This window comes from Zeugodacus cucurbitae, chromosome 4 (genome assembly GCF_028554725.1).
Source record: "Zeugodacus cucurbitae isolate PBARC_wt_2022May chromosome 4, idZeuCucr1.2, whole genome shotgun sequence".
Classification (NCBI taxonomy): Eukaryota; Metazoa; Arthropoda; class Insecta; order Diptera; family Tephritidae; genus Zeugodacus; species Zeugodacus cucurbitae.
The window spans coordinates 62311326-62381716 of NC_071669.1; the positions used below are offsets into that span (position 1 = coordinate 62311326).

Consider the following 70391-nt stretch of genomic DNA (forward strand, 5'->3'; position numbering starts at 1 on the left):
TTGATGCTGGTTCCCAGGTTTACGAAATTATCTACGACTTCGAAGTTATAACTGTCAACAGTGACGTGGGAGCCAAACCGCGAAAGCGCTGACTGTTAGTTTGCTTGGCAGGCGATATTTCACCTCATTCACCTCCAGACGACCCATTCGCCTCACTTCCTCATCCAGGCTGGAAAAAACAGAATTAACGGCGAGATAATTGCTTCCGATCTGTATACTCTTATAGAAGATTTAACTTCTCTATCAGCATCAAGTTAAAGAAGTCACGACTCACGATACGAGGTCCTTCCCAATTATAATTGGTGTTACTCAACATCAACTTACACAGTCGCATTAGTTTTGCGGGGATATCAAATTCAGACATCGTGGCATAAAGGCAGCTCATTTTTGTGCTGTTGAAAGCAGCTTTAAAATCGACAAAAAGGTGGTGTGTGTCGATCCTCTTTTCACGGGTCTTCTTCAAGATTTGGCGAATGGTGAATATCTGGTCAGTTGTGGAATTTCCAAAGTCAAACTGCTGAGGTCCAATTAGTTTGTTAACGGTGGGCTTTAGTCTTTCACACAGTACGCTCCATAGAACCTTATAGGCGATATTTAGGAGGCTTATCCCACGGTAATTGGCACAGATTGTGGAATCTCCCTTTTTAAGGATTGGGCAGAGGACACTGAAATTCCAATCGCTAGGCATGCTTTCTTCCAAACATATTCTGCAAAGGAGCTCATGCATGCACCTTATCAGTTCTTCGCCACCGTGTTTGCATAGCTCGGAATAGTTATTACAGGATAAAAATATTTTGCTCATAAATGTATTGAAAGGGGCGAGTCTAGGGTAAATTGAACTTAAAACCTTGCCGATTAAAGAATATTATATTTAATTAGAAGCTTAAATTTAATAATATTTTATTAATTGTTAAAAATATTGATTGATTGGAATAATTATTATTTATTTATTATTTAATTATAATGTTTTTTATGCGAATTTTTAAGTATTAATAATCCTAGAATAAATCAAAACTAATCAACTCTTTGATAAAGGCTTATAAGAATAACGATTCTAAGAGAATATATTTTTAAAGTTCTTCATTATTACAATGTGGCATTGTGTAGCTTAATAATTAAGCTAATTGAGATATTGAAAAAACAAAATAAAAATTCTAAAATTTGTAAAAAACGTAACTAGACATTAAATTACTATACACATATATATATAGGTATATATATATACATATACATATCATCGGCTTGTATATAATTTGAAATATTGCGGAAATAATTTGAACTTAATTTCATTCAAATCGATGGGCAGCAAATAAATTTTATCGAAAATATTATAATTTCAATTAAAAGAATTGCTAATAAATGTGGCTGCAAACAAACAAAAAACCAAAAACAAAAAAAATCGTAAAGAATAATCAAAGGAAAGAAAATCGAAAATAACAACAACAATAACAACACAATGATTATTTGCACGAACTGGCCGGGTTCAAATGTGGTTGTGCTTCAAATGCAAACATTTTAATTACTTATTAAATCACACGCAAAATGATTTTTATGTGGCGGCAGCAGGAAAAACTGGAAACGGATCGGCAGAAATATTTCTTGCTTGCTGAATTGTTTGCTGCGCTTGTATGTATGTACATATGTATGTATGTATGTAAATGAGCGAGCGTAAAAATGAAGAACAAGGAATAAGGCAAACGGATGGCTGGCTAAACGTGATTGTGCGCACACACACACATATCTAAGTTAAGTTCTTAAGTTTAACTTTACGTAATTTTATTTGAGATTTATGTTTCATCAGCATACACACACTTGTACAGGTGTGATAATTTCCAGTTTCAGCGAAAACACATACAAATGCAACAACACTAAAAGCTACCCTTAGAATGCTTGTATAAACACACACAGACAGATCTGAGCCACTACACATGCGTGTGTGTATGCGTAATATTTTCCACAGGGGCGCAACACCTGTTCGTAAAACGCGTCTCAAAAAGAGCGCTAGCGAGAGCGCTTTTGCAATGCTCCACAACAACAAACATCAAACCTTTTGACTCTCACTCACGTAGTGGCGCTGCTGCGATCGTGTCTGTTGTTGGCTAAAAAACCCGTTTCTCGCCTTCGCTGCCGGGCCGGCAGGTTTTTGGGCTTGAAACGCACCTACACAGCGGCAATAGCCAATATGCGAGTGTTTATTGCTAGCTAGTTGACTGCTTGTTGTTGTTGTTGTTAAAGATGCTCACTTTATTCTTCTTCACCGATGATGCGTCTGATTTTGTCGTTGAAATGGTTAATGAATTGCTGCGTAGACGTTGGCGCTGACAACAGCGTCTGCGCTTGCGCACAACAACTTTTGTGTGTGTATGTATTATTGGCGTGGCAGATCGCATTGTTATTTTTGTGTTGAAGATGTTGTTTCGCAGTTTGGCGCTTTTGCTGGATTTCGCAGTCTTCATTTATATTGGCAAGTAGCACAACGAGCATCTTCAGTTCTCACAGATCGGTCCAAACGGTACGGTCTAGCAAAGTAAAGCTTTTTTTCAAATTGTAATTTCAAGCATAAAAATTTTGTTGAAATTTAACACTTAATTTTTGTTGATTAAAAGTAAAGCATTTAACGGCAGTTTTCAGTTTAAGTTTTAAAGCAGCAATAAAGTTTAAAAGTCAAACAAATTGTATTGACTAAAGTTGAAAAACAAAAAATACTTAAAAAGAATTTTAAAATAAATCACGAAAGACACTTGTGCACGCAACCACTTAAAGGATATTACAACAAACACTTGAAAAATCATTGTGGCTTGCTGAATTATAAAATAATAATATAAATACAACAAATACACTGTGTAACAAATGCAAAGTACTTAAAGGACTAATTGCAAATTCTAAAAATACATTTCAAACGCTTTCAAAAGGATTAAGTGTTAAAATACAATAAAAAAATGCTAAATGTGTTAATTGCCGTTGCTGTCTTCATTAATTAATTATTTTATTTTTTTGTTTTCTTTTTTTCTCTAAAGATTTTTTAATAGATCGCCTAGAACTTTTAGAAAAATAATTTTCCTTGCTTTAAGCAAATCAAATTTTATATTTGCAAAAATGGCGCGTGCTGTACTATGCATGGTGAGTACAAAAATTATAATTTTTAAATTATAAAAAATTATTAATTTTAGATATACTAAATCATTTTTTAGTATTGTAAGTGGTAGGAGTTTAATTATATTACAAAATGATAGTTTAAAAATATAAAGAAAAAAAATGTTTTTTATTTTTTTATTATAAATGTTTTTTTGTTAATTTTTTTATTATATATAAATACTTAAAAGTAATTTTATTGAATTAATATTAATGTTTTTGTTTAATAAAAAAAAAATAAAATGTAAAAAAATATTTTTTTTAAATTTTTTTATTATATATAAATACTTAAAAGTAATTTTATTGAATTAATATAAATATTTTTGTTTATTAAAAAAAATAAAATATAAAAAAATAATTTTTTTATTAAAAAATAAATAAATAATAACATAAAAGAATATTTTTTTATTACATATAAATATTTAAAAGTAATTTTATTGAAAATTTTTGTTTAATAAAAAAATAAGATATAAAAAAAAATAAATAATAATATAAAATAATATTTTTTATTATATATAAATATTTAAAAGTTATTTTATTGAATTAATAAAAATATTTTTGTTTAATAAAAAAATAAATAAAATGTTTTTTAATAAAAAAAAAATAAATAATAATATTTAAAATTAAGATATAATAACATTAATTATTTTAAAGTAAATATACGATTTTTTTAAATTTATTAATTATTTTTTATTACAAAATGCATTAATTTTAATTTGATTCAAATAGAGCAATAAATAATATATTTATTTAATAAGTTAGAATAAATTTTAATAGGTTAAAATTTTGATATAAGGAGTTAATAAGAAACTTTATTAATTTCACATTTTTATTTTCCTAAAAAAAATATTTACATTAGGATTTTAAAAGTTTTTCAAAAACGAGTGTTTGACAGCTGTCATAAACAAAAAACTTTAAACTCAAGTTAAAATTTGTGGCCTAACGTAATGCTTTTGACAAAAAATTTGGAGTATAATTTAAAAATTTTTTAATTTTTAAAAATTATTTTAAAAGCTTTGCAAAAAATTTAAAAAATTAAACTAATTTTTTTTAATTCGAAAAATAATTTTTTTTTTTGATAATTTCAATAGGTTCAAAATGGGTGGCTCACAGCTTCATTCAAGTACAAGTAATATTAATCCGTGTATTTTAAAACATCTTTACAAAAGCAATATGTGCGTAACCGTAAACATACACACATTTTTTTTGTATGCTCATTTTATGACCGTTGTTTTATTTTAAATACCTGACATTTAATGACTGTTACAAGTCTCAACATTTTTCTTTTTGTTTTGAGCATCATATTTGTACTAATCTTTTGGTATTTCGCGCTGAGTTCGGAAAACCATAAAAATGCATTCTCCCAATAGCTGCCGCCAAGCTAGCTAGCTTACATTTTGCTTAAGTCACAAATTCACCTTTAACCGCTCGGCAAATAACTGCACTCAAGCAGCGTACATATGTACGAACATGTGAGTAACAGCACATAGGCAGTTAGGCTTTCAGCACGGATTTAACTGACGCTTCAGCTGTCTCCATGCGGAGCTTCGTAAGTGTTTAATGTAGTTTTCGCTAAAACAAATAATTTTATTTGCACTTCTAAAGTGCTAAATGCAAAAATACCAAAATAAAAAGAATCGTAGACAGGAAAATGTTTGCAATATTAGTTTATGAGTAATGGGAGACGTTATGTCAAAACAAAGTATAATGCAAGGTAATTCGCTAGAATTGGTTTAATATCACACTTTTATTCCGACTCTCCCGCTACTTGCTCTCCCAATCCAATCCAGTTAATTTGGTTATAAAATATCTACTTTCCTAAACCACTCTTCTGCGAATTCAGCACACTTCAAGAATTTTTGTTGTACCTTATTTTTGTAGACTAGCGCGTCTTGTACCTAGCACCGTTATAAATCTGTCAACTCAATTCTAACGGTATACGCATACGAAATTAACTTGTCTTCGCAAATATAAATGCGAATGCAAATTTTTACTTGTCGTTAAAAGCTTGCGAGCATTTTCGTCTAGCTCTCATGCACATATTATTTCTTTGTAAGCAAAAAATAATAATAAATAACAACAGTAAAAAGTATACAGTACAACAAAAACGTGCCAGTAAAAGTCATTAAAAAGTGGCTAAATATTGTATATAAAATATTTAAAAAATATGAAGTAAAAAGGTTTGGCAGCAAGAATATAAAATAATTAAATGAAGGTCATATTCCGTGGCTTTCTTTTAATGTATCTGTGTTGTTCTGCAAGCGGGGAGAACTATAAAAAATGTAATATAAACAATACCGGTTATTTTGTTTAATGTTACTTTCTCACTTTTCCTTTTGGTTTCGTTGGTATGCTGGAATTATTATTGTGATAACTGCTTGAATCATCGAGAGCTTTTGCAAGAAATCACATATTTGTGGTTTGATCTAAGCCAAAACACTTTTACTAACGGTATGTTTTGTGGCAAGAGTCATACTAGCTTTTTGGGAACTATGCTATAGCAATTTAATAAAAGTATATATACTAATAATCATATAAAATCTTTAATGAGATCGGAGAAGATAAATTAAAATTTTAATTGGTTTTTATTAACACTAAAAAGAGTTGGAAAAACTGTAATTATATCTGCACCAACATTTCAAACTATGATTTTTAGCGGGAATGAAACTAAACGCATGAAAACCTCATTAGCTTTTATATAACTGTTCGTACTGCTAAGTCTTCAGAAGAGCTTTTACGATGATTTCCAAACAAACCTCGCAAATAACGGTTTACATCTTTTAGTTAATGCCTCTCTCGCGTGTTGAGTTAAAAACCACGCCCACCTCACACAAAAAAAAGTTTTTAAACTAGTCAGCCATACTTTTAAACGTTTTTCGCTTTCACGTTTGCCTTGACTTGCCAAATCAATTAGTCAGGAAGTGTCTGAAATCGTCGAGCTTTGATGATCTCACTGTTGTTACAGTTTCTAAAACAGATTTTCAGCAAATATTTCAACAGCCCACGTCAAACAGCTATAACAGTTAGCTTTATTTTGAAATTTTGTCATTAAGTCCAAATTAAATGTTTTCAAATTCAAATTTCATATCTATGAAATTTGCAAATGAGTAGCAATAAAACGATTTGTAAAGAGGAAATGTTGTTTAAACGCATTTGCATTTTTCATTCATAGCATTCGAGACAGAAAAAACAAAAAAATAAAAGATGACGCCCAAATATTTTTTGTTTCTTGTGGGCATAACTAAAGTATGCCAAAATGATAAATGAAATGCGTTGGCCTTTTATCGCACGATTTGCCTTTGCTTGTCTTTTTATTATTTTATATAATAGACGCCGTAAACACCGTTAGTTTGAGATTTGTTTGGTGTGATTTTGACGTGATTGCGCGTCACTTTGCAATGGAACCAGCAAAAACTGACAGGTTGTTCGTGCTTTGTCTACATTTTTTGCATTACAAAATACAAAAAAAATGTGTTTTGATGCTTTTAAAAAATATTTCTTTTTTAATTTCATTTGTGTTATTTTTTTTAATTTTTTGGATTTTTTTGAATTTTTTTTTAAATTTTGTTTATATTTCTTTCAAATATTTTTTTATTTTTTTCTATATTTTTCTCATTTCTTACCACCTTTATACCGTAAATATAGCATATTTTGCTTTTTAATGCTTCATCTTCAGCTGTTTGCTGCTTGTTTACCTTCGATCTACGATACATAATTAATGAATTGAGCAGCTGACGCATTTTTGCTTACAACTTGCACACGGCATACTCCGTAGCAAATTAGTAAATATGGGATGCTAAGTATGGCTGAAGTTCCTCTGGGAAAGCGGTAAAAAATCTCCAGAGCGTTCTTCGTTTATTTTCGTTTTTTATATACATATTAGTATTTCGGTCAACATTTGGCTTGCGGGTCTTCAACCCGAAAATTCCTATGTGGCATATAATAATTATGCGCTGCATTTTTTTCTTCTTCAAATATTATTTGCATGTTTTTGTGCAGAAAAAATATTTATTTTCAATTTTACAGTTGTTATTGATGACCTTCCGTGCTAAGTTGTAGATTTTTGCCAATCAATTTGCACTATGTTTATGTATATTGTGAAGTGTTGTTTTTTGGCACCTTGGTCGTGTTAATGTTTATCAAGTAAAGGTTAGTGCCGCCTAGCACAACAACAACTGCTCAATTCAATCAATTTGACAGCATTTCGTTTGGTCAGCGAGGCAGTAGCATAATATAATATTCAGTGAATAGGGAATTCAATGCAGAAAAAAATATATATATTTACTATATAATCTATATTGCCAATTTCTAATCTCCCAAAAATCTAGTTAGTTAGCTCCATGACTCAATAGTAATGCACGTAAGCTTTTAAAAGATTGCATACAAGCTTAATTGCTATTTTCAAATCCATTTGAAGTAATAAAATCGCAAATAAAATTTATTTGCTTAAAATATAAAGTCAGCATTTCAAGGTTATGATGCTTTTGCGCTAAATATTTTTTTAAGTGACTACATATATGAGCACATGCATACAGTTAATATTGGCATTATAATGAGTATTGAGCACGCTCCTACAGCACCCACACATACACATGTGACAGAGATGTTAATTAAATTTTTTTTGATTTTCGAGCCGAATGATTACTCTTATTTTCGTCTGCATTCCATTAGGCCGGGGATTTACGTATCAATTGCGCTTCTTTTTCACTGTTTTCCACTCTCTTTCAGGTGTCAATCGTTTTGATTGCCGATTTAATTGAGTGTGAGTGCCAGGGATGTCTATACAAATTTGATTATTTCAAATCAGTTCATTTCACCAATAGAGAGTTAGTTAGCCATTTGTTGCTATTCTACCAGCCATTTTGTAGGCCATTGGCCAAAAACTAAATCCTTTTTATTGATTAGATACGAAAATTGATGCTGCAATTTATCAATCAATCAGTTCAATTCATTTCACTTTTGCTGTTAGTAAATTGGTATAAATCGATGTTAAAATGGATATTTGCAAGTGATAGCGTACATGATTTGTAAACGTTTTGCTGCATTTCAATTTTTGAGTTCAAACTATTTTTTGAGTTTTGAATTTGTTTTTAGTTGTAGTCGCTTGCATGGATTTTAAAATATTTGAAAATACAATTCTTGGGTGTTGAAAGAACTGAAAGAATCTCCAAAAACGTTTAATAATAATTCTAAAAAAGGAATATTTTCAAATCTTTGAGCCTGTTCAGATTCAGGTATCATAAATCACATCTAAATTCGTGATTTATATTTTTAAAAATATATGAAATGAGTTCTTAAGTAAAAAGTTATTTTTATTTTCAGAAATATTTACATAGAACACTGAAAGCATTTCTATAAAAATTCTAAAAATCAGAGTATTTTTTGAACCCTTATCACCCGTTCAGATTAGCCTACGAGAAATCACCTTAAGAAACATCATTTATTTCTTATACATATATTTATGTAAAAAAGGTTGTAAGAATAAGTTTTTTAAATCCAGAAATATTTAAAAAGAATCCAGAAATCTTTTCATTATAAATTCTATAAGCAACACTCTTTTTGAACCCTTAATGCGCGTTCAGACTAACCTGTCGTAAATCACTTTAAAAAACATGATTTACATCTGTTATATTTAAACCTTTTACAGTGCATAGTTATTAATAAATTTTCGCTGAACTCAGTAAGTACTCTTTATCTACGAATTGCAGAATACACAGCTAAAGTAATCTTACATCTATAATTACATACATACTTATATGAATAAATTGTATGCAAATTATGAAGAAAAAGTAAATCAACCTTGCCTATCTTGAGTGACCATCTGAAGGCCCGACATGGTGAAAAGTATCACGTGCGTAAAAACATTGCTATGCCAAGTACATATATATATTCAAACAAATATAATTTTTTGCCTGACATTATTTCTACCTAAAACAAAAACAACACGCAAAAATTGCGTAGACCAAAGTCGGCGGCACTTTAAGCCATAAGCCGGTCCAGTGTTGCTCACAAGCCACCGACTGTCTTTAATTCAGCGCAAGCCAACACATCACTTAAAGCTTAAAAGGTTATTCGCAGTTATTATTGTTGTAGTTGTTGCTTTTGTTACGCTTTGTGCACGCAGCTGATAATGCAAATTTGATAATATAGCGTCAAATAGCTAGACTGACGACAATGACATTCCTGGCAAAATCACTGCTGCTGTTGCTGTTGTCGTTGCTCTTGGTTGCTGTGCGTTATAGCGCTAGCTTTCTTTGTCTGCTGCAGTTGCTAAAGAGACTGTTGCTGACTAATAGCCGTGAAATTTTTTATTTTTTTTTGTTTTTTTCTTGTAATGTTCTTAAGCTGCTGCCTGCTGGTTCTAGAGCGCAATTCACGCATAACAATTAGTGGCACAGAGCTTACAGCTTAAACTTAAGTGCAGATATGAAATTACAAGAAATCATGACAAATAGCAGCAGCTGAAGAGACAGTAAGACAAAAAAAAAATATTAAAAAAATGGAGAAAATAAAAAATGCGAAAAAACGCGACACTTCCAGCCAGCGATTACTATCTCAGCCGCAGCGCCTGACTGCATAATTAATTGTTTGTTTGTGTTTTTGTGCGTGAAAACGTGAGTTGGCAAATAAACAGCACTTTAAATGCCCAACACTCTTCAGCTACTTTGTTGTTGCTTTTGTGGGTGCCTCAATTTCACATTTCCGATTCCACACGCACTCGCGCCAACTGTTCGCGTGTAATATTTAAATTTAATTCGATTTTTTTTTGCTTGAAATTCAAACTATTTTTGCGCCACTTTTTACACTTCCGCTTGGCACCACATTCAACACTTATTTTACTGCAATTGCCGACGGACGCAATTCTTTTGGAATTTCCCTTGAATCCAGCAAACGGTTCTTTCATAGAACACATTTTATTGTAACACAGTGCTCGTCAGTCTGTGCACAAATTCCACTGAAAGGTCAAACGCCTGAGTGCGTGCCACGTCTGCTGTTGTTTTTGCCTTGTTGTTAATGGTCTCTTGTAAAATTTTAGGTAGTTTCGCTTGTACAATTTATTTTTGGCAGATTTGCGGTAACACCTACCCGGCCTGAACGCTACTAGGCGCGGTAGCAGTGATGCTTATCTGTGCTGCTTTAAACGCGGTTTAATAAATTCACTTAAAGCGTTGAGATAAACTTCTGTAAAATATGAAAGAAAGATAAAATATATGCCTTAAGCGCTTTAAATTTATCCGCAGATATTTACAATAATAGATATTTACAATTTTACCACTATTTATTTATTGATCTGCGCATTAATACATGCAAGTTAGCGTTAATAACTGTAATCAACGAGTCAAACACAAATAATTACAATTATATGGTAATTGTAAGCTGTTGGCCACTTAATTAAGTCAGCGGTTTTTATGCAAGTCACATAGCACACTCGGTGGTAAGTGTAAGCGCTCGTTAAATCATTACAATTTAATGCATGAATTTGTCACAATTTAAGTATTCAACTCACTAGTGTGAATTTCACTCTATTTAATAAAGGGTGATTTTTTAAGAGCTTGATAACTTTTAAAAAAAAAAAAACGCATAAAATTTGCAAAATCTCATCGGTTCTTTATTTGAAACGTTAGATTGGTTCATGACATTTACTTTTTGAAGATAATTTCATTTAAATGTTGACCGCGGCTGCGTCTTAGGTGGTCCATTCGGAAAGTCCAATTTTGGGCAACTTTTTCGAGCATTTCGGCCGGAATAGCCCGAATTTCTTCGGAAATGTTGTCTTCCAAAGCTGAAATAGTTGCTGGCTTATTTCTGTAGACTTTAGACTTGACGTAGCCCCACAAAAAATAGTCTAAAGGCGTTAAATCGCATGATCTTGGTGGCCAACTTACGGGTCCATTTCTTGAGATGAATTGTTCTCCGAAGTTTTCCCTCAAAATGGCCATAGAATCGCGAGCTGTGTGGCATGTAGCGCCATCTTGTTGAAACCACATGTCAACCAAGTTCAGTTCTTCCATTTTTGGCAACAAAAAGTTTGTTAGCATCGAACGATAGCGATCGCCATTCACCGTAACGTTGCGTCCAACAGCATCTTTGAAAAAATACGGTCCAATGATTCCACCAGCGTACAAACCACACCAAACAGTGCATTTTTCGGGATGCATGGGCAGTTCTTGAACGGCTTCTGGTTGCTCTTCACCCCAAATGCGGCAATTTTGCTTATTTACGTAGCCATTCAACCAGAAATGAGCCTCATCGCTGAACAAAATTTGTCGATAAAAACATTTCGAACCGAACACTGATTTTGGTAATAAAATTCAATGATTTGCAAGCGTTGCTCGTTAGTAAGTCTATTCATGATGAAATGTCAAAGCATACTGAGCATCTTTCTCTTTGACACCATGTCTGAAATCCCACGTGATCTGTCAAATACTAATGCATGAAAATCCTAACCTCAAAAAAATCACCCGTTAGTAATTATGCTGGATTTGTGATTTAATTGAGTGTAAACTGTAAATGACTTTATTTGCACAGGGTTGCATATGTAGTAATTGAGTGGCTTAATTAAGCTTTTGAAACAATAATTGAAATTAAAAATTTTTAAATTATTAAATATTTATCTTAACTGATATATATTTCTTTATATGTCTACATTCATTATAATTTAATCCAGTTAAATTTTCAATAAATTCACCTTTTCTCTATCCCAAAAATCTAACAGCTTACCTTATACCTTGCTAAACCAAATCTTCGGCGGCACCACTCTTTCTACAAATAGCTAATTAAAATATATAAAACACAAATTCGCAGAAAATAGTTTATTAAAAAAGGTATGACAGCTCCACCATTCACACAATTTTTTTTTGGCAAACTTTTTCCCACAGCCACCAAATCTATTAGCAATTCAAATGCCGTTAGAGTTTACTACTTTTTTTCTAACAAATTGCTACATATGTAAGCGTGTTTTATGTTTTATTTGTGAGCGATATCATCGGCGTTCAACTGCCAAACGAAAACGTAATTAATAATGAATGTCATACATAACCTAAAAAAATATGAATTAAATAATAATATATATGTAAATGGGCGATTTGAACTATATTTGAAAGCAAAAAATGGGTTAAACAGCTAGTGTGTTAAGCAGAAAAGCGGAATATAACAGCTATTAGAGAAGAACCGCAGTTAATTGTGTCGAAAGTTGTGCTTTGGCTAGCTGCTTTCGGTGAAAGCTTATTGATGCTGTGGAATAGTAATAATTTGTGTTTAAACACATGAAAAGAATGGCATATTTATGACTCGCGAATAACAATAAATTAGTTTAGTTCTAAGAATAGTTCTTACGTCATTTGGTGAAGTTGAGTTGGTGGTGAAATGTGTTATTTAAAGCTTACATGTATAGTATAGCAAAAGAGATTCACACTGCTAATGAAGTGATGAATTTTAACATTAACTTGTGATCAAAATTACAGTTATAATTATACAGCTTACTTAGTTCTCACAAAAGCAGCGTTGCATTTGCTCGTTTGACATGAAAGCTTTCAGTGTCAGTGAATTTGACAACTTAGAAATAAATTTCGTAACAAATTATACTCACAAAAGCAAATGCAGTATTTAACTCACAATAATTTCCTTGACATTTGTCTCTCTCCAATTTGCAAGCAGTCTTCTACCAACCGAAATATTCTTTGTCTGCGACATTGCTATTGGCCTTTAATGTTGCCGTAAACAATGTTAAATATTGAAAACCACTATTATACAAATACAAAAAAGTAAAAGTGTCAATGCTAAACGCTAATGCTTGAAACAAGCAAACTTAAATCAACTGAGTAATAATCAATAACTTCTTAGGCAACATTAGACACATTAAGCCGTAAACACGCAGAAACAATGGTGTGGCAGACTTATAAAATGAAAGAAGTATGTATAGAATAATTAAGAAACAAAAAACTATAATGTTTGATGTGCAGAAGTGGAAGAAGTCTTCGTGGCAACCCAAAGCAACAGTGTTGCTTAAAGAAACCAATAATAAAATTGCTGAAGAAGTAGATATTCAAATGTCAGCAGCTTATTAAGAAGTTGACCAACAGCTTTTCCAAAACATAAATAAATATTATTTAGTTGCGATTTAAGCAAAACAAGAAAAATATTTAACTTAAATAAAAAAAGCAGAAAAACAAACTGGATATTTGCCAAACGCCTAAAGCGTGATGAGCAAATGCCAATAAACGCCGCTACGGCGTGCTGCTGCTCATGTGTCATTTAGGCTTCTTTTTTCACTAATTTCCTGCAGCGTTACGCAGAAAGCGCGAGTTTACAAAAAATTACCAGTTTCACTTTCAAATCCATTTCAGGTATTGATACAAAAATCAGAAAACAAAACGCTTAGCTGCTGAAGATCACGCACACGCTCATACAATACAGAAACAAAAACAAATACTGTTTAATTTCTTGTTAGTTAAACGCTATTTGCTCAACACTCGATCATACACGCAGCGCTTGTGCACCAGTATTGCTGTTGTACCATGTGTCTGTGTCTTGGTGAAGGTCGCGCTTTATAGACTCTCAATATTGCTATTGATATTGATTTTTATTAGCTTTTGTTTCTAAGCAGTTACTTTGTTTTAATTTTGTTATTGTTTGCTCTTGCGCTCCCTCCACATCGTGCTTGCATGCACAGTAGATATTTGCATTCACACTTTCTCGCAGTCAGCCAAAAATTCACGATGACATCAGCTGCTGCTCGAAAAAGTTGGTGCGGTTAGTCAAATGGTTTGCGGTTAGCCAAATGGTTTGCGGTCTAAAGGTGACTAAAATTTCGCTACAATACATATCAAAGTATGTGTGAGCAGCTGTGTTGTTGTGTTTTTTACTTTTTGTGCTGTTTCAAATACAAATTCATTTTCACTCTGCCTTGGCGTATGCTGAAACGAATTTCAAATGCTCTCGTATTTTTTGCTGCTGCACTGCTGTGTTTTGCGCACAATGCATACCAATTTAATTAAATAAGTTAAAATATATAGAAATTTTGTTATTGTTTTTGCTTGCAAATGATTAATAAAATGTTGTGAAACCCGAATTAAATAATGATTTATTATGTATGCAAATTTTAGATATATATACCTATATATATGTAATTAAATTTTATCTATAGTTGGTTATATTGTTTGTTTGGGAATTTTTTGAAAATAAAAATTTTAATTTGCGCCAATGCAAATATTTTGCGACTTACTACGGTAGCAAATAAAATAATATATATATTTTTTTAATATTAATTATACATTTTATATATACATATAGTATATATATATATTTAAGAATAGCGCATTTTATTAAATTTGTAATGTTTGATATTTGTAAAATTTTCTCATAAAATAAATATTTGAGCAATGAAATTATTATTTAATTTCAATGATTCAAAATTAAATATTCTAAATTTTTTTCTAATTTTTTATGATTTTTAAATTATTCTAATATTAAAATTGGAAAATATATTACATATAAATTATCATTTAATTAAAAATAAAATAACTTGAACTTGTTATATTTTGTGCACAGATAGTATTTATTAGTACGAATTTATTAAATAAAATATAAAAATATAAATATTGTATATAACAAAATAATTTTTTTACATAACAGAAAAAAAAAATTAATTTTTTTTATTAAAAAATAAATTTTTTATTTATTTTTTTTTAATACATATATAAATTCATATAATATTTTTTTTTATTTTTAATATATATAAAAAAAATATTATTTTATTTAATATAAAAAAATATTATTTTTTAATTTTTTTTTATTTATTTTTATTATTTTTATCATTTATTCTTTATTATTTTTTATTAATTATTTTTTAAAATTATTTTTCATTCTCTGATTGCATTTTTTTCTTATTAGTTTGCAATTTTATATACTTTTTTTTCAAAATCCAACCAATTTTGGTTTATTTAACCATCTTAGTACTACATAATTTCAGCTTCCTTTAGCCGAAATATATATTACTTAGCTTCACATAACAAAAAAGCATACCAAAATCTTCCCACAAAAAATCACTTCCGGCAGCTACAACTGCGTACAGCATATGTCTCCTCATAGAAATAAGAATTACGTCTGCGTGTTAAATATATTAACCACTTTACTTCACCAGCGCATTAAGATTCTTGCGAAATTTCGCAATTCAGCAGTCAATTAGCGCTACGCGATAGTAATTTCTCAATACAACCGGCATCCGGCATTGCAAGTTGATGAGCTAATTTTTATTTCAAATCTCGCATTACAGTTGTATTCCCACCAGCAAAATTGAGAAATACCATTGAACTTTCCCAAATGTGTTTATGTAAATTACACAAAAGTCTAACGCCTTTTGCGAAATGCCACTAACAAAAACTCGTTAAGTGATCGTAAATTTTCGGTTGTTTTTTTTTGTGTTTTTGTTTTATGAACCACAAGCTATACTATAGTAAGTAGAATAAACAGTTACGAAGGCGGTTGGGATGTAATAACACCACAATTTACCGCTATAGTTTAAAGCAGTTTGTCATCCCCACATTTTGAAATTTAATTACACAAATTCCTTACGCTTGACATTTTTAATGGTTGTGGAGGGCAAAACACAAACTCACTGGGGTGGTATGAGTCACCAGCAGACATTGTTATACATACATATGTATATATTTATATATAACTGTACTTGTAGTAGAGTAGTAGTAGTTGTTTGTGTTTAACGTAATTTTTTATGTAATTAAATTCTTTTGTAATTATATTTCTATAGGGTTAGTTGACCTATAGATTACATAGCACACTGCACTCAAAAAGCTTTTAGTTACAGTCATGCATCTGCTCTAAACTATTTAAACCCACTCAAATGCCTGTGTATGTCTGCAATTTGAAGTATTTGCATGTGTAATGCCTCATTAAATTATGCATCCGTTTCAATATTTATTCTAGCGCTAGCAAATGCCATTACTTGTACATAAGTATGTATGTATATTGCATATTTTTCAAATGTCGCCACAATTGTTATTGTTGTATTGTTTGTTATTATTATTTGTCGATGCATAAAATTTATTATGCAATGCACGCAGTCTAAGCTTTGTATGAGAAATATAAACAAATAATTTTGAATTGGAATGAAGTGGCGCAAACACATACATATGTATAGTATTTATGTTCATATATGATACATATATGTATATTATATATGTATGCAACAAAGTGTCTTTGTTTTTATGTTTGTTTACTTTTTGTTAGTGCCATTTGGTGCTAGTGGCTTTTGATGATCTGGTTTTAGGTGTTATTTTTAGACAATTTTTTTTTTGTTGAATTTAGGAAAATCTGATGAGTCTGCTGCTTAATAAGTTGAGCTTATACACCTGCATGTATATATTTTATATTTATTTTAAATATTTATTGTATTACAAGCATTATTTTGTTGCTTAAAGAATTGAGTTGTGTATTGAAATTGTTAATTCTCACATTTAATTTGTTTGTTGTGAATATATATTTTGCATTTGTGACTGCAATAAAATTTATTTTCATTTAAATGCCGGATTGCAAAGAATATGTTAATCTAAAAGCATTTATTTGGAGAAAAATGGATTAGAGATTTTTTTGGTTAATTTTTAAATTGGCTAAATATTAACTTTTCTTATTTTTCAAAATGGTAACTGTACACATATATTTCTATACATTAAAAAATATATATTTTATTTAAGTTTTCAAATATTTCATTAAATTTGTATAAAATTCGAAAAATTTTCACAATTTAAATTCGTAATTATTTTATTTATACAGTTTTGTGCACCTAAATAGAAACATCTTGCGATTCTATTAGTACAATTGCTAGGAAATTAAGTTTTTAAGGTTAAAAAACTTATTGGCTGCTGATTATGTGGTTTATTCGTTAGCTAGATGTTATAAATTTATTTAAAAATGATGATTTAATTAATTTTTATTAAAAAGGAATTATGTATCGTTATATTAAAAAACTGTAAAAAAAAATATTTTTTTATTAAAATTAAAAAATTATGATAAATTATTTAATTTTATTTTACCAATATATAAGCTTATTAATATGTAAGCTTAAATGGTATAGTTACATTAAAAAAATTGTGAAAAAAATTATATTTTATTAAAATTAAAAAATATGATAAATTTTTTAGTATTAATATATAATATAAATTTTTACAATTTTTTAAATTATTAAAAAACATTATTTTACAGTTAAATTATTTTAATTACGAAATTTTATAAAAGTAAAATTATTTATTATTTTATTTATAATTATTACAATTTTATATTTTTCAGAATTCGTTGTATATTAAATATGTAATTTTTTAAGTAAAATAAATAGTTAATTAAATATAAAAAGATATTTTATTAATTACTTTTTGAATTTATCAAAATAAACTAATTTTTATTCTGTTTTCTTCTCTTTCTAGGTGAGTGATACTTTAACAAAAAAAAAAACAACCAAAATTATTAATATTTTATTGTGAAAAAAACCCACACAGGTATTTAGCTACAATCATTTTCGGTATTAAACTAAAAATTAAATACATAAATTCTGATAAATGCCTTAAAGCGCATTAAAATTAACCTTTAAATTGGCAGCTGATATTGGCGTTTCAGGGGCGAGCAAGCAGCGTCAACGCACAGCGATGAAGATAAACGCAAGACGTTTCAATATATATGGATATACACATATGTATTACATATATATATGCATATATGCATATATATATATATATATATATATATATATATATATATATATACATATATACAAAAGTATGTGTGCCCACATTTAGTGCGATATTTATGAACTTTGTATGACAACAAATTTCACTTGCACGCTTTCATGGTCAAAAGCGTTGCATAACCTGTTGCGCTAGCGCGGAAGAATTTTGCCACAGTTACGTTGAAACCGTAAGTAAGCTAGTAACGTGAGACCTGCACTTTGTTTTGTTGCTCTTTGCGGTGCACGCAGTTGACGACGACAGCGTCGCAGTGCACAGCATTTACCATTGCGCCGTTCGCACAGTGTGTCTCATTAAGGCCAAGTGTATGGCGTGCACGCAGTTAATCTTTTAAGCGGTGCAATGCAGTCGTCGCTGGGTGTGGTTGTCAATTTTTTTTTAATTTCCACACAGTTTTTTAAATAATTTTCTGTTCATTTTGGTGAATTCCGTAATTCACCTTTAGTTCAGCGCACAGCATGCCTGCAAGCCGTAATTTTGTAACTGTCAAGCAAAGAGCAATCCAAAACCAATTTAACAACTGACAAACATGTGTATATACAATGTATGTATGTATATATTAAATGTTTGATTGTCAGTGTTTTTTGCTGTAAATATATTAAGATTTCAGTACAAAAAAATGCAATGCACTGACCTTCATTCATTCAGACGCTCTTCACAACGCACACATTATTGACGCTTCAATTTAAACGAGCTGTGTAATTTCTTACCACTCGCCGCCGCTTACAACTTCACTCTCAGCGTGCAGCCTCGAGAAACCGGCTGCCAAAGTGCGGGCGCAACTCGTGCGCTCAGTAGCGCGTCAGTCACTCAGTACAAATTATGAATCATGCAAGTGCATACAAAATGCTGTAGTGGCTGCTACAAATTTATTGAATGATTTTGTGATTGACAAATTTCAAATTTTATAAGCAGGAGCAAGTCTGCTCTAATTAAATTAGAAAAAGCCTTTTGTGTGCGCATACACTTTGCGGTTTGGATAATTTGATTTTGGGGTTTCGCGTACACAAATTAATCAACTTACAAATGATAACAATTTAATTGAAAATTATTTAAAGCACAGAGCATTAAGGTATAAAAAACTTTAAAAATTTCAAATTTCGAAAAAAAAAAATTATTTTTTTTACAAAATTTTTTCCAAAAATACTTGCTTTACAATTTAATATGATCTACCATTTCATTTTAGTTGCAAGCATTTATTACACTTTCGAAGAAATTTCTGCAATTTCCATTATTAGCGTACTTAAGCGGCAATTTCAAATTGCTTTGAAGCAACAAAAACAAACACTAATTTCAGTGAAGAGTACAAAATCGACAAAGCTGAATTGGTAATTTTTCAAATTTCGAAATCAATCAAAGTTTAGTTGGAAAATTAGCCAACATTGTTTAGTTTGCCATTCATAAGTACCCAAATATAGTTAAATACAAACATTGTTGGCACACACCGCATTGCAATCAGCAGCAATTAATCACTGCTCATTAGAATTGCTTCGTAATTGAGTTTTCGCTGTACTGGTGCACCATTTGTGGCTATTTGTATTGGCAATACACTGTATAGTGGGCACACAAAAATAATAAAAGAGACTTTTGCAAATTTCGGAAATCTCATTTAAATAGCAATTGCATATTTTTCCAATGAAGCGATTGATTTTGAGGCACAAAATGTAACAGGACTTTTGTTTAAATTTTTAAAGGAAGAACTATACCAAGTTTAGCATTTACTCAATTAAAATGTATTTTATTCTAAAAATGATCATATTTTTGAAAGTCCAACACGCAAATTATTTATTATAAGTACGTATTTACATAAATATTTTAAAAAGTAAAAAAAAAATATTTTTTTATTTGAGACTTTTTAAAATAATTAATATTAAATTTAAAACTTTTAAATACTGAAATTTTTTTAAATTTTATTTTTGTTATATTATTTTCTTTGCTGCAATTACAATTAAAAAGAAAATTTGAGTAATTAAAAAAAATATGTAATGTAAAAATTGTGCTTACAAAAATAATTTAATCCCATATATAAGGTAATCCTAAGTGCATGCTTCTTTAATAAAGTTAATAAACTTACTAATTATTAACGAATAGAAAGCATAATTTTTATTATTTAATTTTTTTTTTTTAACATAAAGTTAAATGTAATCTGCAGCTAGAAAATTAATAATTGACAAATTTAAATTTGTAACAAATTTCAATAAAATGCATTTTTAGAATACAAAAATTAGAAATAATACAATAGAATATGCAAACATTTAAATATAAATGTTAAAACACAATTTTCGATTTTTTTTTTCAAATATGTATGTAGAATTATAGTCAAAATAAAATATAAAATTTAGTTTTTGAGAAACCTGGTTGACGTTCTTGATATAAAATCTCATTATACCACCATTTAATATTTTTATTTTGCTCGTGTTGATTTTTCTTTTTGTCATTATCTTGACAAAATATGTGATTCTCTTTTTAAATGTCGAAATTTTACATAATTTAATTTTTTACTGTGACAAATTACTTAGTAAACGAAAGTCCTTATGCTTTGTGCCAAAAATATTTCTCAAACCATAAAAATAAGTATCAATGCTGTCGTTCAATGTCAAATTATTGTTGCCATACAAATGGCGTAGTGTAAACGTAGCCTTATGCAGTCCATAATATATTTCAAAGTACCAAAAATGTACTTCTTTTTAGAAATAAGTAAATAAAATTACTACAAATAATACAAGATAACGATGTAATCTACTATAGCCAAAACCATTAAGTAGAATTGCCAGTTTGTCAAATAGAAAAATTGTCAAATGTTTCACTACAAAAATGAAACTACATAGAAAAGATCAGTTAACAATAATCGAGCTAGTAAAATATGTAAATTATTACACAATATATTTTAATAATTTTTTTAATAAATCCTCAAAAAGTTACCTTGTCAAACACTTGTCATCAATTTTTATAAACCATTTGCTTGATTTATTCAACGAATCACTCAAGTTCACGCTGTATCCTTCAGCGGCTCGCTGTGCGGTATGTCAACACTGACAGCTTACTGTGTTATTAAATTAATTTTTATTTATGATCAAATCAACTGCTGTCAATGGGATATGGTTTCAGATACGCACTCCTAATCACGTAGATATCGATTGCAAGCGCATAATATACATTTTGATTTATCAAAAGAAGAGCGTTGATTATATTGGGTGCTTGAAATCAAGTGACAACTCAAGGTGAACAATTTGTAGTTAACCGAAATATTACAAAATCCTGCATGTAAACCAAAATGAGCAATGAAACCAGTTTGGGCTCTTGCAATTAAGAAAGCAAACGATATGTGTGTACACACTGCAGTTATCTATTAATTGTGACGATATAAACATATAGATATGATTATGATTATGATTGTAGTAGAAACTATACCGCTGTGCTGCAAGTTGACTTGAAAAACACTTTCAATTTCATTTATACTAAGTAATTTACCGTTTGTCAATCCAGTTCAATTGATCAGATGAGCGTAACTCATGAATATTACCGTTACACTCACGGATGTACCGCTGCATGCCGAGTTATTGCTGACAGCTCACTTGATGACACATATCTAGCGACTAACAAACGTATTTGTATATGTGAAGGTGTGAATTTTTTCAAATAATAAACAGTGACGTTTATTATATTTATGGCTTATGCGCATATTAAAGTTATATGAAATTATACTAAGGTGACAAAAGTACGTAGACGAGTATGTAGAAGAATGTATAAGCGAATATTAAAAAATAATAGAATTCATGGCATCTTCATGCAAATAATTCTTGCTTAGAATTAACCGTTGTAAAAGTTGTTATTCAAAAATTTTTATGAGTCTCTCTGTATGGCAGTATATTACTTAGCAAGTCAACGGCTTGATTTGAGGCTAGCTAATTTAAAATTCTTTGCTATTTAAGAAAGGCTACACAAAAGCCAAAACAAATAATTGAAATCTTCACTGTGGGAGCAATACGAGATAAGATCTCTGTAGAGTTCGCCAAAAAATAATTCAAAATCAAATCATATCAACCCACTTTGTCTCAAGTACGCCCACATTGTTTCATGACACACTGACAGCTGTCAATTCTGGCGTTCTTCGCTGCAATTATGGAGAGGAATGCCGCTTGCAAACTAAAGAAAAAATATAATAATATAATAATTAAATGCCTTCTTAACGCATGCGCAAAGTAATTTTGTGGCAAATATCAGCAATATCGTCTTCAACGCAGTAGCGCCTGCGTGTATGCGCTGTCAGTGTGTAGCAGACTGACTGTCTATGTGTCTATCAAAAAGCATTTATGCTTACAACGCTGTCATGGCGGGCGCTCAGTAGTTGTTGTGTGTGTTTTTGTTGTTGTTGTCACTTTTATTCCCAAGCGCCTCGTGCGCCTGTAATTAAAATTTATTGAATTCTTTAAAGCTTTTTTATGCGTGTGAGACAGCAACAAAAGCATACACACACACACCAATGCATATTAAAAATTACTCAACAGCCTTTTAAAGCGTGTAAGACATGACTTTACACTTCTCGTGCGCAAATATTTAATATATGTAAGCGCAAAACATCATTTGGCGCGCGCTGTAATTAGTTGTTGTTGTTGTTGCATTAGCCGTAATGCGTTTGCCATGCAACACCCTACAATTATGTGCGTATGTGAGCAACATGTTTTCGTCGCTTTTTGTCGATTTTTGTTTGCATTAACTGTTCTCACTGTCAAGTTGTCGACTACCACCTTTTTGGCTTTGTTGTAATTACATGCTCATTGGCTAAACTTAAATGTTCATTGGCTTAGACGCCTCACTGCTGGCCATCCCCGTTTGCTGCGTTGATGTGTTAATATTTGCTTTCAATTTGTGCGCTCTTCAACACACACATACACACACCCACATACTCACACTCATCTAAAATAAACAAACAAATTTTATCTGCCGCAAATAATAATGCGTTATTATGTTGAAAAATGTATTTTTTGACAGTCGCGTAATGTCAGGCGGTACAACAAACATTTGTTCAACTATAAGTGGGACAACCAGTTCAATAACTGCCTATTGCTTGATTGCTCACCAACAAATGTAACTCAGCCGCTCTCAGCTGGTGGCTACTTTTATGCCTTCTTTTTTGCTCAAACCACATTACAACATTTGTATTAGCATAACATTTGTTAGTATGTATGGCAATTGCGTATGTGCTCATCGTAATCATAAAAATAAATATTAAATATTTCAATCAGCATGTTGGAAACCGGTCAAAAAAAGTGCAGTCATGTTTATGTTAATTTGATTTGGTTGACTATTAACTAGTCGAAGACGACCTTGTCTAACGTTTGATGCAGAAGCAACATGCTGTGTGCATTAGTGGAGGCAGGTTCACTTGAATTTGTGTGACTTTTAGTGCTTTTTGTTAATCAGAATGTTTAAAATTTGTATGATTCATACATATAAATATTATTGTTCAATAAATAAATAAACGTGTGAATTTTTGCTGAATAAATTTCTACTATTTATTAACGAATTCACTAATATAATCATATATATATTAATAAAATCTTCAACATTTCCCCCTAGTCAGTTTCCTACATTCATCTTTCATGATTCGAATCACCATTTCCAACGTTTTTTAAACCCAATTTCCTTTCCGTGCTTTACCATTCCTTCAGCTATCCAATCCTCATCTATATCCCAAAATCCATTCCCGTTACCAATTCCTTTGCCATAATCCATAATTTCCTTACCTTTATCCTGAGCAATCCAATCCCCATCCATATCTTATAATCCATTCCCGTTACCAATTCCTTTGCCATAATCCATAATTTTCTTACCTTTATCCTGAGCAATCCAATCCCCATCCATATCCCATAATCCATTCCCGATACCAATTGCTTTCCCACAATACATAATTTCCTTACCTATTATTCCTATATAAAATACCTACCATATCTTATCCTACATCTCTACATATTCCCATTTCCCTAATCACTCTTCCTACATCAATTCCGTTTCCATCCTTCATTTATCCCTTCTAACCATTCCTTCTATCCCTCACCATCCCATCCTATATCAGTCCTTATCCTATCCCTTCCCAATCCTTATCCAATTCATATTCCTTATCCTACACCTTCCTACATATTCCTTATCCTATACCTTCCCCAATCGTTCCAGTTCATTTTCCCTATCCTATACCTTCCCATTCGTTGTGTTCCATTTCCCAATTCCTTTTCATAATCCATAATCATCTTTCAATTTTTGATCCAATATCCAAACCCTTTCATTCATATTACCTTTTCCTACAATTCCTACCCTATAATGCTCGTCCTAACCTAATTCATTATCCTATTCCTATGTATTATTCCAAATATTTTTCATACATTCCGTTTCCCATTCCCGTTAGAATGATGTTCCTTCCCTACTCCTATTCCTCATTCCGTTCGATTTGTATTCAATTTCTTTCCAATATTCTTTCCTAATTCAATCCACATATTCCCTCAGCTATCCTCTATCAATATATCCGAAATTAAAGACTCATTTTCCTTTTTACTACCAGAAGAATCGCGGAATTAATTAAATGTTATTTGACTCCACTCCTGCAAGCATACGCTTGATCAGTAACGCGCCTTTGAAATCCGCACCCTCAGCAATCGTCTAAAACCGATTAATCGAATTGAGTATGCTCCTCAAAAGCAAAAAATTTGTAATTTGTCTGAAAGCGTACAAAAATCATTTGCGATTTCATTGCGCAAAATTGAAATATTACGCCGAAATTAATCAAATATGTGAACAAACATATGCACCCATTTCTAAAGCCGCCTTAGGTCTTTGCGCCGCTGTACGTTGACTGCAAGCGTGTAATTTGTTTATTGGCGGTGTTTTCTCACACACACAAGTTTATTGAACTTCTCCCCGTGAACAGAAAAAAGTGGCTGTAAAATTTCACGCAAAATTCTTAAATTACAAAAAACCACAAAAACAAAAAGCGAAAAAAAGAAAACGAAACGAAATGAAATTCTCTTAAAATGTTATTATGAATACTTGAGTTAATGTTACAGCGATTAATTGGCGCGCTAACGGTGGTAATGACACGGCTTGCCTTCACCCAAAGCGCGGCGGGCCATCAAGTGGCGCATCTCAATGATGATGACTGCGAATCGTAATTAACGCATTACACACGCGCAGCGTTGCTTCTGTTTATATACAAATATATAATTATTTACATATAAATATTTATTTGACTGCCAGCAGCGCTGCAAAGCAGGTGTTGTAATGGTTCAGCGTACGCCGGAAGTTTGTTTGTAACTTCGACGCTTACGGAAAACTTTTTAATGTAATTAATTAGGAGCTGTGATAAGCCGAGCTGAGTGCGGTCAATGTCAAAGTGTGAGCAGCTAATGCGTTAGCAGGTGTAACAAGCCTGCGGCTAGCTGCAAGCGTTCGACAGAATATGGCTCAAACTCACTGTTTCAATAAATACAATATATTAGTTGCTTGAAGCATACACCAAATATGTCTGCCGGTTTCTGAAAAAAAGCGGTTCATAAAAAATTCTGAAAATAAAATTTTCAACGCAATTTAACACCAACAAAAGCTGCTGGCAACATTAATCAAAAGATTTTTCTGGTTTTTTTATAACAAACATAAAGTGAAGGTCGTTTGCCTGCTACTTCCACTTTTGTCGAAGTATTGAAAATAAATTAAATGAAAAATTGTTGAAATGAAACTTTACTGAGAAAAATAAAAATTGTATAAATTTGTTTATTGCTGCAGCAAAAGTATTGAATCAGCGCTGCCAAGTGTGTGTCTAATTAAGGTATACACACATATATTATAGAAACTTGATATTCTTCATTTTTTCAACCCAAAATTGGCGGCGCAAAGAATCATTTCGCATACATCAACATACCTACATACATTAGACAAGAACTCAGCCGTTGCCACATAGCCTGGTACTTAGCTGTGCTGGCTGGTTTTTGAAATACACGAAAAACGAGTGTTTCGCTTTCAAAATTTATTTTGTTTTTGTTTTCATTTTTCTTTTATTATATAAGCGTGCGATTTTTATCGAATTGTATTGCTAATTTTCGCTTTTTATGTGGCGCTGGCTGGTTTGAACTGGTCTGGTTTCAAAAACCACTAACTTTGGTTTAGTTAAAATTATTGATGAGCTATGCTGGCTAAACGAATAGACACATTATATAACAATTGTAGTATATATGTATATAGTGTGTGATACAAGTTTTCATATACTTGTTGAACCATCGAAAAAAAAAAGTTTTCTATATTTAGCATTATTAACAATTTTTTTTCGAATTCAACGCAAAATTTATGGCTTGTTAACAATATAAATATGTATATTTATATGTGCATAGGTCAATAAATATGTGCGAAGGTTTATGTGCGCGCTATTGTTCTAGAACCGGTGCTATTATTTTATTAAGCTTAATTTAAGAATGTCGTTTTTTTCGATTTATGCATATACATACATATATATTTTTTTATATATATTTATGTTTTTTTAATGCTATGTATAAGCCTGTTTATGTAACAGCAAATATGCTAGTTTTATGCTCCATAGCGACATTTCGCTGACGCAAGTCCACACATCTCGCTGCTAATCAAATATCAAACTAGTTAGTCTAATTAACATGCGTGCGTATTATAATACCTTTTCCCAATTAGTGTAGTTATAATTTGTGCGAATATCAATTCGTTTCCGCCTAAATTTGTTATTTATTGGCAGCGTCAAATTTGATTATGAATGCAAGAAAAAAATTAAATTAATATGAACACGCAACACACTAATGATTGCGGAAGAAATATAGAATATTTTAGAAAATATTTTGTTTAAAAAAAAATTATATTAAATTAAGAATTTTATCTTTTTGATTTAATAATTTTTTTTTATTAAATAAAATAGAAATAAAATAAAATAAAATAAAATAAAATAAAATAAAATAAAATAAAATAAAATAAAATAAAATAAAATAAAATAAAATAAAATAAAATAAAATAAAATAAAATAAAATAAAATAAAATATAAAAAAATAAAATAAAATAAAATTAAATAAAATTAAATAAATAAAAAATTTGAAATAAATTTTGTTATCAAAAAAATAAATTTCGAATTAAAAAACACAATAATATGTGTAACCCTGATAACTAACTGCCTTTCGAGCTATTTTACATCGAAACTCTTGTTTTTACTGTGTGTAACCCTGATAATTAACTGCCTTTCGAGCTATTTTACAACGAAACACTTGTTTTAACTGGCATAAATGCATAAATACACGTGCTTTTGGGAACACACGGCGTATACGTAGCTGTCACAAAAAATAAAATTCTAATTAAAGAGCACAATAATATGTGTAACCCTGATAACTAACTGCCTTCCGAGAGTTTTACATCGAAACTCTTGTTTTTACTGGCATAAATGCATGAATACACGTACTTTCGGGAACACACGGCGTATACGTGGCTGTCACAAAAAATAAATTTCGAATTAAAGAGCACAATAATATGTGTAACCCTGATAACTAACTGATTGCCGAGAGTTTTACATCGAAACTCTTGTTTTTACTGTGTGTAACCCTGATAACTAACTGCCTTTCGAGCTATTTTACAACGAAACACTTGTTTTAACTGGCATAAATGCATAAATACACGTGCTTTTGGGAACACACGGCGTATACGTAATGTCACATATGTTATAGTATGTTGTAGCTTAATAAATCCGCTCAATTAAAACTTTCACTCGAAATCCTTTGTTTTGTTTGCAGCGCAAACATTTTTATTCGTTGAAAGTAAAAGAGCATGGTGGACAATTTTTTTACTGTTATAAATTATATGGATTCAAGCTGAATATTATATATGCACTTATATACAGATATGTTTGAACGCATATACTTGCGGTTAAATAAAAACAGCAATTTATATATACGAGTATTATACACTCATAATTAAGCACGAATACCATATTTTTAATGAACTGTTAAAATGCTTCAGCAACACTATAGACCGGGCTGCAAGGACAATGTACAAACTGCAAGCTATAAAGGCTGTCATATTAAATTGCAATTAAAAGGACATTTCATGTTGCTTGTGTCTTTGTATTATCATTTATGCGCACAAATAAACACAAGAATATTTAAAAATGTACGTAGGTGTGCAGCCTTCTTACTTACAACCAGTTGCGTTCACATATTTTCAATATTCATACAGATTACTGACATACGCTCATATGTACATAAGCCTCCACTTATGTGCAATTGCTCATCAATTTTTCCAATCAGGTCAATTTAGAATGTTGATGCGTATGCGATTTGATGAGTTTGACATTTTCAGTGAAGAACATGAATATGCAATATTAACAAGTGACTGCAAGCAATTCGAATTTACAAACACACGTTGCACATAAATGTTAAATTTTTCAATTTTTTTTATAAAAACATCACTTCAATGTTCGTAACTAAAAATTGACAAAATTGTTTAATATGCAGTTAGCTCAATTAAATTCTGAAGCGCAATTCACAAAAAAAAAAATTTATAAAAAATTTAAGAATATTAAAAGAGGTTAGTTGATTTATTGCGTAAATTGGTAGATTTGCAGAACAGTAATCCTCAATTACGCAAGCAAACTGAATAAATCCACAAAAATAAAAATAAAAAATTAAGTCTTTAACATGCGACATTTTTCATACAAAAAAAATCTTCCATGCATGCAATTTTCCAATTCTAAATTTGCATAAATGCTACACGAAATAACTCGATTTTAATTGCTGTCATTCAAAAAGCAACTAAACTATTTGCAGCCAGTCACACGCATATGCATTTGCATTTAAGTAAGTGTAAATGTGTATGGCACAGCTGTTTGCAGTAAAATGGATGCTCACGCGCATGCGCTTTGTCTGGTTGGTGCGTTGGATGAAAAAACTATAAAAAAAAACAAATTGTTAACTTAAATAAAGTGACGGTCATTTTTATTTAAAAAATATTATTTAAAATTGAGCAATCATGCTGCTTACTTGAGACTTTGACAAATGCCTTTACATTGGCTGAAAAGCATAACCAATCTTAGAAGCAGTGACATTTTAAATAAAATTGGAAAGAATTTTTTTTTTTTCGAATTTGAAATAAATTTTGAGTAGCTGAACTAAAGACTAAAGCAATTCAAAAACTTTCAGAATCTTCAGCATAAAATTTCAATGTCGAAAAGTGCTATTTTCCGAATTTGTTTTTAATAAAAACTATTTTTTTCCTTTCCTCTTTCCTTCTATTAAGAATACGAGTATTCGAAATCAGCTGATCAATATTTACAAAATGTATTCAAATTTCCATTAATACTGTGACGTCTCAAAATCATTAAACTCAAAATTGTTTATACTTTTATGGAGATACATATATAAAATATGTATACACTTAATTAAATTCCTTATATTTACAAAAAAATACAGAAAAGCTTACAAAACTGGATTTTGGTTCGAAACCCGTATTTTTACATATACACCAACAATTGGAGAGTACTCAATTAAGGAGCTTCAAGTACATACGAAGATTATAATTTAAATAAAAATAATTTGGGGCTGTATTAAATTTCTCTCAAGTCAAAGCAGGCCTGTGGGAAATATTCGATGAAAGTTCGAAAACTTTTTTTGATGCAAAAATTTTTTTAGACTGAAAATCTAAAAAAAAGAATCTGGTGCTTCGAAAGAATTTGAATTTTTATTTTTTTGAAAGCTAAAATAATATCAATAATGAAGAAACAATTCTTTTTGTGAAAATAAAGACATAACTCAACTAGTTATAAATTGCATGAACTTGTAACTAGTTTGTAACTAGTTGATTTTATTGCAATATATATACAAGCACCTAATTCGCATACTAATATGATAATAGCTGTCACAAAATAGTTCGTTTAAAGCAAATTATAAGAAATTCATATAAATAATAAAGAAATTTATTCCGAAAACCAGCCCAATTTTGAATTAATTTCCAGTTTCATAGTTATTCTCAACTGCCTTAAGACTGTGCCTACACTGTGTACGTTCTCTTTTTACCAAATTTTGCCAGCTCATAAAATTTGCATTTTATATATGCACACTGAGACACGCACACCACTGATACAAAAACACCAAAAAGCTTCAAAAGCGCTCATCTTCACATTCAGTCTCAACTTGACGTCATTTTTATTTCAGAAAAAATTGTAACCTGCCAAACGATTTTTTCTCCAAACAAATCTTCATTTCAAATAAATAAACCTACATTTACCGTTGGCGCGCGCAGTTCACTCAAGCGCGTTTCAAGTGACAAGTTGTCAACTCTAACTTTGTAGTAGGCCACTTAGCGAATGCAATAAAAACTAAATATATAGTTTGGTTATAATTTTCTATTTATATATTATATAAATATATATTTTTGTTAAATTGCTGCGTATATCCGCTTAAGTCTGCTCCATTTAGGCGTCAAGCTTTGTGTCGGTGCTTGTGTATTACTCATATTCAACTCGTGTGTGGGCGTTTTCGTACGTTTTTGGCTTGCAATTGCGACTAATATACCGACGTATATAGAAGAATCTATGCAAAGTGGTGACAATAAATCCCAACGCCCATAATTTAGCAAACACGATTTAGTCATTTGTACGCCACGGCGAGCCAACGCAATGACACGCTGGCAGCAGACACTACAATTGGTAATTATGTGCGAGAGAAAAGTGGTACAAAAGCAATGGAAAACATCTTCCATTATTGTGAATTGCAATACAAACGATTTCTTAACTATATTGATTGCATAATTTTAACACCAAATTCGGGTAATTACTCATATGGTACAGAGTGGCGTTGCTTCATTGTTGCCGCTGTCAAATTTTTTGGTTGCCTGTGACCTCACACCCATATAGAGTAGAGAAAAGAAAGAAGAATGTAAGCGATGTGTGTAATAGCATTTGAGCTTAACTTTTTGGAAAGATTTGATAAATGGTTTACGTGGCTTATGGTCAAAACCATGAAAGCGGTGTAATGAGCAAGCAAATATGGTAATATGTGGGTACAAAAGCGAAAATATTATGTAATAAGCATATAAGTAAAAAAATGCTGCGAATTATATATACAAATTTCGCTTAAATATTGCGAATCCAAAGTAAAAAAATATATTAATTTTTTTTCCAGCTATATCTGTATATAAAACGGTGTTATTTCTAAAATACATTTTTATAAAATATTTTAACTACATTAAATTTTTGCTTTTCTCCCACCCAAAACAGGCCGTCGCTTGCATTTTAGTGCAATGCGCTCTCTCTCAAAACTACGATAAGGAAAATCGTCGCCTCATTCTCCAAATTAAAGACCAAAAAACGACCAACCAACAATACTATTCGTCGAATTTCGATACCAGTAAGTACAGAATGTTTCCAAGTTTTTTCAAATACCATCAAATGCACTAAAATATACATACAAACATTTGCACACGTAGCAACAAAAACAAAAGTTTATACTAAATTAAAAAAATTAATTGTTTTAGATATTATAATTTCATACAAAAGCGTTAGCAATATTTTCATATTTTCTATAATTCCACTGCTCTAAATTTCCGCTTTTTAAACTTAAACTTTTTGTATTTTCATTTTATTTTCTTTCCTTTTCTACTATCCTTAACTATACTCCTCACTATCCTATTACTACTCTCTCCCTCTCTCATTTCTCTCTATATCTATCTCTATCTCTCTCTTTCCAATTAACCAGCTGGTTAGTCACTCTCTTTCACTCTCTCACTATTTCTTTCCTACTACATTTACTACACACTAGCTATCTCTTTCTTTCTCATTATCATTTTAGTGTTTGCCAATTCATACATAGTAGTTGTTTTGTTAGTAGCATTTTATACATACATATCTATATCTTTATATACATTTTTATATATAATAAATATTATATAGAAATTTGCGCTGAATGACGAGCTGTTGACAAGGACTCGTACGCCGTATGCGAGTCCTTTCGGCTTTATTAGTTGCGCAGTTAGTTGTTATTCATTGTTGTTACAGTACCAAGTAGCAGTAGTTTATCTAAAAAAATATTTTTATAGAAATATATTTGTAAAATTAGTACTTTCGTTCTTTTGTACTTCAAAATTCGTATCATTTATTAATAATTAGTAGACTCAATTAATTTTTAATTAATTAACAGTAGTGCGCGCTGTAGCCTTAATAAAAACAACACAAAAGCAACTAAATAACAAACAAAAAATTAAAAAAAAAACTAGTTTATGCTAAAATTTGTTGTCTTATGCCACAAAAATCGTAGTTAAACCTAAAATAAAAACAACAACAACATAAACAGTATTAGTAAAATAAATACATACATATATTTCTCATTTATTTACGTTGTTACTTTTGTTGTAGCTTTGTACTAAACACCAAATAAAATCATAAAGAATGCGTAAACGTAGTTAAAACCCAAAGCAGACGCACACAAATCTATCAAATATATATTTACATCTATTTAGTAATATATCGAAATAAACAACAACAACAACCAAATATATTATCGTCAACCAAACTCGTCTCAAATTGTAAATATTTTCGTACCGACACACACAAATCGACTCAAATCAATTCAACTCAACCAACTCAAATCCACGCCACGCCACTCCACTCCACTACACCCCAACCCACTCTTCTACTCTATAAATTGTTTTTGTAATTTAATAGCGTAATTTGCAAATATTTCTTGTGCCAGTGAAATTAGTTTTTGTTTTGTCACATAAAAGCTTCACATACTCATAATTTTTTATAAATTTTTCGGTTGCTGTAAAAATGTAAATTCTAAATTTCAAATAGTAACGTAGCTTTCGCACAAGTTGAAAAGCTTGCTTATGAGCTTTCACTTGTATAAATATGTATGAAAGCTCTGTAGAATTCATTTGAAATCATGTGCTATAAGACTCTTTTCAATATTTCGTTAAATGTAAATTTTGTAAAATTTAAACCTTTTCCAAGCTTTCACTATTCTTGTAAGCTTAAAAAATTTGTAGTCAAAAATGTGAATAACTATATTTTTTTCCTGTGCCCTTTACCCTTACATCCATCATCCTTTACCCCACATCCATATATCCATACCTTTTCATCCTACTCGCATCATTCACTCGTCGTACTCGTGTGGCCCCGAAATGATCTAAAGCGCTGGCTTTAAACGTTAGAGTGTTATATTCATATATATATTTTTTTTTAATTAAACAGCTGCGCATTAGCGAAAAGGTAGTCCAAATATTTATATATAGTATGAGTTTAGAGTTACTGCGTGTTAAGCTATGTGTTATATAAGGCAGGGTTTCCACTATGCATATTTTTATGACAAAATAAATTAAATTTCTATTGTGATTTTGTTTATGAATCATGCAAATTTTCTTTTAACTATAGTATACATTTTTATGATATTTGCTGTCATAAAAATAAAGTAATGAAAACCAGGCATTATAGTTAAATAAACATTATGAGGTATTACCCGTGTACAAATGCTAGACAACAAACAACACTGTTAGTTTTCTCTTAATGATATTTGCAACGTATTCTTCAATATAAGTTGAGAAGAAAACAATTATTTTATATTTTCCTAAAAAAATGCAATGATTCTTCACTATTCAAATGAATATTAATAAAAATAAAATAATATCCATTCCACCACAACCCCGAATCAACTTCCGCACACCAAATCATAAATAAATAAAACAACAACAACTACCGCAAAACACAACAAAACCACTTGCTTTCAACTGGACCACACTTAAGATGCCTATCGTTATGGCTATGATATCGGTAAGACGGGCAATTTCCATCATGAGACCCGCGGTCCTGATGGCGTTACCTACGGTTGTTACGGTTACGTCGATCCCTATCATATGTTACGTGCAACACATTATGTTGCCGATACACACGGTTATCGTACCGTTGAACCACAAAAACCAGTCGAGGTCTATCCAGTATATGGCGAAAGAGGCCATGGCGTAATTTTGCAATGGGATGAGCTATACTTCCCAATTGGCTGTGGCAAGTTCGAAGGTGGCGCACGGCCAGAATTTCCAGTATTACATTTGGGTGATGTACGTTGAATAATCAAAAACAAAAAAAAATGAAAATAAAAAATTTTGGCGACATAAATCACATCTACTCTCTTTCCTCCAAACTCTATCTACTACATATTGCAGAAGAGTAAGCCTAGCGGTTTTACGCCAGGTTTCTCACTTTCTCACACACCGGGTGTGCAGAGCGGTTCAGCCATTCTCAGCCCTGCTCTCCATCCTTCACGTTATGCTGAACGTGAGCGTATACCCGCACCTTCGGCACATGTTGTGGCCACAGTGCGACCTGGCGCCAATGGACCATATCCAGGTGATAATGGTGGTGGCCAATACACCGGCGGCAATGGTCCATATAGCGGTGGAAATGGTCCACACAATAATGGCAACGGTCCATACAGTGGTGGAAATGGCCCATATAATGGCGGTAGCGGCAGTGGAAGCGGCAGCGGCAGTGGCAAAGGGCCACAGTACCCAGGCGGTTCATCAGGTTTAGGTGGTAGCGGTAATGGCGGCTATGATGGTGGCAGAGGAAGCGGCAACAATGGCGGCGGCGGTCGTGGCAGCGGAGGTAGCGGTAGCGGCGGTGCTTACTCGCCCGGACCGCTCGGTGGAGTAGGTCCGGGTGGCCCAGGGGGGCCGGACGCATTGGGATATATAGAGTCCGGCTCTCCTGGGGGCCCGAATGTAGCAGGTTAGCTGGCTTAAATCAAACATAATAGTAGGACATTTTATCTAGCACAAAAAGTTTGAGGTTAGCTGCACTTAGTGTTTAGGTTTTTTAGGAAGTTGTGAATTCAAAGAGTAGGTCTTTAATGATCGGAAGTGAGTTACCATACGCTCAGGCAGGTTGTGTTGTCATCCCTGTTAAATTTGTGTTGATCAAATCACGAACTAAGAGCTTTTGTGCTTTTCACAATTCTCACAAACAATTCAAGTGGTTTTAAGAGCTTTTATGAAAAGCTATTGTGAAAACTAACATTTACTTGAACTGTAATCTACTTTCAATTAGCTTCACTAGCAATAATGACCTGAAATATTTTTTTGGCTTTCAAAGCTTTTTATCTTAAAAAGCTTAAAATGTAAACTTTGTGTTAAGCTTTTTTAACCTCAAATTCAATTCATCACATATATATCTTGGAAGCTAACATTTGAAATCTACATATTAAGTGAAAGCTTTCATAAAAATTAAAGATTCATCTCGAGACATGAAAGTTACAGTCCAATACTTCTACAACACACTGTTTGGTAGGCGTATATGCGCTCACTTCCTCTTACACACATTCTTAGGTCTTCTTCTTATTTCAAACTAAGCTTATTAAGCGTTTAGGTTAGCCTTAAGAGCTTTTATGAATCATAATATTTTTCGTGTTAATTTTTTTTCTATTACCATATACTTTCTTCAGCGATATTTTATTTAATGCGAGTTTATTTCTGCATAAACGCACCAACACACCAACACATGCATAGCACAATATACACTCGTATATACATATGTATACAAAAAATATATAAAAATTAATTAAAACATATGTAATTATTTATATTTTAATTATATTTACATATTTATATGCAAGTTAAAGATCACGCATACTACTTAAGCTATTATGTCTGTACAAGTACACACGAACACGCACACACTACGAAAAAGTAACGGATTTTAAACGATGAAATTACAGTCAAAAAAGCAAGGCGAGTAATGGAAGACACTTGTATAAAGCAATGGAAAGTGAAAGCTGCAAAAATCTAGAAATTCTTTTATAAAAAAAAAAAATAACATAAAAAATCATTCGCGACAATTTTGACACAGACGACTTTGAAAAAAAAAATGCATTAAGAGAAGCGCAAACTTGTAGCCTGTCTACCAGGTCTGTCTCGTTTGTCTTCATAGACAAGTATTATTGGACACTTGCCAGCACCTACACATGCACACACACGCACACACATACCTTTGCACTTATTGCTATTTACACACGACTCTTCTCGAATGACTCTCTCTCTCTCTCTCTGACTTCGTCATTACATTGCAATCAAATACGATTCATGTGATTTTTTTTTTCGAAAGCAAAAACGACACTGAAATATATTTTTAAATGAATGTTGAAAATATACATATACATTTTGAAAAGAACAATTTTTGAAGTGAATTCTATGGCCACACTGCACTTTATATACACGTACCAGCACCAAAGCGCAGCTGAAACATAAATATTGTTTATAATGAAAAGCGAGCAGTACATTCTTTCCACTACCAAAAACAACAAAAAAAAAAAAATCATACAAAACCATCTGAATGAGCGCAAAATATTTTAAAGAAAATTCTCTACATAAAACTGAATATTCAAATCATCACACCAAAAGGCATGCTGCAACCAAAAAGCAAAAAAAAAAATTAAAAAAAAAAAACAGAAAATATGACTTACTGATTTCGGTCCACACACTGCCATACATTTCCAGCACTGAAAATGCCTCTGAAAACCCATAAATGCATTTGAACAAAAATATGTGCATACATTTGAAAGCCACTGTATGCACTCAACACACACACATACAAATACATTTACATACATACACATATATAAACGCATGCACTCGTACACATCTACAACAAATGCCTGCAAGAATTGCTTATATGTACATCCCTCATACCTTTGCTCCCACCAAATTAATCCTAATGCCTAAACCTATTTAACCTCCAACACCATATACCACATACTCCCATATATTCCAAGCCTCTTGAACCATAAATCCACTTGCTCATCATTATTATCCCATCACACATACATATATACCGTTAGCAATGCTGCTGCTTAGCTGCATCGTAACGGTGTACGGGCTTGTAGCATTGTGTATGTTTGTTGTATTATTATTACTGTTTATTTTGAAAGCTCGACTTGACGTGTTTTGCGAGTTTACCGTTATTGTGTACACGTACAGTTGTTGTGTTCTAACTAACCACACAGCCTCATACATACATTGTTACTAAAAATCGCCATATATATATATACTATATATAGTATATACATACATACCATATACATACATATATGTGTAACGTTGTATTTGAATGTTTATGAGCTTTACCGGTAGCTGGCGCTTACAGCTTGTAGTTGTTAACACTAAGTAAGTAGTACAAAATAAATTACATAAAATTATTATTGAAGTCATATTTAATTATGCAGTAATTGTAGTTGTTGTTAGGTATTAAATAGCGGTAGTTATATTACAGTTGAATAAATTGTATTTGTTTTGTTTTGATTTTCCCACAAATAGTTCCCTTAGTAGCATTAGTTGTGCGTAGACTTATTGTAGTACACACTGTACCTGCAGTTTAGAAAAAGTATTTAGCGTAGTTAACTGTATAATTATTTCAAATGATTTGAGAAATTTTTACGCATTACTAATATATTACTCTTCTCTTTCAACAAACTTTCTCCTCTTTTGCTATAGGAAATGGTAAGAGTGAAGGTTTTGATGGTCGTTATAAAGGTGAATGTCTTTAATTGCCTACAGTTCACTTAAACAAATAACTAACCCACTTGTTGTCTCTGCCACGCTTGCAGGTATTAAAGAAGGTCAATATGTCCCGGACAATTCGGGCAAATATGTTCATGTTGAAGGTCCAACTGGTCCACCAGCTCAACCCTATGTGCACATTGAGGGACCAAGCGGCGGTTTTGGCGGTGAAGGCGGCGTAGGCGGCAAAGGCAATGGCGGCGGCGTAGGACCAGGCGGCCCAGGCGGTCCAAAGGGACCCGGCGGTCCAAAGGGACCTGGCGGCCCAAAGGGTCCACCCGGCCCACCTGGTCCACCCGGACCACCAGGTTATTATCAAATATTTTATGCATAAATCATGCTTATTAGAAATAACAAATTTGTTTATGATTACATTTATTAATGCTATATTATTGCGATCATGCAGGACCATTCGGCCCAACTGGACCGGGACCTAAGGGACCAAATGGCCCACCCGGACCACCCGGCCCACCTGGACCAACACGTCCCGGCCCTCCAGGACCACCCGGACCACCCGGCCCAACTCGTCCCGGCCCAGGCGGACCACCTGGACCACCAGGCCCAACTCGTCCCGGACCACCAGGCCCACCCGGACCAACACGTCCCGGCCCACCCGGACCACCAGGACCAAATCGTCCAGGCCCACCAGGACCCCAACCACCATACAAACCAAGTGATCCAAGAGAATCAAATAAGAATACACCCGGCTATTTGCCACCCGTCTCAAAAACTGGTAAAATAACGCAACCCATACAATCATCATCATTAGTTTTGGAGGGTGAAATACCCGCGAAAAACACATATACCACCACAAATACACAAACATCTTACGTGCCAAATTATGGTAGTAATAATGATTATGCACAAAAGAAGGTCACCACCACCACCACTACCCACACAACCAACACCAATACCAATACTAATACTCAATTTAATAATAATATTAAAACAACACCACTAACCAATGTTCCCCCTTCTTTTCCTCCCTCTCCTCCCAAAACCATCACCACCACAACCACGACCAACACAAACACGAACACGAATACGAATATACCGAATGTACCAAATGTACCGGTTAATCCGCCAAATTCCTATCAACAAAATAATAAATACTTGCCACCCAATCGTGGACCCATTACGAACACCTTCAATCGACAGGATATATCTATTGAGAAGGAAAAACCGTACAAGACAATAACCACAACAACTACAACAAACACAAATACCGGTAATAAATATGAGCACAGCGTCGACAAGAATACCTATCCAAATCAAATTCAAAAGACAAATATCAATACAGACAGAGAGACAGGACAGAAAATCACACTAGTAGGCGGTGGTCAGAAGGTAACTACAACAACATTCGAACAAACACCCGGTGTCTATACTGGACAGAAGGTAACCACACAAAAGGAAACCAACGTCTATGGGCAAATACCCGGTTACCCAGTTGGACAAAAAGTTGTCGAAAAAGTAACAACCACAACAGCGACGAAACAAAACGTACCTAGCTATCCAACCGGACAGCGGGTCGTTGAGAAAGTGACCACCACAACAACAAATACCAATAGAAATGACGGTTACAAGCCCAGTCCACCAACAAGCGGTCAAAAGAATGTAGTTACCAATACCATTACGAATTACCAAACGCCACGTCCCGCCTATCCAACGACCGAAATAAATAACGAACGTCTGTGCTCATGCAATGCGGATCGTACGCATTCAACCCAACAACAACAACAAACTACAATAGGTACTCAACAATCAACAACCTCGTCCTTTGGTAAACCAACGTCAGATAGTAAACTGTATAATCAACAACAATTCACAACACAAACAACAACCGCATCGGGCGGCCAAACGATCTTTGGCGGTATAACAAACTCCATGTCGTTGTTACAACAATTGCCGGTGTTTCCACAAGCGCCAGGCTATGCCGCCTCATATGCACCGGACAAGATACCGAAAGGTGCTGTTATAGCATTTATGCCGGTAATCATATTACCACAATCAGCTTATGAACAATGCGATAATATAGCGAACGATAGATACCAACAAAATGTCGACTCCTTCCCATTGGGCGTGCAACCAGCACCAATCCCATTTAGCTTTAGTCAGATTACAGGTGGTGCACGTAAAGATCAATGCATGTGCCCATGCTCTTGCACACAAAACATACCAGACAGACTACATAAGAAACGTGAGACGAACGCCAGTGAAGGACTGAACGCAACCGTAGCCGTAGACAACGAGCAAGTGACCGTAGAAGAAGTGAAAGCGATAGAAGCTACAGAGATGAACGAACAAGCGGAGACAAAAGTAACGGACAATAAGATAGTGGACACGACAGCAGCAAGCACAGAAAATGTAGACACCACACAGCAATCGACATCAGCTGTGGTGGAGACAGCCGAACCGGTAGCGTTGGTTGGCGAAGCGACTGCAGCGACAGTAACGATAAACGAAGACGTTAAAGTTGAAACTGAAAGCGAAAAGATCGAAGATCCGACCACAAGTGTTGTGGTCGAAGAAAAGAAAGACTAAAGCGACGTTATGACGAACGACGTTACAATTACAATACAATTTGTCATCTACATACACACAAAAGATCATGCCAAGAAATCCTCTCCTATTTAGGGATGACAAAATATCTTATCTAAGGATAACACACGTAATAACGCCGTCCGTTAGCAAAACAAAACAAGTGAACGTCCAACCACAGCAATCGACAACCAATCAACGTCCCGTTATCCTACATCCTCTCCGCACGCATCCCAACATACGCTTGTTGCTTGCTTAGTTAGTTCAGTTGGTGTTCTTTATTGGACACACTGCTGATTAAGCAAGCAATCCCGGTACCGTTCCTGCATATGACGTGCCTGGCAGTTGGTCCATTTCCTAATGTGTTCCCACCCCCGTCTAAAAGCAACACGCTACATACTCCCGCTCCCGTCCTTACATCCTCAACATTCCGGAATCCTGCTCCCAAATACCAAGCGTAGCAAGCATATCCCGACATCCTGTTCCTGATTCCGTACCGGCTCCATACGTCCAGTTCCCGATTTTGTGTTCATGTCCTTACAATGTTTAATTATAAGCAAAAACAAAAAAAAAAAAGAAACAATACATTGTAAGCACTAAAAGATGTAAGAGTTAACGCAGTAATGTAGAGAAAGAGATTGTAATGAAGTATAAGAAACAGCAGAAGAAGATGAAGATGATGAAGAAAAGACAAAAAATACTCTTAGATATATAATTTATGTATAAAATCGATGTAAATGAGAACGCACGAACTTCTACTTCCGTCTTTCTCTCTCTCTCTCGCTCTCTTTCTCTCTTTCTGAATATGTTATGTATGCACTCAATTAACTATTGAGGAAGCTAAAAAAAATATTTGTTAAATTTGTTCTTTTGTTTGCGAAATTAACGCTTTTTATATATGTATCACTCACCAACTAAATATGTATGCATGTATGAGTAAGCTGCAACAAATGCAAAGAAATTAAAAAAAAATGTATGAGGCTTCGTTCCTCTGGTCTATTAATATTCCCATATTAATTAACCACATTTTTAATTTCTTTCGAATCGACACTCACTCACACATACTTACATACGAATATATGCTTAAGCATTGAATATAATATTATTTAAATGTATTTTCGTTTGTAAGCATTCGCCATCTAACGGTTAATGCTTAGAATCAGTAAAAAGTACATTTAACACGCTGATTGTGAAGATAAAGTAATCCTATTGATGATGATGATGCGAAGTTAATTATTACAATGTGAAATGTTGTTTATTATGCTTTGGCTATATATATATATACTATTTGACGTTTTTGTTTCCTTAAGTTTATTTCGTTCAATTTTTTATAATTTTTTTATTTTAGTTATTAGTTTTTATTTAATGTTTACTTTAATAATACATGAAACATGTAAAATGTTTGGTTAGATTTTGAGAAAATGTATTTTTTTTCGATTTAATAAAACAAAATGTATTTAAAAAAATATAAAAACAAAAACAATTGCTCTTATTTATTTCAATAATGGATAATAGAAATTTAAGCTTTTTATTTAGAGAAACAGTTCAGGATAATTGGACGATAGCATTGTTTTGGGCGTTCCAGCTGCACAGCAGATTTTGAGCTTCAGCGTTGTAGAACTGTTGACATCTTACGAGTAAATTATTCGAGCTTGAAATCATAGTACCATATAATCAGAGAATCTTCTAATGGACAGCAGGGCCTGAAAAAAGTTTTAAACCAGAATTCAATTAATTTGTGGAAAATGTAGTCTTGTTTTATTCAAAAATTGAAAATTGATATATGGTGTTTCATGATAACTTGACATCTTTCAAATGTAAACTGCCATATCTCAGGGCAACTTGTGTGTAAGTAGTCCAATTATCAATGGTTCCATCATACAAATCAAGTATATTCTTGGGATCATTTTAAGAAACCCCCACCGGCGGTAGTCTAGAAGACGTGAATAATATATACAATAGAATCAAATAAAACCTGGGGTATTCCGGATAACCAAAAGTGAATAAAAAAATAGTATAATTTTTATAAATGTTTGTTATGTAATTTAAAATTATTGTTGAAAATAATGTAATGAATTTTTTCATTGCGTCCGTGATATTCCGGTCCCTGATACGCTTCAAATCATGGTATGTCTTTCAAACCACTCAAAAGCTTCTGCGTGAGATGGTATTTGATATAGATCTTCAATTTCAGTCCCATCATCATCTTCTCTCTTAATGTTCAAATCATCAATGATTTCTTAATTAGTTAATATTTGGAATCCATGGTTTCATTAGTTCGGTGGGGAGTTTAGGCTCTCCTTAATATTCTCTTCATCGCACCCATCAACAATGCTTAATAATGTCATGGTTTCTGTTATTTCTTTAGAATCCTCATGCGGTGGCGCCGTGAAAACATTTTTAAATTGACAAATAGAGCCGAGACGAATGCATGCAGATAATCGATGTTCTGATAATCGGGATTTTACTGTACTTATAAAGGGGCTAGAGGCTAAAAACAAGGGTATTTTTATAATTTTTTTTAGTATCTACAATCGTATAGTTCACTAAAACACTTCCGAATTTCAAAGATATATATTTGAATAGTACTTTCCGAAAACTCAAATACGTTATCTCCAATGACGAGTCCAAAACAACGATCTTGCGGTGGACATCATAACTAATTATTGGTTTATCCAAAATCAATAAACCAGAAATATTTCGATAGTAAATGAAAAAATCTAGTTAATGAACGAAGGAAAAATGAAAATATTCAAATTTGAATTTTTGACCGAATTTTAACCAAATAAATTACTTTTTGGTCAAATTTTCGCCATATATTGGGTCGAAAAAATTAAAAAATCCTTCTTTCAATAACTAGATAAAATTATTCCAAAGTGTGTACAAAATTTGAAAAAAAAATCGCTTCATAATTTTTCGTGAAATCGTGTCCAACGACTTGAAAAATTAAGTTTTGAGATAAACGCGTTTAAAGTTTTACATTCATACTGACGTGATGGGAACTTCCAAAGGGTATATCTTTTATAAAACCAAAGCCGTAAACTATTGCATCAAATTGTGGATTGTTGGATCTGTAACATGATGTGTGCATTCTTCTTACCAGAAAGACTGTGTATAGTATTAAAGAAAAGAAGCATTGATGGGAAAAATTCGATATTATTACATAGACCGATTATGACGATCTTCCAGCTTTTCGACACTATTTTCATTGTCTCAGATCATAATTAAAAAGTGGATTGGAAAAAAAGTGCGACTTAAAATTTCTACTACAACCGATTATAATTGGTAAAAAATACCTCAAGTCTTCTAAATTTTCCGTAGAATTATTTATATGGGGTTTTATCCAAAATTAGATTTCTCAACTCCGGTGAGTGAGTAACATCTGCTTTTAATTAAAAAGTCTAGAGAGACTTTTATTAAATCATTACTTACACATTTCATTTATGTTCATGCCTAAAACTATGCTTTACTTTTATGTAACTAATATAAAGCTTTTTAACATATACACCTATACATACATATGTATACTTGAACATACTTCCACTAAATTTGTAAAGCTTTTAGACACTTGTTTTGTTCGCAGTTGTATTATCATTGAATTTTTCATTTCATTTTTATTCGGAAGAGAAATTTTGATTTTTATAGTATCAGATAATCTATCATTTATCGGGTTAAATTTGTAAATAATCTCTTGCGATTTTTACTTAAATATTAAGATATTAATTCGTCTCGATTATAATGTTTTAAATACCATTCTAGAATTTTATTTTATATAAATACAACCAGAATGTACATACGTATATGATTCTCAGGGGAAAATAAAATCCAATTTACGACTTTTCAGCAGAGTATAGCCATATATTCAGGATAGTATATTTCGATTAATTAGTAACTCTGCTCACCCACTTTCATACCATGCCATCTCATGTAGACTGCAATCTCGCGGAGATGAAATTGGTTACAGCTTAACAGCACTTATATAAGAATAACCGTTACGTAAAGTAACCTATTAATTTTTTGTCCATTACATTAAATTAACTGTTTTGTAGATATAACCACTTTTTAATTCTAATTTTACTTCGTTACTAGTAGAAATCACTGAATATTCAACTAAATGCTAATATGTATTGTATATACATATAAGCCCCTTCAGTGGTCAAAGAACTTTAAGCTGCTGAATGAACTTTTATCTAACACTTCACCTAGTTTACTTTTAATTAATGCAGTATAGTATAGATGTATTGTAGAGAATACAATTTTTTATAAATATGTTTTCTATAAGTATGTAACACACTATGATAAATTTTCTGTTTTTCATAAAAAATGTGTACATACATATATTTCTATATTTTCTGCGGTCCGATTTTATTGCAAATTGAGAATCTTAACATATGCACTTTAATTGTTTTGTAATGAACAAATGGAATACTTTTTGAAAACCACAAATATTTATGAGATACTTACTTTTAGTTGATTATTCGGTATTTAATATTTGGTATTCGGTATTTGGTATTCGGTACGCGATAAATTAAATAAAATAGAGGTATATTGGTTATGCTAAGTATATATGGAAGCCAAACTTGTTAATGCAGGTCTCTCACTCTCATCATTTAGTACAATCATTTATTTGTCAAAGTATTCACCTTTTTTCGAAATTAAATAAAATAGGAGACTTAAAATTCAATATAAAGTATTTTCTATTCTACTATTATTTTATCGACTTTTGGCTGCTTGCTACCCATTTGTAACGGGTGATTTTTTTGAGGTTAGGATTTTCATGCATTAGTATTTGACAGATCACGTGGGATTTCAGACATGGTGTCAAAGAGAAAGATGCTCAGTATGCTTTGACATTTCATCATGAATAGACTTACTAACGAGCAACGCTTGCAAATCATTGAATTTTATTACCAAAATCAGTGTTCGGTTCGAAATGTGTTTATCGACAAATTTTGTTCAGCGATGAGGCTCATTTCTGGTTGAATGGCTACGTAAATAAGCAAAATTGCCGCATTTGGGGTGAAGAGCAACCAGAAGCCGTTCAAGAACTGCCCATGCATCCCGAAAAATGCACTGTTTGGTGTGGTTTGTACGCTGGTGGAATCATTGGACCGTATTTTTTCAAAGATGCTGTTGGACGCAACGTTACGGTGAATGGCGATCGCTATCGTTCGATGCTAACAAACTTTTTGTTGCCAAAAATGGAAGAACTGAACTTGGTTGACATGTGGTTTCAACAAGATGGCGCTACATGCCACACAGCTCGCGATTCTATGGCCATTTTGAGGGAAAACTTCGGAGAACAATTCATCTCAAGAAATGGACCCGTAAGTTGGCCACCAAGATCATGCGATTTAACGCCTTTAGACTATTTTTTGTGGGGCTACGTCAAGTCTAAAGTCTACAGAAATAAGCCAGCAACTATTCCAGCTTTGGAAGACAACATTTCCGAAGAAATTCGGGCTATTCCGGCCGAAATGCTCGAAAAAGTTGCCCAAAATTGGACTTTCCGAACGGACCACCTAAGACGCAGCCGCGGTCAACATTTAAATGAAATTATCTTCAAAAAGTAAATGTCATGAACCAATCTAACGTTTCAAATAAAGAACCGATGAGATTTTGCGTTTTATTTATGCGTTTTTTTTTTTTAAAAAGTTATCAAGCTCTTAAAAAATCACCCTTTAGTATATAGGTCCTTCCTTCCAGCACATCTCACAGGCATGGTTATTCGCTGGTTTGAATGCACTTAAATATTTGTGGGAGAGTGGCAAAAGAACACTCGTTAGAGTAAGACAATGTCAGGAATAACGAAAACTCGGCTAAATTCTCAAAACGGTGTTGGTTGGTTGGTTGAGAAATAAGTGTCTTAAAATATAATTTCAGCGAAAAGAAATACAATAAAATTGTCAAAGAACATTAAAAAAAATTAAACAACTTCATGCAAATCGTATGTGAGTTGCATGTTCTTCTGTTACTCGCTTACCGAAAAATACGCCACTAATGTGCATATCTGTAGTCATACAAATATCCCATAATTACCCACTTCGAATTGCATAGGTTCACCAGACCAAATAATGCATACGCATTTTTGAGGTGTCAAAGGAAATTGCGAAACCCCGACAATATATTAATTATCTGTGTCGCTAAACCACATTTTACACCTCAACACATGGCACAATGCCACACCCAACCTATGTAAGTGTACGAGTATATATGACACGTATTGGAGCGTGTTTATTGGCAAATTTGGCTGGGAAGTTGTGCAGTAAATTCGACGTTTTTATGAATGAATTTTACGCTTTTCAAGGGCTTGTAAATACTATCAATCAACTAGCAAGGTAAACAAATTGCACAAAAAAAAAAAGAAAAAAAAAAACAACAACAAAATACAGCTGAAATTGCCGAGATGAAAATAACAAAGAAATCGATCGATAAAACAAAAGTCAAATTGTAAATATTTGCAGCATAAATAACAATTCCGACCAATTTGAAACGCAGCCGTTGTTTGCGGCAAATAGACGGGGAAAAATAAATACTCGTCCGTGTATTTTTGGTAAATACTACATATATTGTTGTATGCAGGTACATTTAGACAATGCGAAATACCACCACAATTGTCGCTTAGAGTTTACCAAGAGCGCAAGTGTCAAAAAAGCATTTAGCGGCATTTTTCAAAAAAATATCTTATTTAATTTTAACACCTTGCTATATTGGTTTTCGTAGTATTTATCTTATTTGTTGACCTTTTATTATAACGTTTGCTCATATTAAATAAGAGGCTAAACTAAATTTCATTAAACTTTGCCTGTAGCATAAAGGGTGGTACGTAGATGCTTTATATCGTTGAAAGTTTATGGAATTTTTATGGTGAGAGATGCGCCTATGTTAGAAGAACTCGATAGGATTAAAGAGATATACTTTCGTTACTGACGAAATGCTGGAGAGAGCATTTCAGTCTGGATGTTCCATGAGTTTCTCTTCATTAATCTGAATTAGTCTACACTTCACTCGTTAATCGATGATAAATTTTATTATTCGCTTAAATGGTCATCTCAGAAAATGGATTACCACAGAAACTGAAGATACCCGATCATCCACTTCCTTATCATTTCATAGCTTCCTTCCTTTGTGTTCCCTGACGCTCTAATATACTTTCCTTGATTCATTAGAGTGATAGTTTTGTGTGAATTTTTGAGCATCGACAGGTCTTTTGTGGTCATCAGTGGGCGCGACTGAGACATTTAAGAAATTTTAATTTTTTTTAGAATTTGGACCACCCTGCATGATATATATTTGGGCAATGAGTTTTTACTGTTTCTATGCAGTTTTTCGATATTTTTTAAGAGAACTGCTTTTGTCTTCACAGTGAGCAGATTATTTGGCTAGTATTGGGAAGTGTGTAGGTTCAAATACCCTCTGGAAATCAATTGGCCAAAAAATGACCCTAGACAACGTTGGGCCGTTGTTAAGATATTCCATTCTCTATTTATAAGCTGCTCCTTGTTGGTGTAAATTATATGAATAATTGCATCAGATATAATATTCTGTCTGTCACGTAAGCCGCAATTTGAAATGAGGAAGCTATCCATATGTCGATAATTCATAATTATTTTGAGAATGAACCCAAGAACCTAATATTCGACAGGAAAGGCAAACTAAATGATGTTTGAAGAGCTTAATAATAGCTGGTTCTCTCTCCGGTGTCATTACCTACCTATGCCTATACAATGCTTCTGTCCCTTGGATTTCATATACTGTTACACCATACTCACTTTAATTCCCAATCCCCAAATAATACCAAATCGCACATCGTTCAGGTCGTCGATACCCTGTTGAAGAGTACGATGAAGCTAATATTATTACCTTGCAATCTGGGGTTTTCCATTTGATTTCGATTTCACACACAAAATATTTCAGACCGTCAAAAGATATTGAAAAATACATAATCCTATATACATATCGATTTATATAAATTTCTAAGCATAAGCTTATATTTACATATGTATATATAAAAAGCCAAATAATGAGCGATGCATTGCGTAGGTCTCATAGAACTTAATTAAGAATTCTAGTCGCAGACTTAATACCGTTCTTCTTCATCTTTACTGGCTAAAAGCTACTTAATACCTTAAGTACTATTATCTCACTTCAGTTGGTTCATGTGGGTGTCTGCATTTAGGTATTTAATAAGTTTTGCGCTGAAAGCGAAGTTTTGTTTACACTGAGTAGAAGTTTTGAACAAACCAATTTCGCAGCTTTGACTCAGTAAATGTGTGTGTTGATTGAATAATTGGTTAATTTCAACAGCAATTGGTGACTAATATATGCGAAACTATAACTAAGCAAATGCAATGCTGTTTACTAGTTAAACAACTGGGCGCACAGTTTGATGAGTTCGTCAAGCTTGTGGATGGACAGACAAAAGTCGGTAAACACCTGTTACTCTTTACGAAAAATGTAGCGCCTTTGAGGGTGGTGGCCGATGACGTTGTCAGCTGTGAGTTACTTCTAAGTTGTTGTATTTGTACTATATGTATGTATATAGCTAAGTCGGAGTAGCTCAGGTGGAAAATGAAAAAATATAAATTGACCTGTACGCTGGGAAAAACAATCAAAAACACTTGAACTTCAAAGCTCGCGGTACGCTCAGCTCAACGACTAGCCCGTGCGAATTAGTAGACGTCGTAGTAAACGGTGAACTTGAATTTGTTGAACTAACTTTAGAGACTTGAGAATATTTCTATTGTTGACAGCGTGTTGTGAAGAAGTTGTTTATTCTAAGTGCGTTTTGCTGCTGTAATTCTGTTGTTGTTGAAAAACGAAAGTGTTTTTTGGTGTACTCAGTCAACAACGGTTGGTTGAACGCGTCGCATGTGTGGGTGTTTGTATGCGCCTTTGTGTCTGGGAAAAAGTTTGTAAAACATCAAAAAGCGGCAAGCAGCAGTTTAAAGTACATACTTAAGCGATTTGGCGAAAATGTTCTCGAACGCTAAGTTGGCAGTTGCGTTGGTCAGTTTTTACTTCCTTGTAATATCACTTTATATCCATTGGTTTTCAAGCATGCTCTCACCAAGTATTCATTGAAATAATGGTTGTTTTTGTACCATTTTGTAGCTGTGCGCTGGCGTCCTTTGCTTGACGGAAATTTCAGCAGAAGAAAGCACAAATGCCGAAAGTGCAGCAGTTCAACAAGATCTAACCACTTCGGCCACTTCAGCGAAATGTAAGTTGAAATGTCTTAACGTATATAAGATACTCAAGTTTATATGTACACTTAAATTCCTGTGAGCGAAAAATTGTGACACAAAATTGTAAAATTATTTAATTTCAAAGTGTATTTCAACAGTGCTTACAAAGTTAAGCTAATATTTGGGGGTTTGGACTTCCTTTAAAGTTATTTACTTTCAACTCAGTTTTACGGCACTTAAGTTATCTCTTTATATGTACTTATATATATTATATAGATAAATACCACATTTGAATATTAACCCGATAAATGTGTACGCACTTGGCAGCTATTTTTATCTGAATGAAAAGTATTACAATTAAATATTTCGAATAATCTGTAGCAAAAATTACTGTCTAGACAGTTTTTTTGGAGTATGTAGCAAATAATTTCTAAAGTTGCGTGATTTTCTGCAGCATTTGATAACTTTTTTCGAGTACTTTAGAGTTCGATTACTATGTACTAGTGTAGTATGTCGAAATAAACTTAAGAAGTGAGTATAAGTGAATTTCGACATTCCCTGGGGCAATGGAATTCAGAATAGTGAGGATTCTATTTATTTTTATGAATAAATTTTAACATTTAAATATTTCAATGACTGATTAGTTCTAGTTCTAGATGAGTTCGCATCAAATATTTTATAAATCAAGCTTTCATCTTAGAAACCTTAAGTTATACAATTGACGTCGGTTAAACAAACAAACTTAAGGGTAAAACCTAAAAACATGTGAGAACAAAATCCGATAGGAAACTTAAACTTGATCTCCCAAAACAGGCTGCGCTTTCCCTCGACTAATAAAAAGCTAACTAGGCTCTTGGCAAGAGGGATTCGAATAACTCAATAATACAGAAATCTAACTAAAGATTAACTAAATTGCTTCTAGGGATTATTTTTACAAACAATCAAATGGCCAATGTCACTTACGAATAAATTATAGCAAAATATTTTTTTTTGTTGTAAATAAGTGGTCCGATAATTTAGGTGTGTTAAACAAACATCGTTTAAGGGTAAAGTCTAAAATCATGTCAGAACCAAAATCTAACAGGAAACTTAAACTTGATTACACAAACCTGGCTGAGAAGTCTTCCTTTGTATAATAAAATGTCAACTGAAGCTTTAGGCAGAAGGGATTCGAATAATCCAAATTACAAAGATCTAACTAAATTGCCTCTAGGGATCATTTTAACTTATAATCAAATGGACAGTTGGTTCGAACACGGTACGAAAAGTAATACAAAGTTTTTTTGTCAAAATATATTTTTGTAAATAAGATGATCGATAAAAAGTTGGATAAAGGAATAGATTTTAGCTGGAATGACAAGGACTTATTCTTATTCTAAGAATAAGGATGGAAAATTTATCTCCCGGTATGAATTATGATATATTATACTTGAAATTGTTGATATTGAAGATTCCCTGAGCCTATACAATATTCTATATATGTAATGAATAAATATGTATGTCCAAAGGCATTTCACTAGATCAGAGATGTAATTGGAAGACTTGTTTGTTCTCGTTTAATTTTATTAGTTGAAGAGAAGCATATTGTGAAATCGATATCTTTCCAAAAATGTGTTGTACATATTTTAGATCAATGCTGGAGTTTTTTTTAATAGGTTCACTAGAACATGTGGTTCTCTAAAATTCATAACCCGACAGGTACAGGGGTTTTCATAACTAAGGAATTTGCAGAGATCGGTAAAATGTAGAAAAATACTATTTGTTTTAAGAAAAATGGAAATGTAAGATGTTTCAGAAAATATCAGTTCTTTTGCTAAACCCTAATATTGTATTTAAACCATAATATTGTACAGTGGAACTTTCCTAACTCGAACTTCTATAAGTCGAAGATCTCCATAACTCGAACTCTTAAATTGGCAATAGAAGTCAAATTTCATACAAAATTCATTCCATATATCGACGTTTTCGACCAGGGCATAATAGAAAATTTAAAATTTTACTAACGAGGCAGAATTTTAAAGGAGTCCCTATGTTCGTATGGAGACGAACAAAAAATATGATATTACACTTATAGATTTCATAAATCGTGTAACAAAGGCATGAGATACAAACCTCAAGAGCCAAACAATAGCAAAGTGCAACAAACAAAATTACAAAATACATGTCTTAATGTATTTAAATAAAACTTTTTGTGAGAAGTTCCACTGTATTTAAAAAAAAATCTTGTCAAAATTATATGATGATACCAGGAAGAACAAGGTTTTTCGGATGGTAAAACGATGGGTAGAATTGTTTTTTTACTTTCTTCCTTTACACTTTTTTACTCGTTGACTTTCCTTTGCGCAAATGTAAATGCGTCAAATAATTTGCAAAGAATTCCTTTACAGCCGTATCACAGTAATAGTGCAATAGGGTGTGAATCATCATTAGAAATAATTGCCAAACCAAGTTCTAATCCAATTTCATACCAAGGATAATATGGGTTTTTATTTTTCTGTATTTTATTTGATATAAAAATTCTACATATTTTAATTTCATAATTTAAACCCAAAATTTGCATCAGCTCATTATTGATGTCCTTATGTGCCCTTATCCAACATTATTTAAGTTTAAACCGAATTAATTACAAACGGATATTGTCGAAATAGAAGTCTCATTATTTAATTTCTCTTTCTCTTTTATTTATTTATTGTTGTTTATCAATTAGTGTTCAATTTGGGCAGCTTATTTGGCCAGAGTCCCGGCTATGGTTATGGTAATGGATATGGCTATGGTTATGGCAACAACTACTATCCCAGCGGCAGCAGGCCGACAACCTATTACCCTTACAGAAATAACTACTACCCCACCACCAGCACCAGCACATATCCCACCAGCAACTACTACCCGGGCAATTATTATCCAGGCAACAGCGGCTGGAGTGGCAGCAATTATCCGAACTACGCTTACAATGGCGGCTATTATCCCAGCGCTGGCGGCTATGGCTATAATTATGGCAGCAACGCTGGCACAGGCGGCTACTACCCCAGCACGGGTACCAATATTCTAGGCGGAAGTGGCGGTTACGGCGGCTATGGAGGTAATGGCGGCCTGTCTCAATACGATGGCTATTGGAATCCACAATACACGGGGCAGCGCAATCGTGGTTATGGTTATTACGCCAATACCGATCGCTATGGTTTGCCACGCTATGATGGCGGCTATAATGATCGTCCGTATGGTGGGCGTGGCGGTTATGGCACTTATCGTGGCTACGATTGATGTTGACCCGGTTTTGTGTATGTGGATTGCCTTAAAGTTTGTAAATTTCTGTTAATTTTTTATACTTTTTATTTGTTGCTTTATTGCTGTTGTTGCCTTTGTGTTGCTATCGAAATGCTTTAATAAATTTGCTTTTTGTTTTGTAAATGTGTGTGTGTTTGCGTATATATTTTTATTCGTTTTGGCAATATTGCTTAATTTCGTATGCATATGATACTAAAATTATATAGAAATATGTGTACAGTTATGTCTAACTAATCCTTTATTTTGTATCTCCTTATAGAGTTGTGAAATAGTTGAAAAGTACTTGATTTAAATTGCAGCTTGTAAATAAAATTTTGTATATATATTTGGTTTAGAGAGTATGAGTAAGTAGTGTAAATATGGCTGAATGATGCCACGTGTTGCAAATTTAATTCAGACTAATAGGTCATAATTGTATTACATTTAAGAGGCTTTAGAAAGTTGCTGCTGAATAGATTCTGCTCTAAGTGTTGCCACCTGTTCAAATCACAAGCATTATAATAGTGTTTACAAATTGACGAGAGTTAAATGCGTTAAGAGCTGATGAACAGTTTGAATTTTTAGAATATGGATAACAAACATTTTTGAAACAAATTTGAAAAAAAGTTGCCACGTTATGAAAAAATAATTCGGTAAAATTAACAAGATATGAAAATTGAAATATAGTCATCAAAGAAAATCAGCTGAGGACGACTAAAATTTTAGTTTATTTTTAAGCAGGGTTGCCACCAATTTTAATTATTTAATTATGTACAAATATGCATATATACAAATTGTGTTAGATAAATCAAGAATCACCTTCAAGATTAAAAAATCTATATTTTTGAAACTATTCAAACTCCATAAAATAGAAAGCAAATTTCTAGACCGAAATTTCAGTATTTTTCGTGGAACTGTTTTGGATCATATGTAGATATAATATAATCTATATATCTGAAAATTTCATGTCATGTTGTTTGTCCGGGATTGAGGCCTAAACGACTGAACAGATTTTAATGAAATTTCGCGCATATCTACAGTTTGGTCCAAAACGACTGAACAGATTTTAATGAAATTTCGCGCATGTCTACAGTTTGGTCCATCTTAAAAGATAGGATAGTTTACATTTCAAATTTATGTTGCAATGTCAGGTATTGCAGATGATCAAAATCGGACTAATGCAACGACTAAAAAAATGCAGTTAAACAAAAAAGTTTCCAATTAAGCTACAAAATATGGAATACTTGATCACGGTACGGAAGGTCATCTGTGATTAATTGCTAGGTAAATTGGCGAGGTTAAAGCCCAAAAGAGATTTTAACAATGTGCGAAGTCGACTACACCTTTCAATATAACATAACTCTAATTTCTGCCCAGGCCAATGTAGATATCAGAATAAAACATGGCAACATATTTGCAACGATAAGCTTTTCGAAGGAGGGCAGGAGTTTCTACTGGTAACTAATAATGTATATATGTGAAATCAAATCACTTTTAATGTGAATCAAAAAATGAAAAAAAACAAACCCTATTATGCTGTGATTGTATGCCAATTTTCTCGTCAAAATAATGCGAAACCCTAACAGTCAATTTGTATTTATGTAAGTGTATTCCCTGTGACATATATGTATATATATATATACATATTCATATTTAGAATTTTTTGAGTAATTTTGTCAAGCAATTATGCATTTATAATATATATGTCACTACAATAATTTAAACTATTAATATACATACATAGTAGCATGTGGAGTTGAGACTTTAATTTGAATTTATTTTATTCAAGTTCCAAGTTCTAATAATGCGACTAATCACAATCAACCGAACGGAAACGACATATTATGCAAAGTATTAGTCAACTGTTAAGTAAAGGGTTTATTTCACGGCGGGGAGTCATAGGTGCAACTTGTGACAAATTGAATAGCCGCATTACGCTAATTTTCTATAATTATTGCTAAATCACGAAGTAGTAATAAATTAATTGAAATGAATCACTTTTCACAATTCTTGAGTGCTTAACTTTGTGCTGAGAAATATAGATTTCAATGTCATGCATAGATTAAATTTTTGTTAAATAATAAAGTAATTATACTGAATTATATACGCAAATGTTTATGACCGTACTGGATATGTGTCACAGCAGGTGTTTGGCGCTCCCATAATCAAATAAAAATCTTTAGGGGTGTTTTTGATTTTTTTTTTAATATTGATATTGATATAATATTTGGGTTTGTTTATGTGACAGATAATCAATGTGATTTGTGTGGGATAAAAAAGTGTTTAACAAAAATTATGAATATATGAAAACTATTTTAAATTCATTTCTAGATAATTTCAGAACTGGTGCCTTTCACAGAAGAATAAGTTTATCCAATACTATCTAATACTCTCCGATGAAACGGGTTTCCATGCTTTCAAAATAAACGCACCATAATCCCCTACAGTATCTGTATGCCTTCTTTATAGTAGCTGTCTGACGAAAAGAGGGAGTTAACAAGAGTTTAACTTTAGAACTATTTCAATAATGAATTCGACATGGAATTTATTACATACGAATTTTTCTGGGGCTTCGACAAGGAAGACCCAATTTCATTAATGCCCGTTTTCACATGGAATTCGGAACAAGAATTATCATAAAAATCACCCTGGCTTATTTATTAGTGTTACAGTGTGAGATAATCGTTCAAAAATTATTTATTTATTTATTTTTATACTCTCGCAACAAAAGTTGCTAAAGATAGTATTATAGTTTTGTTCACATAACGGTTGTTTGTAAGCCCTAAAACTAAACGAGTTAGGTATAAGGTTATATATACCAAAGTGATGAGGGTTACGAGTAAAGTTCAAATCCGGATGTCTGTCTGTCCGTCCGCGCAAGCTTTAACTTGAGTAAAAATTTAGATATCATAATGAAACTTGGAACACGTGTTCCTTGGCACCATAAGAAGGTTCAGTTCGAAGATGGGCGTAATCGGATCACTGCTACGCCCACAAAAAATGGCGATAACCGAAAACACATACAGAGCTATAACTAAGCCATAAATATAGTTATGAAAATAAAATTTGGTACAAACGATCGGTCTAGAAGGGGCTTAGATATTTGGATGTAAATTTTTTGTGAAAGTGGGCGTGGCCCCGCCCCCTACTAAGTTTTTTGTACATATCTCGTAAACTACTAAAGCTATATTAAGGAAAGTTTCTAGAGTCGTTTCTTTTCGGTACTACATTATACAGTCAAAAAATGAAGGATAGCGGATCATAACCCATACAAAGGTTGTGTTGAAAACTACTAAATATGCTTTAATTTAGTAAGGAAACCCACCAGAAACCTTAAATTTCATTATAAAGAAGATACAGCAGAGCTGCATTCAAAATGGTATACAAAATTTTAAATGGGCGTGGTTCCATTTCTCCGAAACTACTCGACCAATTTCAATGAAATTCGGTTTGTAAAATTTCCTTTGCATTCCAATTATATGTTGTGAAAATAGGCCAAATCGGTTCACAACCACGCCTACTTCCTATATACCAGAACTTTGAAGACGAGCCGAGCCGTTTACTTTAAAATATAAATAAAATAAGCACTAGTGAAGATATCGGAAGAAAAATTTGCACAAATACTACATTAATAGTGTTGCATCGCCCTTCTAAAAAACGTCCAAATCGGACTATACATTTTCAAAGCCCCATATATCGAACATGGGGACTTCTGGTAAGTATAGTCTCTCAGATATTTTGAAGAAATTCGGAGGAATATCTTTCTTTTAATAATATCCGTGTCTCCGTGCCTAAAATACGTGAAATCGGGTCATAATTTCACCTAACTCTCATATACCCAATATTAGGATTTAGACTTTTTATCATATATATGCCGAATATGTGAGTCAAATTCTTTGTTATACGTATTAATAAAACAAGTAAGGAAAGGCTAAGTTCGGGTGCAACCGATCATTTTATACTCTCGCAGTTTATTGCTATATCTTTATTAAGAAAACACATAATTTGACCCTTACATATATTCGGCATAAATATATTTCTCATGTTAACCGATTTATAAGCCATTAAGCTCATAGTATTTTTGAAAATCCTATAATTAGGTATTCTCATATATTCATATATAAGGGAAGTTATGACCCGATTTTAAGCTTTTCTGGTACAGAGACACACTATTAGAAGAAAAATATTTCCTCTGAATTAAATTAAGATACCTAAGAGATTTACCGAATTTTTCGGTGAAAAGTTACCTTAGGGTACTGAGTTCTTCATATTCGATATCCGGGGCATTGAAGAGTTATAGTCCGATTTCGACAATATTTTCACAAGTGATGCCACAGTCTTCATTGGTTCCTTATGTATATATTATAAACTGAAGGAATAAGATGGAATTCAAAAATGAGTTATATGGGAAGTTGTCGTGGTTGTGAACCGATTTCGACACGTGTCATCAGGGTGTCAAGAAAATATTATATACCGATTTTCATTCGAATCGGTCGAGTAGTTCCTGAGATATGGTTTTTGACCCATAAGTGGGCGATGCCACGCCCATTTTCCATTTTGTACAAAAATCTCAGTGCAGCTTCCTTCTGCTATTATTTATGTGAAATTTATTGTTTCTGACGTAGTAATTTTCAGCCTAACCTTTGTATGGGAGGTGGGCGTGGTTATTATCCGATTTCAACTATTTTCATGGTGTTTGGTGGAGTACGTAGGAGAAGCGACTGCAGAAAGTTTGGTTTATATAGCTTTATTGGTATTCGAGATATATACAAATAACAGATTTGGAGGCGGATCCACGCCCACATCCCCAAAAAAATTGCATCCAAATATGCCCCTTCCTATTGCGATCATTTATTCCAAAATTTACTTTTATAACTTTATTTATGGCTTAGTTATGACACTTAGGTTTAGTTTTTTGGTTTTTGCGATTAAGATATCTCAATTTTTACTCAAGTTATCCGTTGCATGGGCAGACGGACGGACAGACATCCGGATTTCAACACGTCTCGTCATCCTGATCATATAACCCTATATCTAACTCGTTTAGTTTTATGACTTACAAACAACCGTTATGTGAACAAATCTATAATACTCTCTTAGCAACTTTTGTTGCGAGGTAATAAATGACTTGCGAGAGTATACTTGTTTGTTTTTAATTTCTATGAAAAAATTCATAAGCATGTACATATGTACCTGAGATGAAATAATAATCAGTCTCAATACACTTGTTCCATATATGTATATGTTAAGCGAAAAAATTTATGTGTAAAAATATGTAAGCATCGCCTTAGTTTTGAATTAAAGTTTTTTTTTATTGTGTGAGAAGTTTAAATACATTGTTACGAGCAAGCCTAAAGGTATGCTTCAGCGAAAAGCCATTTGTGTTAGTTCATTCAATATAATGTATGCCTAAAGGTAGACTACATTCTAATTCGTTTCATTATACATATGTTGCCATATCTGATTGTTTTGTATATTTAATTACAGATTTCCAAAGAACACATTAATTAATGAAGCTTATTTGTTTATTTTAAATTAATGTTTTTTTTTTTAATATTATAACATTAAAATTGTTTAATTTTTTTCATGTTTATTTGCTTACCTATGAATTTTGTATTTATCCAAATTAATTCTTTTTACTAATTTCTTTGAACAAATTATCATTTCCAGACTCACTCAAATCGAAATTTTTCGGATAATTCACTTAAATTGGCTGACGCTTCGAAATTCCTGAAACTGAAAAGTGCTAATTATTAAAAATTACAGAATTTTTCTAATAATATAAATTAATGAATATATCTGGAAATATAAGTGTATAAAATATAAAAAAAGTATAAACTAAGTAACAATAATTACAATCATATTTTATATATATGTATATAATAAAACGAAATATTCCCGGTATAGAAATATACATAATATAAACAAGAACTTGAGACTTAACTTTCTATTACATACATATTTATGTATGATACTTAACTAACTTTAAGCGCTTCACGCTTTGGCGCACACTCATATAAACATGGTCTTCCTCCATCTTTCGCCTATCTCTTTTACTCCAAAATTTCACACAGCCCAACTTTACATATGTTTGTACTCGTATGTATGTAAGTAGGTATCTATGTATGTATGTGCGCTTACATCATTTAAATTCATCATAGCATTTGCCTGTCTTCAACTTCGTACGATTCTTGTAAGCCGAGACTTATTGCGAGAACGTGTGAGAGTCGTATTTTTTTCTATTTATACTATTTGAGCGTATTTGTGCTAACACTCCAGCCATACATATATACTTAAGCAGCTAACAAACCATATGAGCACTTTTACTCATTTATTCAATTACTTATTCACTCATGCATTCATTCGTCGCTCCAACACTCACTTAGGGGGCATTATTAAGTCGCTCTAGTGTTGACACGCTTGGTGATGGCTTTTACTGTCGCTCGCCGTGAGTGTTTGTATGTGTGTATAATTGTGTGCGTGTGTGAGATAGCGAAACGTGCAGAGTCAACACCTTTGCTTTCAAGCTTTCGTCTTGTTGCTTTTATTGCTTTGCTCGTGCTTAGCCACTGCACAGCTGCTATTGTGTTGGTCGCAATGCTGCTAGCCTGATTAAGTTGTCATTTGAACTGACGTTTAACAATACATATGATGCTCTTTAGGATGCGTTGCCTCCACGCCATATCAATTTCAATTCGTTGCAAAACCATTGTGACTAAAAATCTAATGCATTTCTACTATTTTGTAGCGCCATGCTTGTAGTCTCTGGTTCATGTGCGATTTTGGTATGCTGCAGACGAAAATACTAATGGACTGGGCAAGTGTCAAAACAATGTGGTGAACTTTTAGTGTGCGGAATTAAAATGAAATGAAATAAAATGTATATCAAACACATTTTATGTTATACAAATACATGAATGAATAATAGTAGTTGGTAGTAATATAATATATAACTGTTGTGTAATAAAACACCGGAAAACAAAGCAAAAAGGCTTGACAGCTCTGCTGTGACAAATAAAATAAAAAACCTAAAGGAAATTACTGCGGATATTAATGACTTTTCAGTAGTAGAGTCTCTAATAAATTAAATATTATATAATTACAGTTTAGTTAAACTCGACTACATATTCCTGTGACATATGTCAACCAGAAGGGTTATAAATAGTAAAAGTTTTGTTAAGGTCTCACTAACATATTTAACTAACATTTATATCATCTAATTACGAATACTTTAGACACAAAACTATTTAAGATCATTTTAATGCTACAACAACCGCACCAGCAGGCGATTTTTCGTTGTAGTTTATATACAAATGTACGGTTTTTGTTCCAAAATTAATACTTCTCTAGCACAGGAAGATAAATAGTTGTACCATTGAAAGGCTGTCTAGACAGAATAAAATAAAACCAGGATTGAGCTACAATCTTTGAAAGATGCAAATTTAATGAGCTTTGTTTCATAAAATCAATTCTTTAGGCATTCATAACTCGTTGGAGACGATGAATAAAGCGAAGATAAAGGGGTTTTCAAAAGAGACGCTACACAAGTATTTTCTTCCTCCCTTTTGACATTTCTCTTTAGTAAGGTTTCATTAACCTGATGCTGGAAAAAATTTTATGAGCTGCAGAGTTAAATAGAGAAGGTACAATCTTCGATGCCTTTTCCAGACTGGATAAGGAAGCGAAGCGCATGGGTCTGAACGAGGACAAGACGAAATATCACCTGTCATCAAACATACAGTCAGCGCATTCGCGTTTTGGCTCCCACGTCACTGTTGACAGTCATAACTTTGAAGTTGTAGATAATTTCGTATACCTAGGCACCAGCATCAACAAAACCAACAATGTCAGCCTCGAAATCCAGCGCAGAATCCCTCTTGCAAACAGGTGCTACTATGGACTGAGTAGGCAATTGAAATGTAAAGAACTCTCTCGACGAACAAAAACCAAACTCTATAAGTCCCCCATCATTCCCGTCCTACTTTATGGTGTAGAAGCGTGGATGATGTCAACATCCAATGAGACGGCACTAGGAGTTTTCGAGAGAAAGGTTTTGCGGAAGCTTTATGGTCCCTTAAGAATTGGCAACGGCGAATACCGCAGACGATGGAACGATGAGCTGCATGTGTTATTCGACGACATAGACATAGTCCAGCGAATAAAAAAACAGCGGCTACGCTGGCTAGGTCATGTTGTTCGAATGGACGACAGTGCTCCAGCTCTGAAAGTGTTCGATGCAGTACCCGATAGTGGAAGCCGAGGAAGAGGGAGGCCTCCACTCCGATGGAAGGACCAGGTGGAGAAGGAGCTATCTTCACTTAGTATTACCAATTGGCGCCAAACTACCAAAAGGAGAGATGCGTGGCGCGCCAGTCAAGAAGAAGAAGGTTTGCAATTTCATCACGGAAGGATATAGGAACTAACAACGAGTCGAATTTGTAAAAAATTACTACCGAAATTCGTAGTCATGAGTCACCATTGCGTACCGTACTTCTTCCCTGATGATCAAGATCGGCACGTTACTGTGAATAGGAATCGCTACCGCTCAATGATAACCAAATCTTTTTGGGTCGAATTGGATGATATAGACTTGGACAATATGTGGTTCCAATAGGACGGCGCCACAAGCTACACGGCGAATGTCACAATCGATTTATTGAAAACTAAGTTTAGTGAACGAGTTATCTCACGAAATGGCTCAGTCAATTGGCCGCCTCGGTCTTGCGATTTGTCGCAGTTAGTCTACTTCCTGTGGAGCTTCGTCAAGCCTATGATCTATGCAAACAAGCCAACGACGATTGCTGAACTTCGTACGAATATCGAACATGATATTGCAGCAGTATCACCCGATTTAGGCTTTTATAATCGGCAGATAGCAGGACCTGAGATCTAGATTTTTATAAAAGACTACATTTAATTTGAATCTATGTTTTTATAGTGTTTATTGTTTCAACTAAACCTAAAGTTAGTAATTCAAGTATAAATTTATAAAAATATTTAGTTTTAAATTGTTGGTTAATAATGGTTAATGGCTGGAAAAGCGTGAGTTTCAACTAGATTCTATAAAGCATACATCTGACAATGATTGATGGATCACACATAAGTGGGAGTAATGGATGAACTGAGCGAACGACAACCTTAAGAGACAGCCTGCAGATGGCTAGGATGTGTCGTCATAATGTATGAAGATATCATAGCTCTTAATGATACCAGCTGAAGGTTTCGAGAAGGAAAGATGTATTCTTCATATTGGCATGATTAAGTATGGTGCAAAAACAGATTAAAGCAGCATTGTGGACTCATCTAAAATCACCTAGTTGGTTATAGAGCTGAAGAAGAGCACAAAACCGAAGACAAAATCAAATATATTAAGTACAAATGAATTCAGCTTTCACATTGCCACAGTTGCTACAATTTACTGTTTAGATAAACATTATAGCTAAGTAAATAGTACATAAATACGCATATTTATGCTTACACACCTGAAATCCACCATCTTTGTACAAAATAATAAAATTGTACAACAAATTAAACAAACGATAAATATCCAATACAAAATACTTGGCGGTGAATTAATGTACAGTAACACCATATAAATAAATTGATAAGCGATAATAGATAAAATTTGCCAGACACACCACTATATTTATTTATATGTATGTGTGAGTGTGTGCGTATAAAATAGATATAAAGCAAATAAAAATCTGGTGAACTACAACAACTTGAGTACAATTAAATACATCACTAACTGGGTGTTGTTTTTATAGCGCATATTTTATTGCATTGACGTATGCACATACATACATACAAACATACAAACATACAAACATACACAAGCATAGCATAGCACAGGTGAGTAGAGAAATGGGCTTGGTTGTGTACATACATATGAACATTTGTGGTTTATTTGCATACTCAAGAGGCGTGGGAGTCTAATTATTTGCGTAAGTACATGTGTGGGAGCAAAGTGAGTGAAAGTGTTCATTAATAATAAATAAAAATCGCAAGGAGATATTCAAGTGCAATATAATGAGCATGCTTCTTTGTTCTTGTAAGGAAAATAAAAAATTTACGGTTTTTATTAGAGTTTAATAACCAAAAAAGTGCAGCAAAAATTAAAGATAAATAAATGTTATTGCTTACTTAGTGCACTTTAGTTATTTGTTCAAGCTGATTCCATTCATTCAGATTCAACTTTAATCATAACGAAATGCAGCATTTCTGATTTCCTTATAAAAGTATGAATGATTACTGCACTTTATGTAATTTGTTTGTGTTTATTCCCACATCATTTCCTATTTTACATCTTTTGATGAAATATGATGGCTTCGGTTCATACAATATGTACTAATTTATTTATTTATATTATATGTGTAATATATATAAAGGAGTATATGTCCTGTGTTCACATTTAAATACAGTACTCGTTGACAGACAGGATGACATCCTTGATAAGGATCAATTGACAGGTGATGATATTCATAAATTGACACGTATATAGTGTTTGTTGATTGCAAAGTTCTATATTTAGTTTACTTCCGAATAATAAAAATAAAGAGATATCATATGAAGTACAGTGGAACTTCCATAACTCGAACTTCTATAACTCGAACACTTGAATTGGCAATAGCGTTTAGAAGCCAAATTTCATACAAATTTCCTTCCCTAACTCGAAGTTCTCCATAACTCGAACTTTTCAAAAGGCAATAGAGTGCAACTTTCATATAATTTTCCTTCCAATCGAACTTTTTGGTCAGGACATAATACAAAATTTTAAATTTTACTATCGAGGCCGAATTTTAAAAGAGTCCCTTTATATTGTATGGAGGCAAACAATAAATATAATATTACACATATAGATTGCATAAATCATCTAACAAAGGCATGGGACATAGACGTCAAGTGGCAAACAATAGCAAACTCCAAAAAACAAAATTACAGAATACATGTTTTAACGTATGTACATACTTTATGCGGAATTAATAAATATAACATTGTATAAATCTATATTTTACAGCTTTTTGAAAATGTATATTTTTTAATGGAAATTCTATAACTCGAAGTCTCTCTAACTCGAAGTTTTTTTTGTGGATTATGGTGATTCGAGTTAGAAAAGTTCCACTGTATTTGAATAGAGATGTAAATCAGTTTATAAATTTTGAGTTGTACCTTTCTAAAGGCAAAATTAAACTTATCATTTCTGGCAGAAAATTTGTTTTGGAAAAATCGAACAATTCGAACTCAATTTCCAAAATAATAACACTAAATATTATGAATAAAATGAAGAAGAGAAGTGAGCTTCGAGAGTTGAGGAGACACAGACAAAAATAAATATGATTTGCCAAAGTCTCAAATAATATTTACTGGTGGTCTGTATTTGTCAACTTTTTAAAAGTTTCACAAGCAGCGAAAAATTAAATTGTAAGTACATCATAATATTAAGATTCTTCAACTAAACTTAAATCTTTACCGTTAATACCATATATAGTAGCTGTATTCTCATGAATAACACTGACAAGACTTGGCTGGCTATACTTCCGAGATATTCACAAAAAACTTATTTAAGGGCGGGGCCATGCCCACTTTTCAGATATAATAACATCCAGATATGCTTCTTCCTAGTGCGATCCTTTATACCAAATTTTACTTGTATAGCTTTATTTGAAGATGGAATGATGAGCTGTATGTGTTGTTCGACGACATAGACATAGTCCAGCGAATAAAAAGACAGCGGCTACGCTGGCTGGGTCATGTTGTTCGAATGGATGAAAGTGCCCCAGCTCTGAAAGTTTTCGATGCAGTACCCGCTGGTGGAAGCCGAGGAAGAGGGAGACCTCCGCTCCGGTGGAAGGACCAGGTGGAGAAGGACCTGTCTTCACTTGGTATTACCAATTGGCGCCAAACCGCCAAAAGCAGAGATGCGTGGCGCACTGTTGTGGACTCGGCTATAACCGCGTAAGCGGTTTCTACGCCAGTTAAGAAGAAGAAGCTTTATTTATGGCTTAGTTAAGACACTTTATAGGTTTTCGTGTTTTGAAGCTCTCCTCGGATCTGTCGGGTTACCGGAACCGGATATGGGGTAACCAGATATGATGTTACGGGAACCCATGTTGCCGGAAACTGAAATGGAGGAACATGATATGAGGAGGAACCGGATGTTGGTATGGAGAACCCGGAACAGGATATGGGCTGACCGCACCGGGCAATTTCCATCCTTGTCATTAGAGTGTCAAGAAAGTATTATGTAACGAATTTCATTAAAATTGGTCGATTAGTTTTTGATATATGGTTTTTGACCCAAAAGTGGACGACGTCGAATCAATCTGAATCGTTTACTTTACAATATATAAAGTAAGCACTAGTGAAGATATCGGAACAGAACTTTGCAGAACTGCATTTATAGTGTGGCATCGCCCTAATAAAAATCTTCGAAATCGGATCATAAGTATTCAAGGCCTCATATATATGGAATATGAGGACCTCAGAGTTTTTACCGAAAATATAGGTAAATTTCTTAGATATTTTGAAGAAATCCAGAGGGAATATTTTTCTCCTAAGAATATGTCTCCGTGCAATGAATGAGATCAGGCCATAACTTCCCCTAGCTCGCATATACCTAACATTGGGATTTCAAACTTTTAATAGGCTTTATACCATATATATGCCGAATATGTGAGTCAAATTGTTAGTTATATAAATAAAATTAAATAAATAAATACTCGAACTTAGCCCTTCCTTACTTGTTATTATTCTGTTACATATATGACATTGTAAAAGAATATCAAAAAGTAGAATTGACAGTCTTAACCACGTACCTTGGACCTAATTTAAATATGATAAGCACTATCTTACCCCACTGTGCTTAACATTTTCAATAGATATTAAATGTATATAACATTTTATCAATGTAAACGTAAAATAAGCTAATGTAAGGTTCATGGAAATTAATGCCCACATACATATGTTCATATATTTCCATCCATATATAAATACATATATGCCCTTTGTGCTGATTCCATTCAAAAATTAATACCCACAAGCTCATATAAAGTGATAAGCATTTAAGGAGATAAGCTTCGAAGCGCAATATTGCGGTAAGTAACCGCATATACTACAAGCACAAACATACCCACGTGTGAAGTAATCAGCGATGTAAAGAATAAAGCGATTGATAAAGGCAGGGTATTGTGGTAAGATGTGGGTGTGACCTATAACGGCGACTTGCGATAAATTTCTTGCTCTGGAAATTTTTCAACTGATTGTCATCTCAAGCAGGTAAATTACGAAGAATGGCCCACGTACATAAAGGCACAGGTGTATTATGAATAATTTGGCATATGCAAGAAAAAGAAAATGCGTGAAAAGATAAACAGTGTTTGTTTATGTTTCCTTGAGAGGCAAGTGTTTGATGGCACGCAAAGCTCACTATTCTGTGGAAAATAAATTTTAATAAAATGCAAAAAAATGTGTAAAGTAAAGCCGATTTTAAGGCGTCTGTCAAGCTTTAGCAATTTGCAGCAATTAAAGGCATGTGGATTATGAAATGATATTATGCTCAATTGAATAGTATTTATTGACACGTAGTAATTAAATTGAAATTACATTTACGAGCTGACCTGTTTGTTTGTGTTCATTAAACAATCGAAACAATGCTTTCACTATGCTCCATGGCGCTGCAATAAATTCGAACACAAATATTTTATTGTGGAAAATCTTCCAATTGTGGCCAATGCCAAAAGAATTCCAAAAATGAAATTAAAATGATTACACATTTTTTATAGCGGCATAAAAATGTATTTACTGCAAAGGTATACAAACATGAAAATGTGCGGATTTGGTAATTTACTTTATATATTTTTTATCGATTTGTTCTTGTTTTGTAGAAATAAAAACACTGCAAATTAATATACCATTTATTTTGAAAAAAATTTACAGCTTAGAAATGGAAATAATAATTAACTAGTTCATTGGAAATAAGTTATTATGAGCTTTTAAAAATGTGTGAATTAAATCACATTGAAGAAGAAGAAAAATAATGGCAAAATCGAGTTATTATCGAAATTTTTCATTTAACGCTACGAAAACCAATTTTTTGTTTAATAATTTTGTACTGTAAACACAGAATTGATAATTTTTGAGTTGAGCTTTCAAATCAATGCAACGAAAAAAGAAGATATGAAAGCACAACCTCAAAGAGCTTTCGATGAAAGATCACATTCTTTTGGATCTAAACTGGTATACAGTTCTTTCGGTAAATTGGTAATTTTTGGGTAGAGTTTTCAAATCATTTCTTTCATTTTCATATGAAAGCACAATCTCATAGAGCTTTCGATGAAAGCACACATTCTTGCGGACCTAAACTGGTATATAAATAGTTCTCTCAGTAAGTTGGTAATTTTTGGGCATAATTTCTTTCATTTTCATACGAAAGCACAACCTTAAAGAGCTCGATGAAAGCACACCCTCGATGAAAGTTCACATTCGCGCGGACCTAAACTGGTACACAGCTCTCGCGGTAATTTACTACAGCAGATTATTAAAAAAAAATAAATATTGAGAGCAACTTACATTAGATAACTTTTAGCAAGTTTTGTCGTCTCTTCATAAAAAAATTGCGCAGAAAGCAGAAAGACGATTTTAGACTTTTTGCAAATATCGTAATCTGGCATATATAGCAAGTGTCATTCATACTTAATTCCAACAATAGATCAAGCAATTAGCACTCCGTTATTAATCTATATTACATAAGATTGCTAAATATTTGCTAATTTTATACAAATACAAAAGTGCTGGAATTAGCAAAATGTTTGCTTAATATGACTTGAAAAATAGTAAACGAAAGCTTATACTCAAAAGCGTGTATATTTTTCACTCCCTATTAATTTATTCAGCGCTAAATGTGTATCATATACTTCAAGGCAATAATAAAAACAAACAATATTTTGCACTTAATTCGCAGCTCACAAATTATCAAGTTCAACTTAACGAGTATTTGCGTGTTATTTGCAACAAGACATACATCCACCCAAAAGCGCGTGAGTATTTGAATACTTAACGGCGAGCAAATATGAAATATGTGCGCGAAATACTTCATAAGGTATAATATGAAATCGCGAAATCAGTTTTATAGCAGTCGCTGTTTATATGTTTGTATTCCTTGTATTTCCACCATTGTTATAATGCGCCCACGTGTATCCGTCTGGCCGCCTTGATTTTGATATTCAATTAGCACGCCACATGCGTGATGACAGAGGGCGGCGAAAGCATGACACGTGAATGTTATTTTCTTAACTTCACACGAACTCAAGTCATCTTAGCAAACGCACAACACTGCCGCAAAGCTTCCAACGTACATAAGTGCAAACAATGTCTCACGGAATGCCAAAACTCTTGCGGGCGTTTCTCTCATCACATTCCATTCCGTGCCATTTCAACGCAATCATGACGCTTAAATGCAGCACTTTCATTGTTCACTGAAGGGGTTTTACATCTTTTTGTATTATTTACTTTTACAACTTACATGCTTACGCGGATATACGTGTATTTCTATATATTTATACTCTCGCAACAAAGTTGCTACGAGAGTATAATAGTTTTGTTGACATAACGGTTGTTTGTAACACCCAAAACTAAACGAGTTAGATATAGTTTTATATATACCAAAGTGATCAGGGTGAAGAGTGAAGTTCAAATCAGAATGTCTGTCTGTCCGTCCGTCCGTCCGTCTGTGCTAGCTGTAACTTGAGTAAAAATTAAGATATCTTGATGAAACTTGGCACACTTATTTCTTGGCACCATATGAAGGTTGCTTTCGAAATCGGACCACTGCCAAGCCCACAAAATGGCGAAAACCGAAAACACATAAAGTGCCATAACTTTCTGCAGTCGTTTTTTTTAGCCAGTTCTTAATACAGTCCAAAAATGACAGAAATCGAATAATAACTACGCCCCCTCCCATACAAAGGTGAGGTTGAAAATTACTAAAAGTGGGTTAACTCACTAACCGAAAACGTCAGAAACACTAAATTTCACATAAGAAATGGCTGATGGAAGCTACACTCAGATTTTTTTACAAAATGGAAAATGGGCGTGGCATCGCCCACTTATGGGTCAAAAACCATATCTCAGGAACTACTCGACCGATTTCAATGAAACTTGGTTTGTAATAGTTTCCTTAAATCCCAATGATATGTTGTGAAAATAGGCCAAATCGCTTCACAGTCACTCTTACTTCCTATATAATAGAACTTGGAAGACGATCTGAGTCATTTACTTTACAATATATAAAGTAAGCACTAGTGAAGATATCGGTGCAGAACTTTGCACAAATACTATGTTAATAGTGTGGCAGCGCCATTCTAAAAATCGCCGAAATCGGACCATAGGTTTTCAAGGCCCCATATATCGAACATGAGGGCCTCGGTGCTTCTAACCTAATATTATGGTTTCCAGCTTTCAATGGACTTTATACAATATATATGACGAATATGTGGGCCAAATTGTGTATTATATAATATAAATAAAGTTAAATAAATAAATTGCGAGAGTATAAAATGTTCGGTTACACCCGAACTTAACCCTTCCTTACTTGTTTTGATTGTTTTTGCTCTTTGTTTCGTCTATTTATTTGTTATTTGTTTTTGATGGAATTTAAGCTGTGCATTAAATCGCTAGATTTGAAAATAGCTTTCCTAGTAAATTGTAGCAATGTTTTATTTATATCTTTGAGTTGATATATGTTTTACATATTTAAATAATTTTTATTTTATTTTACCACATCAACGGAGTGGTAATATTCCAAGTAAATCGGAAATAAAACGCTTTTCAACTTTGTTTCATATGAACATGTGTGGTTTAGTTTTATATGTAAATGGAGTAAGTAAAGGGGTGAGTGAGAGGGGCTGTAGCCGAAACTATGGCAATTTTGCAATTGATTTGGTTTAGAGGAGTAGGAAATATTTTAAGCTGTGTGCAAAGTTTTATTTGAAAAAAAAGTATAAAATAACATAAAAAATTATATTAACAACATTATAAGCCGATTACTATATTTGCCTAAGTAGCGTCAAACATTTAATCTCATTAGGATATCTAAATGGATTTTAAACATATTTACTTGAATGTCTATCTGGTTAATATACATTTTTTATTCATTATTTTGAAGTTGCAGGAAGTATAGACCAGGGGGGCTTCTAATTTCGGGTGTTACCGAACATTTTAGACACTCGCAGTTTATTTATTTAATTTTATTAAGCTGACACCACCAAACTTAATTATATTCAAGATTATACAGCCACCTAATTTTGTTAATAGATGTCACACCTTAACTTTATCTGCGGTGGTAATAGCAACCTCCTTTATGGTGCCAAGAATAAATGTATCAAGATTAAGCTATCTCAAGTCATCGTTTGTATGGACATACGGACGGATAGACAGGCATCCCGAATTCAAATCGTTATGTCGTCCTGATTACTATATCCATGCCATTCAGTTTTAGGTTTTAGGTTTATAAAAAAGATTTGACACAGCCAACTCTAAAAAGGCTTCTTTCTACTTATAGAAATGTCTAGTTAAATGCATCTGACCACCTATATGGGACATTCCTGAATGGAAAAATATTATTTGAATGCAATTTTTATAATAGAAGGTAATTGAATTTTATTTTTAGAGTGGGTTAATTGCAAGTTTCAGGATAGATTAATACAGGGACTGAAGGAGATCCTTCTATTCGCGTAGAATTGCAAGTGATTATTTTGTTATGTATGGTCCATCCAGGTATCACCCCCACCCCCAGGTATAACATAATTATAGGACTAAATTCCACTAGACTAAGTAAAATATAGTAGCTAGATTGATATATTTAGACGGTGCTAAGTCAATATCGATGGAAATCGCTTTGTTGGGTATATATGGACTAAAGAAGGGAATTTTC

At 32.9% G+C, this 70391-nt stretch overlaps 2 protein-coding genes and 2 long non-coding RNA genes across 11 annotated transcripts; 2 read left to right on the forward strand and 2 right to left on the reverse strand.

The window, feature by feature from the left end:
• The first annotated feature begins 2401 nt into the window (after positions 1-2401).
• On the forward strand, positions 2402-40779 carry LOC105212511 (collagen alpha-1(I) chain). 6 transcript variants are annotated; one of them, XM_054228487.1, is made up of 9 exons: positions 2477-2527; positions 3018-3120; positions 31147-31276; positions 33667-33977; positions 34083-34647; positions 37404-37442; positions 37517-37777; positions 37876-38202; positions 38628-38831. In XM_054228487.1, the coding sequence occupies exons 2-9, from the start codon at positions 3097-3099 to the stop codon at positions 38639-38641; spliced, it is 1671 nt and encodes a 556-aa protein (XP_054084462.1). In that variant the 5' UTR covers positions 2477-2527; positions 3018-3096; the 3' UTR covers positions 38642-38831. The 6 variants fall into 6 exon arrangements, with proteins under 6 accessions (XP_054084459.1, XP_054084462.1, XP_054084458.1 ...); XM_054228484.1 differs by having other exon boundaries at positions 2402-2512; positions 37876-40779; XM_054228483.1 differs by having other exon boundaries at positions 2482-2527; positions 37876-40779.
• On the reverse strand, positions 28719-29059 carry LOC128921315 (uncharacterized). Its single transcript, XR_008470768.1, has 2 exons — positions 28913-29059; positions 28719-28820 (listed from the first exon to the last, which is right to left on the reverse strand). It is a non-coding gene; the product is annotated as an uncharacterized LOC128921315 (long non-coding RNA).
• On the reverse strand, positions 38638-58193 carry LOC128921316 (uncharacterized). The gene is made up of 2 exons (XR_008470769.1): positions 58065-58193; positions 38638-41713 (listed from the first exon to the last, which is right to left on the reverse strand). It is a non-coding gene; the product is annotated as an uncharacterized LOC128921316 (long non-coding RNA).
• LOC105212512 (prisilkin-39) lies at positions 48610-58285 on the forward strand. Of its 3 annotated transcripts, XM_054228489.1 has the most exons (4): positions 48610-49037; positions 49125-49233; positions 51906-52277; positions 58133-58285. In XM_054228489.1, exons 1-4 carry the CDS (start codon positions 48987-48989, stop codon positions 58159-58161), a joined length of 561 nt encoding a protein of 186 aa, XP_054084464.1. In that variant the 5' UTR covers positions 48610-48986; the 3' UTR covers positions 58162-58285. The 3 variants fall into 3 exon arrangements, with proteins under 3 accessions (XP_054084464.1, XP_054084463.1, XP_011182822.1); XM_054228488.1 differs by lacking the exon at positions 58133-58285 and having other exon boundaries at positions 51906-52606; XM_011184520.3 differs by lacking the exon at positions 58133-58285 and having other exon boundaries at positions 48610-49019; positions 51906-52606.
• The last annotated feature ends 12106 nt before the right edge of the window (positions 58286-70391 follow it).

Bases quoted from the DNA above. Each gene is read 5' to 3' on its own strand.
- LOC105212511 (XM_054228485.1), top strand. From the start codon at position 30,547: ATGACACGCTGGCAGCAGACACTACAATTG. The intron at 31,277-33,666 runs GTAAGTACAGAA...ACCACACTTAAG, and splicing joins TTCGTCGAATTTCGATACCA to ATGCCTATCGTTATGGCTAT. The intron at 37,778-37,875 runs GTTATTATCAAA...GCGATCATGCAG, and splicing joins TGGTCCACCCGGACCACCAG to GACCATTCGGCCCAACTGGA.
- LOC105212512 (XM_054228488.1), top strand. From the start codon at position 48,987: ATGTTCTCGAACGCTAAGTTGGCAGTTGCGTTGGTCAGTTTTTACTTC. The intron at 49,038-49,124 runs GTAATATCACTT...ACCATTTTGTAG, and splicing joins TGGTCAGTTTTTACTTCCTT to CTGTGCGCTGGCGTCCTTTG. The intron at 49,234-51,905 runs GTAAGTTGAAAT...TTTATCAATTAG, and splicing joins TTCGGCCACTTCAGCGAAAT to TGTTCAATTTGGGCAGCTTA.